General features: G+C 34.2%; 4 protein-coding genes, 1 non-coding gene and 1 pseudogene across 6 annotated transcripts in view; 2 read left to right on the top strand and 4 right to left on the bottom strand.

The window, feature by feature from the left end:
• Window positions 1-11915: 11915 nt before the first annotated feature.
• On the bottom strand, window positions 11916-22691 carry LOC124844362 (uncharacterized). Its single transcript, XM_088100645.1, has 4 exons — window positions 21452-22691; window positions 18590-20441; window positions 12786-16421; window positions 11916-12665 (listed from the first exon to the last, which is right to left on the bottom strand). The coding sequence occupies exons 1-4, from the start codon at window positions 21472-21474 to the stop codon at window positions 11916-11918; spliced, it is 6261 nt and encodes a 2086-aa protein (XP_087956771.1). The 5' UTR covers window positions 21475-22691.
• Window positions 22692-25364: 2673 nt separating this feature from the next.
• LOC124847287 (aspartic proteinase CDR1 pseudogene) lies at window positions 25365-26747 on the bottom strand (annotated as a pseudogene).
• Window positions 26748-37029: 10282 nt separating this feature from the next.
• On the bottom strand, window positions 37030-45839 carry LOC124847286 (protein LNK2-like). Of its 2 annotated transcripts, none has more exons than XM_047324741.2 (8): window positions 45536-45839; window positions 42483-42795; window positions 42173-42284; window positions 41110-41416; window positions 39514-40233; window positions 39259-39416; window positions 37462-37837; window positions 37030-37377 (listed from the first exon to the last, which is right to left on the bottom strand). In XM_047324741.2, the coding sequence occupies exons 1-7, from the start codon at window positions 45557-45559 to the stop codon at window positions 37489-37491; spliced, it is 1983 nt and encodes a 660-aa protein (XP_047180697.1). In that variant the 5' UTR covers window positions 45560-45839; the 3' UTR covers window positions 37030-37377; window positions 37462-37488. The 2 variants fall into 2 exon arrangements, with proteins under 2 accessions (XP_047180697.1, XP_047180696.1); XM_047324740.2 differs by having other exon boundaries at window positions 37030-37360; window positions 45536-45836.
• A 7382-nt stretch (window positions 45840-53221) lies between these two features.
• TRNAR-ACG (transfer RNA arginine (anticodon ACG)) lies at window positions 53222-53294 on the bottom strand. The gene has a single exon. It is a non-coding gene; the product is annotated as a tRNA-Arg (tRNA).
• Window positions 53295-59286: 5992 nt separating this feature from the next.
• Window positions 59287-62122, top strand: LOC148191663 (annexin-like protein RJ4). The gene is made up of 6 exons (XM_088100077.1): window positions 59287-59429; window positions 59667-59812; window positions 60085-60303; window positions 60622-60834; window positions 60913-61002; window positions 61696-62122. The coding sequence occupies exons 1-6, from the start codon at window positions 59357-59359 to the stop codon at window positions 61897-61899; spliced, it is 945 nt and encodes a 314-aa protein (XP_087956203.1). The 5' UTR covers window positions 59287-59356; the 3' UTR covers window positions 61900-62122.
• Window positions 62123-70928: 8806 nt separating this feature from the next.
• Window positions 70929-72089, top strand: part of LOC124830789 (annexin-like protein RJ4) — a 2804-nt gene continuing 1643 nt past the window's right edge. The window contains exons 1-3 of the mRNA XM_047304604.2: window positions 70929-71089; window positions 71512-71657; window positions 71756-71971. Coding sequence (XP_047160560.2) covers window positions 71017-71089; window positions 71512-71657; window positions 71756-71971 — 435 coding nt within the window. The 5' untranslated portion in view covers window positions 70929-71016. The remainder of the gene's footprint in view (window positions 71090-71511; window positions 71658-71755; window positions 71972-72089) is intronic.

The following is a 72089-nucleotide window of genomic DNA, read 5'->3' as shown; positions in this document are numbered from 1 at the left end:
TCTTCTTGATAGTGCGTCCGCAACTACATTAGAAGAACCCTTCTTGTGTTTGATTACATAAGGAAATTGTTCTAAGAATTCCACCCACTTAGCATGTCTCTTATTGAGCTTGCCTTGGCTTTTCAAATGTTTTAGAGTTTCATGATCACTATGTATCACAAACTCTTTGGAAAGTAAGTAATGTTGCCAAGTTTGCAAAGCTCGAATAAGAGCATATAATTCCTTATCATAAGTGGAATAATTTAAGTGACTCCCTTTAAGCTTCTCACTAAAGTAAGCAATAGGGTGTCCTTCTTGAAGAAGCACGGCCCCAATGCCAACATTAGAAGCATCACACTCAACTTCAAATGACTTAGAAAAGTCGGGTAAGGCTAAAATGGGAGCATGAGTTAACTTGTCTTTAAGGACTTGAAAACTCTTTTGTTGTTCATCCCCCCACTTAAAACCAACATCCTTCTTTACTATGTCACTTAAAGGAGCGGCGAGAGAAGAGAAATTAGGCACAAAGCGACGGTAAAAACTAGCTAGGCCATGAAAACTCCTCACATCCTTGATGTTTTGAGGAATAGGCCATTCCCTAATAGCATCAATTTTGGAGGAGTCGACTTTAACTCCTTGGGAGCTAATAACAAAGCCTAGAAAAACTACTTGCTCCATGCCAAAGATGCACTTCTCTAAATTAGCAAACAATGATGCCTCCCTTAAAGCTTGAAGAACACTCCTAACATGCATGCAATGATCATCTAGAGACACACTATAAATGAGAATGTCATCAAAATAGACCACTACATATTTGCCTATGAAAGGTCTTAAAACATGATGCATGAGACGCATGAATGTGCTAGGAGCATTAGTCAAACCAAAAGGCATGACAAGCCACTCATATAGTCCAAATTTGGTTTTAAAAGCGGTTTTCCATTCATCCCCTTCTTTGATTCGAATTTGATTATATCCGCTCTTAAGATCAATTTTGGAAAATATAGTGGATCCATGAAGCTCATCTAATAAATCATCTAACCTAGGAATGGGATGCCTATACTTAATGGTGATGTTATTAATGGCCCTACAATCTGTGCACATGCGCCATGAACCATCTTTCTTAGGAACAAGTATGACCGGCATAGCACATGGACTCATGCTATCTCGCACCCACCCTTTGGACAACAACCCCTCTACTTGTCTTTGTATTTCTTGTGTTTCCATGGGGTTTGTTCTATAGGCTGGACGGTTTGGAAGAGAAGCTCCTGGTAGAAAATCAATTTGGTGTTCAATTCCTCTAATAGGTGGTAAACCATTTGGAGGATCTTGAAACACATCTTGGAACTCCTCTAGCAAACTATCTAGCTTGGAAGACGTAATAATAGGAGTGGATGTAAGACATTGGGACGGAACAACACAAAAGATAGGTTCCCTCTTTTCAATAACTTTAACTACCTCTTTATGAGAGATGAGGAGATTATTCTTGACCTTCTCCTTTTCTTCACCTCTCTTGGACTTCATGATGAGGTGGTCCTCATGTATTTCCTTTGGAGTGAGAGGTTTTAATATGACCTTGCGCCCTTGGTAAGTGAATGTCATCCTATTAGTAAGACCATCATGTTGAACATTTCTATCAAATTGCCATGGTCTTCCTAATAGAATGTGAGTAGCTTCCATGGGTACAACATCACAAAGAACCTCATCTTGATACTTGCCAATAGAAAAGGAAATATGGACTTGCTTATTGACCAAGATTTCACCCTCCTCACTTAACCATTGAAGTTTGTATGGCTTGGCATGCGCAATAGTGGGTAGCTTGAGCTTTTCCACTACACGTGTGCTAGCTACATTAGTGCAACTTCCCCCGTCTATGATCATGGAGCAAACCTTGCTAGCTATAAGACATCTAGTGTGAAAAATATTTTCTCTTTGAGTGGTGTCAAAGTCCGTGTGGACTTGACCCAAGAGACGTCTTATAACTAGTAGGTCGCCATCAAATGGAACCTTGTACTCATCTTCACTAGAGGAAGAAGAAGAGTGAGAAGTGTGTGAAGGTGAAGAAGGAGGAGAGTCATCGGTGACAACCTCTTCTCCCCTAATGCACATTGCCCTCTTGTTTGGGCATGCAGATGCAATGTGACCATGACCTAAGCACTTAAAACATTTGACTTGACTAGGTCGCGTTGGTGACTTAGGTTTAGAAGAAGAAGGCGCGGGGTTAGTAGAAGATGGCCGAGATTTATGAGGAATCTCTCTAGAAACATCCTTTTCTTTGTCCCTTGATGATGAGGTTTTGTAAAAATTATCTTTTGAAGAAGTGGAAAATTTGTTGCGGTAGGACTCTTTTCTTAAAATTTGTCTCTCTACTTTCATAGCCCGATGTACCACAACATCTAAATCCTCATCATCATGGAGTTCTACAACATCTTGGATGTTTCTATTGAGACCGCTAATAAATCTAGCTATTTTCGCGTGGTCAGTCTCATTAGTGTTAGTATGGTATAAGAGCACTTCGAGCTCACGCGCATATTCCTCCACACTTCGTCTACCCTGAGTAAGCCGTTGGAGCTTAATCAGGAGGTCCCTATGGTAGTATGGAGGTACGAATCGCTGGTACAACAAGCACCGAAAATGTTCCCAAGAGCTCGCGGGTGAGCCCCTGGTAATGTTCATCCTAGTTAGCCATTGCATGGCGTATCCCTCTAAAGCTAAAGTAGCTAACTTTACACGCAAATGTCCATCTACATCATACAAACTAAAAACTTGTTCTACTTTAGCTATCCACTCTAAAAATACACTAGGATCGGTATCTCCCTTGAAACTTGGCAAAGACAACTTTGGCATTGCAAGGTTTGGATCCAAAGCTTTGTCTTCTTGCTTTTTCTTGGATGAACCATGCTCATGACCATGAGATTGCTTCCCTTTAGCCTTTGTGTCCGCGTCTAACCGCTTGCTCATAGCATCAAGTTGATGTTGCATTTGTTGGAAAGCCTTCATCACATCAAACTTGCTAGAAGGACTTCCATGGGGGCTATCGCCATGAAATGAAGCACGGCTGGAACCTGCAGACATGGTAAGGCAACAACCACAAAAAACTAACACCAAAAACAGGTTAGAACCAATGAAAAATCACGGCAATACAGCAGCCACAATTCTGGTCACGGTTTCACTCAAATAAAGCAATGAAATGGTTCAAAACTCACGGCAAGTGTCTCAAAGAAAAAAAGGAAAGGGCAGCACCCTTCTTTTAAGATAGTAAAATGTCTCACAAGTCCACTTTGAGAGCACCAACTCAAGTCCAAAGCAAATGGAAAGATGTACAATCCACCCTCAATGCAAAGAAGCCAAATCAAGACAGCATATGGTAGAAGCAAAAAAAAATGAATGAAAACTACAAGACAAATGATGAAAATAGAACCTAAAAATCAAGAAACTTGGCACAAAAACAAGGAGGCAGTATCTAATGAATGTGAAGAGACAAAACAACAAGAAATTGGAGTCAAAACAGTGGCACAAAATGAACAAGACAGCAAAGAAAATTAACACAACTAAGGAGCAAAATCACATCAACATGCTACGCATACATGAAGAGCAAGACCGAATTAATGCTGGAAATAATTTTGGCAAACCTCAAACCAAAATATTCTGTATTGGAAATGAAAAAGAGGCTCTAAATGAAGCAATCAAACACACCAATCAATGAAAAAACTCTCGGCCAAGCACACCAAACAGCAACCATTTTTTTTTGTTGATTTTATTTTGATACAGCAAACAGCACTTGGTAAAATGTCTCGGCCAAGCCACTTTAATGAAGAAAATGTGTTTGATTGGAAGCACAATTGTAATGGTTTATAGCCTCTATTTATACAGAACAAATAAGCAAGGTTCACACGCTTAAATCCAATGATGATCAAGCTCAATTCATCATACAAGCAAGGAGATGTAAAAATACTCTTAGCTATGCAATTTCAGAAAAATACTCTAGAAAACTCCTAAAGAGGAACAAACATATGACTCAATTCAAAGCTAATAAGCAAGAAAAGACACATACAATCCAGCCAAGACAAGAAATTACAGCTGGAACAAACAAACAAAAGGAAATAGGACACCTACTTGTTGAAGACCTCCAATAGCATTGTTGCTGTTTGATGAAAAGTCTACTTGCACAAGGCTCTGGACAGCCACGGTTTAGTCCCTCAAAGCATTGATTTGAAGTGTTGATTCCTTGCTTAAGAGTATTGAGAGGGTGTAGCAACGTCCAGGGAGCAATTCCAGCCACCAAAATGTCCAAACAGCCAACAACAAGCAAAACAGTGGAGTATTAATTCAACAGCAGAAAACTGGATGAACACAGTGGAGAAAAAAATTTACTGGGAACAGTACAGAACGAATTTGAGAAAAGTAAAATATGTTCATGAAACTAGACATCCAGACGAAACTAGGAAAAAAAATTTCATGGAAAACGGACAAGAAATGAAGCTAAACTAAATCATACAAGTTCACTGTATTTTCACGCAGAGGCTGGGCGAGACAGAAAATGGCTCAGCGAAAATGAACATATCTAAGCTATTCTACTCTAGCATGCAATTCCTAAGAGATCAAAAACCTAAGGCTCATGATACCACATGATGGGGAAGTGCATACCTAGAGAGAATATACTAAATGACATTTAAGAGAATGGGAAAGAAATTAAAAATGGAAGAGATTAAAGAAAAGGAAACTTAGGAATTGAAGATGCGCCACTTGAACAAGCTTCCAAGATAAGCATCAAGAGGAGGACCGCCACTTGCTTGAACAAGATAAGGTCTGCCCAAATTTGGGACTTTAGAGACAGAATTCTATCTCAAAGAGGATTGCAAAAGTGCAAATCAACTCAAATTCATTGAATCAAGGTAAGGTGTACAAAAAGGAGACCCCTAAGCCTTCTTATATAACCTTTGGAGTGAGCTAAGATGCAAGATCTAGGAGATGTGGGACTTTTGAGGGTGTAGTCCGTCCAGCAGCTGCTAGGGACTTTTGAGTCCCACATTGCTCAATTCTCTCCACTCCAAAGGGTTTATAAGGCAACTAGTTCTCCTATAGTTCAAAATATGAAAACTATTTATGCTATCTAATGCTATACGCCTAAAAATGCTCACTTTCTCTTCTATTCTTTTTAAGACCAAGCTATGGAAAGTCCCACATTGCTTACTCTTAAAGAGAAAGAAGAGTTTATAAGCCATTATTCACAAGAACTAAGAGAAAGAAATCAAAAGGCAAATACACGCCCAAAGAGAACCTATTCTACTTTTTTTGATACAAACGTGTAAAGAAGACAAGAAGTAAAATGATTCCCTTTAGTCATGCTTCTTGTCATCCTTTTATTCTCTTCATTACTTGGCCCATCCATGATCACATCATCCCCCCCAGGTTGGAGAGGATTCGACCACGAATCTGTGAAATCTGCAAAAGGAGAAAGATCAGCCACATTAAAAGTAGGATGTACAGTATAAGTGTTAGGCAAATCAATCTCATATGCATTATCATTTATTTTGCGGAGGACTTGAAAAGGACCATCGCCTCTAGGATTGAGTTTGGATTTCCGTTGCGAAGGAAATCTATCCTTGCGCAAATGAACCCATACCCAATCACCAGGAGAGAAAGTAACCTTTTTCCTACGCTTATTGACACTAGATGCATGCTTTTGATTGGTGTGTTCAATGCGCGTCTTAACTCGACTATGCAAATCTTTAATGAATTGCGCTTTGGACACACCATCTAAGCACATGGACTCAAGGTCGGGAAGGGGAAGAAGATCCAATGGCGTAAGGGGATTAAACCCATAGACAATGTGAAAAGGAGAATGAGTGGAAGTAGAGTTGACAACCCTATTATAAGCGAACTCAATATGGGGTAGCAACTCTTCCCACTGGCGTGGATTGCCCTCAAGACAACATCTCAACAATTGTCCCAAAGTTCTATTAGTCACCTCAGTCTGACCATCGGTTTGTGGATGACAAGTTGTAGAGAAAAGAAGTTTAGTACCCAACTTGTTCCACAAAGATCGCCAGAAATGACTAAGGAACTTGGAATCTCTATCAGAAACTATTGTCTTAGGCAAACCATGCAGTCGAACAACCTCTCTAAAAAATAAATTAGCAATGTGTACCGCATCATCTACTTTGTGGCAGGGAATAAAGTGTGCCATCTTTGAAAAACGGTCCACTACCACAAAGATAGAATCCATCCCTCGCTGTGTCCTAGGTAAGCCCAAAACAAAATCCATAGAAATGTCAACCCAAGGACTACTAGGCACGGGTAAAGGAGTATACAAGCCATGAGGGTGGGTGGTGGATTTAGCATGCTTACATGGAATGCATTGACTACAAAACTTAGCGACATGTTTATGCATATGTGGCCAATAGAAATGCTCATGAAGAATAGCTAAAGTTTTTGCAATCCCAAAGTGCCCCATCAAACCTCCCTCGTGTGCTTCCTTAATTAAAAGAAGTCGCAATGAGCTCTTGGGCACACAAAGGCATTTATTTTTGAAAAGAAAACCATTGCTAATGAAAAAATCCTTGTGTGGTCCATGAGTGCATTGGTTAAACAAAGAAGAGAAATCACTATCATCTTGATACAATTCCTTTATGTGATCAAACCCAAGAAACTTGGTTTCAAGAGTAGTCAAAAGAGTATGTCTTCTTGATAGTGCGTCCGCAACTACATTAGAAGAACCCTTCTTGTGTTTGATTACATAAGGAAATTGTTCTAAGAATTCCACCCACTTAGCATGTCTCTTATTGAGCTTGCCTTGGCTTTTCAAATGTTTTAGAGTTTCATGATCACTATGTATCACAAACTCTTTGGAAAGTAAGTAATGTTGCCAAGTTTGCAAAGCTCGAATAAGAGCATATAATTCCTTATCATAAGTGGAATAATTTAAGTGACTCCCTTTAAGCTTCTCACTAAAGTAAGCAATAGGGTGTCCTTCTTGAAGAAGCACGGCCCCAATGCCAACATTAGAAGCATCACACTCAACTTCAAATGACTTAGAAAAGTCGGGTAAGGCTAAAATGGGAGCATGAGTTAACTTGTCTTTAAGGACTTGAAAACTCTTTTGTTGTTCATCCCCCCACTTAAAACCAACATCCTTCTTTACTATGTCACTTAAAGGAGCGGCGAGAGAAGAGAAATTAGGCACAAAGCGACGGTAAAAACTAGCTAGGCCATGAAAACTCCTCACATCCTTGATGTTTTGAGGAATAGGCCATTCCCTAATAGCATCAATTTTGGAGGAGTCGACTTTAACTCCTTGGGAGCTAATAACAAAGCCTAGAAAAACTACTTGCTCCATGCCAAAGATGCACTTCTCTAAATTAGCAAACAATGATGCCTCCCTTAAAGCTTGAAGAACACTCCTAACATGCATGCAATGATCATCTAGAGACACACTATAAATGAGAATGTCATCAAAATAGACCACTACATATTTGCCTATGAAAGGTCTTAAAACATGATGCATGAGACGCATGAATGTGCTAGGAGCATTAGTCAAACCAAAAGGCATGACAAGCCACTCATATAGTCCAAATTTGGTTTTAAAAGCGGTTTTCCATTCATCCCCTTCTTTGATTCGAATTTGATTATATCCGCTCTTAAGATCAATTTTGGAAAATATAGTGGATCCATGAAGCTCATCTAATAAATCATCTAACCTAGGAATGGGATGCCTATACTTAATGGTGATGTTATTAATGGCCCTACAATCTGTGCACATGCGCCATGAACCATCTTTCTTAGGAACAAGTATGACCGGCATAGCACATGGACTCATGCTATCTCGCACCCACCCTTTGGACAACAACCCCTCTACTTGTCTTTGTATTTCTTGTGTTTCCATGGGGTTTGTTCTATAGGCTGGACGGTTTGGAAGAGAAGCTCCTGGTAGAAAATCAATTTGGTGTTCAATTCCTCTAATAGGTGGTAAACCATTTGGAGGATCTTGAAACACATCTTGGAACTCCTCTAGCAAACTATCTAGCTTGGAAGACGTAATAATAGGAGTGGATGTAAGACATTGGGACGGAACAACACAAAAGATAGGTTCCCTCTTTTCAATAACTTTAACTACCTCTTTATGAGAGATGAGGAGATTATTCTTGACCTTCTCCTTTTCTTCACCTCTCTTGGACTTCATGATGAGGTGGTCCTCATGTATTTCCTTTGGAGTGAGAGGTTTTAATATGACCTTGCGCCCTTGGTAAGTGAATGTCATCCTATTAGTAAGACCATCATGTTGAACATTTCTATCAAATTGCCATGGTCTTCCTAATAGAATGTGAGTAGCTTCCATGGGTACAACATCACAAAGAACCTCATCTTGATACTTGCCAATAGAAAAGGAAATATGGACTTGCTTATTGACCAAGATTTCACCCTCCTCACTTAACCATTGAAGTTTGTATGGCTTGGCATGCGCAATAGTGGGTAGCTTGAGCTTTTCCACTACACGTGTGCTAGCTACATTAGTGCAACTTCCCCCGTCTATGATCATGGAGCAAACCTTGCTAGCTATAAGACATCTAGTGTGAAAAATATTTTCTCTTTGAGTGGTGTCAAAGTCCGTGTGGACTTGACCCAAGAGACGTCTTATAACTAGTAGGTCGCCATCAAATGGAACCTTGTACTCATCTTCACTAGAGGAAGAAGAAGAGTGAGAAGTGTGTGAAGGTGAAGAAGGAGGAGAGTCATCGGTGACAACCTCTTCTCCCCTAATGCACATTGCCCTCTTGTTTGGGCATGCAGATGCAATGTGACCATGACCTAAGCACTTAAAACATTTGACTTGACTAGGTCGCGTTGGTGACTTAGGTTTAGAAGAAGAAGGCGCGGGGTTAGTAGAAGATGGCCGAGATTTATGAGGAATCTCTCTAGAAACATCCTTTTCTTTGTCCCTTGATGATGAGGTTTTGTAAAAATTATCTTTTGAAGAAGTGGAAAATTTGTTGCGGTAGGACTCTTTTCTTAAAATTTGTCTCTCTACTTTCATAGCCCGATGTACCACAACATCTAAATCCTCATCATCATGGAGTTCTACAACATCTTGGATGTTTCTATTGAGACCGCTAATAAATCTAGCTATTTTCGCGTGGTCAGTCTCATTAGTGTTAGTATGGTATAAGAGCACTTCGAGCTCACGCGCATATTCCTCCACACTTCGTCTACCCTGAGTAAGCCGTTGGAGCTTAATCAGGAGGTCCCTATGGTAGTATGGAGGTACGAATCGCTGGTACAACAAGCACCGAAAATGTTCCCAAGAGCTCGCGGGTGAGCCCCTGGTAATGTTCATCCTAGTTAGCCATTGCATGGCGTATCCCTCTAAAGCTAAAGTAGCTAACTTTACACGCAAATGTCCATCTACATCATACAAACTAAAAACTTGTTCTACTTTAGCTATCCACTCTAAAAATACACTAGGATCGGTATCTCCCTTGAAACTTGGCAAAGACAACTTTGGCATTGCAAGGTTTGGATCCAAAGCTTTGTCTTCTTGCTTTTTCTTGGATGAACCATGCTCATGACCATGAGATTGCTTCCCTTTAGCCTTTGTGTCCGCGTCTAACCGCTTGCTCATAGCATCAAGTTGATGTTGCATTTGTTGGAAAGCCTTCATCACATCAAACTTGCTAGAAGGACTTCCATGGGGGCTATCGCCATGAAATGAAGCACGGCTGGAACCTGCAGACATGGTAAGGCAACAACCACAAAAAACTAACACCAAAAACAGGTTAGAACCAATGAAAAATCACGGCAATACAGCAGCCACAATTCTGGTCACGGTTTCACTCAAATAAAGCAATGAAATGGTTCAAAACTCACGGCAAGTGTCTCAAAGAAAAAAAGGAAAGGGCAGCACCCTTCTTTTAAGATAGTAAAATGTCTCACAAGTCCACTTTGAGAGCACCAACTCAAGTCCAAAGCAAATGGAAAGATGTACAATCCACCCTCAATGCAAAGAAGCCAAATCAAGACAGCATATGGTAGAAGCAAAAAAAAATGAATGAAAACTACAAGACAAATGATGAAAATAGAACCTAAAAATCAAGAAACTTGGCACAAAAACAAGGAGGCAGTATCTAATGAATGTGAAGAGACAAAACAACAAGAAATTGGAGTCAAAACAGTGGCACAAAATGAACAAGACAGCAAAGAAAATTAACACAACTAAGGAGCAAAATCACATCAACATGCTACGCATACATGAAGAGCAAGACCGAATTAATGCTGGAAATAATTTTGGCAAACCTCAAACCAAAATATTCTGTATTGGAAATGAAAAAGAGGCTCTAAATGAAGCAATCAAACACACCAATCAATGAAAAAACTCTCGGCCAAGCACACCAAACAGCAACCATTTTTTTTTGTTGATTTTATTTTGATACAGCAAACAGCACTTGGTAAAATGTCTCGGCCAAGCCACTTTAATGAAGAAAATGTGTTTGATTGGAAGCACAATTGTAATGGTTTATAGCCTCTATTTATACAGAACAAATAAGCAAGGTTCACACGCTTAAATCCAATGATGATCAAGCTCAATTCATCATACAAGCAAGGAGATGTAAAAATACTCTTAGCTATGCAATTTCAGAAAAATACTCTAGAAAACTCCTAAAGAGGAACAAACATATGACTCAATTCAAAGCTAATAAGCAAGAAAAGACACATACAATCCAGCCAAGACAAGAAATTACAGCTGGAACAAACAAACAAAAGGAAATAGGACACCTACTTGTTGAAGACCTCCAATAGCATTGTTGCTGTTTGATGAAAAGTCTACTTGCACAAGGCTCTGGACAGCCACGGTTTAGTCCCTCAAAGCATTGATTTGAAGTGTTGATTCCTTGCTTAAGAGTATTGAGAGGGTGTAGCAACGTCCAGGGAGCAATTCCAGCCACCAAAATGTCCAAACAGCCAACAACAAGCAAAACAGTGGAGTATTAATTCAACAGCAGAAAACTGGATGAACACAGTGGAGAAAAAAATTTACTGGGAACAGTACAGAACGAATTTGAGAAAAGTAAAATATGTTCATGAAACTAGACATCCAGACGAAACTAGGAAAAAAAATTTCATGGAAAACGGACAAGAAATGAAGCTAAACTAAATCATACAAGTTCACTGTATTTTCACGCAGAGGCTGGGCGAGACAGAAAATGGCTCAGCGAAAATGAACATATCTAAGCTATTCTACTCTAGCATGCAATTCCTAAGAGATCAAAAACCTAAGGCTCATGATACCACATGATGGGGAAGTGCATACCTAGAGAGAATATACTAAATGACATTTAAGAGAATGGGAAAGAAATTAAAAATGGAAGAGATTAAAGAAAAGGAAACTTAGGAATTGAAGATGCGCCACTTGAACAAGCTTCCAAGATAAGCATCAAGAGGAGGACCGCCACTTGCTTGAACAAGATAAGGTCTGCCCAAATTTGGGACTTTAGAGACAGAATTCTATCTCAAAGAGGATTGCAAAAGTGCAAATCAACTCAAATTCATTGAATCAAGGTAAGGTGTACAAAAAGGAGACCCCTAAGCCTTCTTATATAACCTTTGGAGTGAGCTAAGATGCAAGATCTAGGAGATGTGGGACTTTTGAGGGTGTAGTCCGTCCAGCAGCTGCTAGGGACTTTTGAGTCCCACATTGCTCAATTCTCTCCACTCCAAAGGGTTTATAAGGCAACTAGTTCTCCTATAGTTCAAAATATGAAAACTATTTATGCTATCTAATGCTATACGCCTAAAAATGCTCACTTTCTCTTCTATTCTTTTTAAGACCAAGCTATGGAAAGTCCCACATTGCTTACTCTTAAAGAGAAAGAAGAGTTTATAAGCCATTATTCACAAGAACTAAGAGAAAGAAATCAAAAGGCAAATACACGCCCAAAGAGAACCTATTCTACTTTTTTTGATACAAACGTGTAAAGAAGACAAGAAGTAAAATGATTCCCTTTAGTCATGCTTCTTGTCATCCTTTTATTCTCTTCATTACTTGGCCCATCCATGATCACATCATCCCCCCCAGGTTGGAGAGGATTCGACCACGAATCTGTGAAATCTGCAAAAGGAGAAAGATCAGCCACATTAAAAGTAGGATGTACAGTATAAGTGTTAGGCAAATCAATCTCATATGCATTATCATTTATTTTGCGGAGGACTTGAAAAGGACCATCGCCTCTAGGATTGAGTTTGGATTTCCGTTGCGAAGGAAATCTATCCTTGCGCAAATGAACCCATACCCAATCACCAGGAGAGAAAGTAACCTTTTTCCTACGCTTATTGACACTAGATGCATGCTTTTGATTGGTGTGTTCAATGCGCGTCTTAACTCGACTATGCAAATCTTTAATGAATTGCGCTTTGGACACACCATCTAAGCACATGGACTCAAGGTCGGGAAGGGGAAGAAGATCCAATGGCGTAAGGGGATTAAACCCATAGACAATGTGAAAAGGAGAATGAGTGGAAGTAGAGTTGACAACCCTATTATAAGCGAACTCAATATGGGGTAGCAACTCTTCCCACTGGCGTGGATTGCCCTCAAGACAACATCTCAACAATTGTCCCAAAGTTCTATTAGTCACCTCAGTCTGACCATCGGTTTGTGGATGACAAGTTGTAGAGAAAAGAAGTTTAGTACCCAACTTGTTCCACAAAGATCGCCAGAAATGACTAAGGAACTTGGAATCTCTATCAGAAACTATTGTCTTAGGCAAACCATGCAGTCGAACAACCTCTCTAAAAAATAAATTAGCAATGTGTACCGCATCATCTACTTTGTGGCAGGGAATAAAGTGTGCCATCTTTGAAAAACGGTCCACTACCACAAAGATAGAATCCATCCCTCGCTGTGTCCTAGGTAAGCCCAAAACAAAATCCATAGAAATGTCAACCCAAGGACTACTAGGCACGGGTAAAGGAGTATACAAGCCATGAGGGTGGGTGGTGGATTTAGCATGCTTACATGGAATGCATTGACTACAAAACTTAGCGACATGTTTATGCATATGTGGCCAATAGAAATGCTCATGAAGAATAGCTAAAGTTTTTGCAATCCCAAAGTGCCCCATCAAACCTCCCTCGTGTGCTTCCTTAATTAAAAGAAGTCGCAATGAGCTCTTGGGCACACAAAGGCATTTATTTTTGAAAAGAAAACCATTGCTAATGAAAAAATCCTTGTGTGGTCCATGAGTGCATTGGTTAAACAAAGAAGAGAAATCACTATCATCTTGATACAATTCCTTTATGTGATCAAACCCAAGAAACTTGGTTTCAAGAGTAGTCAAAAGAGTATGTCTTCTTGATAGTGCGTCCGCAACTACATTAGAAGAACCCTTCTTGTGTTTGATTACATAAGGAAATTGTTCTAAGAATTCCACCCACTTAGCATGTCTCTTATTGAGCTTGCCTTGGCTTTTCAAATGTTTTAGAGTTTCATGATCACTATGTATCACAAACTCTTTGGAAAGTAAGTAATGTTGCCAAGTTTGCAAAGCTCGAATAAGAGCATATAATTCCTTATCATAAGTGGAATAATTTAAGTGACTCCCTTTAAGCTTCTCACTAAAGTAAGCAATAGGGTGTCCTTCTTGAAGAAGCACGGCCCCAATGCCAACATTAGAAGCATCACACTCAACTTCAAATGACTTAGAAAAGTCGGGTAAGGCTAAAATGGGAGCATGAGTTAACTTGTCTTTAAGGACTTGAAAACTCTTTTGTTGTTCATCCCCCCACTTAAAACCAACATCCTTCTTTACTATGTCACTTAAAGGAGCGGCGAGAGAAGAGAAATTAGGCACAAAGCGACGGTAAAAACTAGCTAGGCCATGAAAACTCCTCACATCCTTGATGTTTTGAGGAATAGGCCATTCCCTAATAGCATCAATTTTGGAGGAGTCGACTTTAACTCCTTGGGAGCTAATAACAAAGCCTAGAAAAACTACTTGCTCCATGCCAAAGATGCACTTCTCTAAATTAGCAAACAATGATGCCTCCCTTAAAGCTTGAAGAACACTCCTAACATGCATGCAATGATCATCTAGAGACACACTATAAATGAGAATGTCATCAAAATAGACCACTACATATTTGCCTATGAAAGGTCTTAAAACATGATGCATGAGACGCATGAATGTGCTAGGAGCATTAGTCAAACCAAAAGGCATGACAAGCCACTCATATAGTCCAAATTTGGTTTTAAAAGCGGTTTTCCATTCATCCCCTTCTTTGATTCGAATTTGATTATATCCGCTCTTAAGATCAATTTTGGAAAATATAGTGGATCCATGAAGCTCATCTAATAAATCATCTAACCTAGGAATGGGATGCCTATACTTAATGGTGATGTTATTAATGGCCCTACAATCTGTGCACATGCGCCATGAACCATCTTTCTTAGGAACAAGTATGACCGGCATAGCACATGGACTCATGCTATCTCGCACCCACCCTTTGGACAACAACCCCTCTACTTGTCTTTGTATTTCTTGTGTTTCCATGGGGTTTGTTCTATAGGCTGGACGGTTTGGAAGAGAAGCTCCTGGTAGAAAATCAATTTGGTGTTCAATTCCTCTAATAGGTGGTAAACCATTTGGAGGATCTTGAAACACATCTTGGAACTCCTCTAGCAAACTATCTAGCTTGGAAGACGTAATAATAGGAGTGGATGTAAGACATTGGGACGGAACAACACAAAAGATAGGTTCCCTCTTTTCAATAACTTTAACTACCTCTTTATGAGAGATGAGGAGATTATTCTTGACCTTCTCCTTTTCTTCACCTCTCTTGGACTTCATGATGAGGTGGTCCTCATGTATTTCCTTTGGAGTGAGAGGTTTTAATATGACCTTGCGCCCTTGGTAAGTGAATGTCATCCTATTAGTAAGACCATCATGTTGAACATTTCTATCAAATTGCCATGGTCTTCCTAATAGAATGTGAGTAGCTTCCATGGGTACAACATCACAAAGAACCTCATCTTGATACTTGCCAATAGAAAAGGAAATATGGACTTGCTTATTGACCAAGATTTCACCCTCCTCACTTAACCATTGAAGTTTGTATGGCTTGGCATGCGCAATAGTGGGTAGCTTGAGCTTTTCCACTACACGTGTGCTAGCTACATTAGTGCAACTTCCCCCGTCTATGATCATGGAGCAAACCTTGCTAGCTATAAGACATCTAGTGTGAAAAATATTTTCTCTTTGAGTGGTGTCAAAGTCCGTGTGGACTTGACCCAAGAGACGTCTTATAACTAGTAGGTCGCCATCAAATGGAACCTTGTACTCATCTTCACTAGAGGAAGAAGAAGAGTGAGAAGTGTGTGAAGGTGAAGAAGGAGGAGAGTCATCGGTGACAACCTCTTCTCCCCTAATGCACATTGCCCTCTTGTTTGGGCATGCAGATGCAATGTGACCATGACCTAAGCACTTAAAACATTTGACTTGACTAGGTCGCGTTGGTGACTTAGGTTTAGAAGAAGAAGGCGCGGGGTTAGTAGAAGATGGCCGAGATTTATGAGGAATCTCTCTAGAAACATCCTTTTCTTTGTCCCTTGATGATGAGGTTTTGTAAAAATTATCTTTTGAAGAAGTGGAAAATTTGTTGCGGTAGGACTCTTTTCTTAAAATTTGTCTCTCTACTTTCATAGCCCGATGTACCACAACATCTAAATCCTCATCATCATGGAGTTCTACAACATCTTGGATGTTTCTATTGAGACCGCTAATAAATCTAGCTATTTTCGCGTGGTCAGTCTCATTAGTGTTAGTATGGTATAAGAGCACTTCGAGCTCACGCGCATATTCCTCCACACTTCGTCTACCCTGAGTAAGCCGTTGGAGCTTAATCAGGAGGTCCCTATGGTAGTATGGAGGTACGAATCGCTGGTACAACAAGCACCGAAAATGTTCCCAAGAGCTCGCGGGTGAGCCCCTGGTAATGTTCATCCTAGTTAGCCATTGCATGGCGTATCCCTCTAAAGCTAAAGTAGCTAACTTTACACGCAAATGTCCATCTACATCATACAAACTAAAAACTTGTTCTACTTTAGCTATCCACTCTAAAAATACACTAGGATCGGTATCTCCCTTGAAACTTGGCAAAGACAACTTTGGCATTGCAAGGTTTGGATCCAAAGCTTTGTCTTCTTGCTTTTTCTTGGATGAACCATGCTCATGACCATGAGATTGCTTCCCTTTAGCCTTTGTGTCCGCGTCTAACCGCTTGCTCATAGCATCAAGTTGATGTTGCATTTGTTGGAAAGCCTTCATCACATCAAACTTGCTAGAAGGACTTCCATGGGGGCTATCGCCATGAAATGAAGCACGGCTGGAACCTGCAGACATGGTAAGGCAACAACCACAAAAAACTAACACCAAAAACAGGTTAGAACCAATGAAAAATCACGGCAATACAGCAGCCACAATTCTGGTCACGGTTTCACTCAAATAAAGCAATGAAATGGTTCAAAACTCACGGCAAGTGTCTCAAAGAAAAAAAGGAAAGGGCAGCACCCTTCTTTTAAGATAGTAAAATGTCTCACAAGTCCACTTTGAGAGCACCAACTCAAGTCCAAAGCAAATGGAAAGATGTACAATCCACCCTCAATGCAAAGAAGCCAAATCAAGACAGCATATGGTAGAAGCCAAAAAAAATGAATGAAAACTACAAGACAAATGATGAAAATAGAACCTAAAAATCAAGAAACTTGGCACAAAAACAAGGAGGCAGTATCTAATGAATGTGAAGAGACAAAACAACAAGAAATTGGAGTCAAAACAGTGGCACAAAATGAACAAGACAGCAAAGAAAATTAACACAACTAAGGAGCAAAATCACATCAACATGCTACGCATACATGAAGAGCAAGACCGAATTAATGCTGGAAATAATTTTGGCAAACCTCAAACCAAAATATTCTGTATTGGAAATGAAAAAGAGGCTCTAAATGAAGCAATCAAACACACAAATCAATGAAAAAACTCTCGGCCAAGCACACCAAACAGCAACCATTTTTTTTTGTTGATTTTATTTTGATACAGCAAACAGCACTTGGTAAAATGTCTCGGCCAAGCCACTTTAATGAAGAAAATGTGTTTGATTGGAAGCACAATTGTAATGGTTTATAGCCTCTATTTATACAGAACAAATAAGCAAGGTTCACACGCTTAAATCCAATGATGATCAAGCTCAATTCATCATACAAGCAAGGAGATGTAAAAATACTCTTAGCTATGCAATTTCAGAAAAATACTCTAGAAAACTCCTAAAGAGGAACAAACATATGACTCAATTCAAAGCTAATAAGCAAGAAAAGACACATACAATCCAGCCAAGACAAGAAATTATAGCTGGAACAAACAAACAAAAGGAAATAGGACACCTACTTGTTGAAGACCTCCAATAGCATTGTTGCTGTTTGATGAAATGTCTACTTGCACAAGGCTCTGGACAGCCACGGTTTAGTCCCTCAAAGCATTGATTTGAAGTGTTGATTCCTTGCTTAAGAGTATTGAGAGGGTGTAGCAACGTCCAGGGAGCAATTCCAGCCACCAAAATGTCCAAACAGCCAACAACAAAGCAAAACAGTGGAGTATTAATTCAACAGCAGAAAACTGGATGAACACAGTGGAGAAAAAAATTTACTGGGAACAGTACAGAACGAATTTGAGAAAAGTAAAATATGTTCATGAAACTAGACATCCAGACGAAACTAGGAAAAAAAATTTCATGGAAAACGGACAAGAAATGAAGCTAAACTAAATCATACAAGTTCACTGTATTTTCACGCAGAGGCTGGGCGAGACAGAAAATGGCTCAGCGAAAATGAACATATCTAAGCTATTCTACTCTAGCATGCAATTCCTAAGAGATCAAAAACCTAAGGCTCATGATACCACATGATGGGGAAGTGCATACCTAGAGAGAATATACTAAATGACATTTAAGAAATGGAAGAGAAATTAAAAATGGAAGAGATTAGAGAAAAGGAAACTTAGGAAATGAAGATGCGCCACTTGAACAAGCTTCCAAGATAAGCATCAAGAGGAGGACCGCCACTTGCTTGAACAAGATAAGGTCTGCCCAAATTTGGGACTTTAGAGACAGAATTCTATCTCAAAGAGGATTGCAAAAGTGCAAATCAACTCAAATTCATTGAATCAAGGTAAGGTGTCCACAAAGAAGAACCCCTAGGTTGCTTATATAGCTTTTGGAATGACTTTGGTGATGAGTTTCAAGAGATGTGGGACTTGGAAGGCTCCAAGTTCTGTCCAGCAGTAGCTGCAACGTCCCTAGGTGCATGGGAGCCCCACATTGCTTAATTCTCTCATTCCAAAAGGGTTTATAAGCTTCCTAGCTCTCCTAGAGTTCAAAAACTAACACTAGTTATGCTTCCTAACTCCTACACGCCTAAAAATGCTCACTTTCTCTTCTATTCTTTTTAAGACCAAGCTATGGAAAGTCCCACATTGCTTACTCTTAAAGAGAAAGAAGAGTTTATAAGCAATTATTCACAAGAACTAAGAGAAAGAAATCAAAAGGCAAATACACGCCCAAAGGAAACCTATTCTACTCTTTTTGTGTTTTTGTCACTTTGAAACTCTTCACTACTTGACCCATTTATGATCATATCATCCCCCCCAGGTTGGAGAGGATTCGACCTCGAATCTTGAAAATCCTGCAACAAAGAGAGATTTAGTGACTTATTTCGTGTATAAACCAAAGCAACTCCTCCTGGATCAAATGTCAATCTGCAAAAATCATTAAACATTTTGTGAATGAATTTATGTTGACCAATCAATGTATATAAACAAGTAATAGTAAAAGAAAGTCTCCTGATATTTTTATTGCCTTTAGTGGTGAAAACTAGGAGACCATCTTTAGAGAAAAAATTATTTGTGTCTTGAGTTGAATGGACCCAATGGGGTAACACTAACTCATGACATGTTTCATAAATGTTTATGGAATAGTTGGAAAGAAGGAAAGAGGGAGGTGAAAAAGTTGTGCAAAATATTTTTGGAACAAAGAAAGAAAACTTAGTAAAAGGAGAAAAGTAGAAGGATTGAAAAACTCCCCTGTCATGGTTTAGATCTATTTGAATGATGGGAGTGAATGGTGCCTTCAGTAACACTTCCTTTTTGACTAAGACTTTGTCCTTCTCTATTTCTCTCACAAGTTCTTCTTTTTCTTTCTTTTCTCCCTCCTCTCTTTCTTTTCTCTCAGTCTCTTCTTTTACACTCTCCTCTCTTTCTTTTCTGTCGTCATTTAAACAAGTAAGCATGACCTTCTCTTTGGCATCACTTGATGAGGAAGAAGAGCTATAGGTTGGTGAAGTTAAGGAAGACGTAGACTCATTAGTCACAATTACTTCACCCTCAATGCATGTTGCCTTTTTGGTGGGGCAGGCAGAGGCTATATGACCATGTCCTAAACATTTAAAACATTTAATGTGACTTGGTCTAGAAGAAGATTTAGGTGGGGAAGAGGAATGGTTAGAAGAAAAATGAGAAAACGATTTGTTAGTGGGCTCCTTAGAAACATCCTTGTTTTTATCCTTTGATGATGAGGATTTGGAGAAAACATCTCTTGAAGATTTGGAAAATTTGTTTTGACAAGCTTCTTTTTTCAAGAGTTTCTTCTCTACTTTCATGGCTCTATGAACCACTACATCTAAAGTCTCATCATCATGGAATTCAATTATATCTTGGATGTTGCTATTAAGTCCACTAATAAATCTAACTATTTTTGCATGATCGTTTTCTTTAAGGTTCGTATGATGTAGGAGCACTTCGAGCTCGCGAGCATACTCCTCCACACTTTGTCTACCTTGAGTAAGCAGTTTGAGCTTAATCAAGAGGTCCCTATGGTAGTATGGAGGTACGAAACGTTGGTACAAAATGTCCTTGCAATGTTCCCATGTACTCGCGGGTGAGGCCATGGTTAAGTATCTCCTATTTAGCCATTGTTTGGCGTATCCCTCTAAAGCTAAACAAGCTAACTTTACACGCAAAGGTCCATTTACAGTATACAAATCAAAAATTTGGTCTACTTTAGTTATCCAATCTAGAAAAATAAACGGCTCGGCTTCCCCTTTGAAAGTAGGCAAATTCAACTTTGGTAGTGTAAGGCCTTGGTCCATAGCTTTATCTTCTTGATGCTTCTTTGGCGAGGGAAGGTATACATTTATGGTTCTAGCTTCTTGCTTCTTCTTGTAGGAACCATGATCATGACCATGAGATTGCTTCCCTTTAGCCTTTGTTTCCGCGTTTAACCGTTTGTTCATAGCATCAAGTTGATGTTGCATTTGTTGGAAGGCCTTCATCACATCAAACTTGCTAGAAGGACTTCCATGGGGGCTATCGCCATGAAATGAAGCACGGCTGGAACCTGCAGACATGGTAAGGCAACAACCACAAAAACTAACACCAAAAACAGGTTAGAACCAATGAAAAATCACGGCAATACAGCAGCCACAATTCTGGTCACGGTTTCACTCAAATAAAGCAATGAAATGGTTCAAAACTCACGGCAAGTGTCTCAAAGAAAAAAAAAGAAAGGGCAGCATCCTTCTTTTAAGATAGTAAAATGTCTCACAAGTCCACTTTGAGAGCACCAACTCAAGTCCAAAGCAAATGGAAAGATGTACAATCCACTTTAATGCAAAGAAGCCAAATCAAGACAGCACATGGTAGAGGCCAAAGAAAGAATGAAAACTACAAGACAAATGATGAAAATGGAACCTAAAAACCCAAGAACTTGGCACAAAAACAAGGAGGCAACACTCTAATGATTTTATGAAGACAAAACAGCAAGAAAATGAAGTCAAAACAGTGGCACAAAATGAACAAGACAGCAAAGAAATTTACACAACCAAGAAGCAAATATACATCAACATACTAAGTATACATGAAGAGCAAGACCAAATTAATGCTAGAAATAATTTTGGCAAACCTCAAACCAATATATTCTGTATTTAAATGAGAAAAGAGGCTTGAAAACAATGCTCAAACACACTAAACACAAGGAAGATGTCTCGGCCAGCAAGCATGCACACCAATTACCAAAAATTTGTTTTGCTGTTTTGGTGCAGTTTGCAAGAATGTTCTCGGCCAAGCTAAGTTTAACACATTAAGTGTGTTTGATTAATATGCCAAATAGAATGGATGGATGCCTCTATGAATACAGAACATATAAGCAAGGTTCACACACTTAAATCCTATAAAGATCAAGCTCAATTCAGCATACCATCAAGGAGATGTAAAATTTACTCTTAGCTATGCAATTTCAGAAAAATACTCTAGAAAACTCCTAAAGAGGAAACACATATGACTCAATTAAAAGCTAAGCAATTAAGAAAGACACATACAATCCAGCCAAGACAAAGAATTAATAGCTGGAACAAACAAACAAAAGGAAATAGGACACCTACTTGTTGAAGACCTCCAATAGCATTGTTGATGTTTGATGAAATGTCTACTTGCACAAGGCTCTGGACAGCCACGGTTTAGTCCCTCAAAGCATTGATTTGAAGTGTTGATTCCTTGCTTAAGAGTATTGAGAGGGTGTAGCAACGTCCAGGGAGCAATTCCAGCCACCAAAATGTCCAAACAGCCAACAACAAAGCAAAACAGTGGAGTATTAATTCAACAGCAGAAAACTGGATGAACACAGTGGAGAAAACAATTTACTGGGAACAGTACAGAACGAATTTGAGAAAAGTAAAAATTGTTCATGAAACTAGACATCCAGACGAAACTAGGAAAAAAAATTTCATGGAAAACGGACAAGAAATGAAGCTAAACTAAATCATACAAGTTTACTGTATTTTCACGCAGAGGCTGGGCGAGACAGAAAATGGCTCAGCGAAAATGAACATATCTAAGCTATTCTACTCTAGCATGCAATTCCTAAGAGATCAAAAACCTAAGGCTCATGATACCACATGATGGGGAAGTGCATACCTAGAGAGAATATACTAAATGACATTTAAGAAATGGAAGAGAAATTAAAAATGGAAGTGATTAGAGAAAAGGAAACTTAGGAAATGAAGATGCGCCACTTGAACAAGCTTCCAAGATAAGCATCAAGAGGAGGACCGCCATTTGCTTGAACAAGATAAGGTCTGCCCAAATTTGGGACTTTAGAGACAGAATTCTATCTCAAAGAGGATTGCAAAAGTGCAAATCAACTCAAATTCATTGAATCAAGGTAAGGTGTCCACAAAGAAGAACCCCTAGGTTGCTTATATAGCTTTTGGAATGACTTTGGTGATGAGTTTCAAGAGATGTGGGACTTGGAAGGCTCCAAGTTCTGTCCAGCAGTAGCTGCAACGTCCCTAGGTGCATGGGAGCCCCACATTGCTTAATTCTCTCATTCCAAAAGGGTTTATAAGCTTCCTAGCTCTCCTAGAGTTCAAAAACTAACACTAGTTATGCTTCCTAACTCCTACACGCCTAAAAATGCTCACTTTCTCTTCTATTCTTTTTAAGACCAAGCTATGGAAAGTCCCACATTGCTTACTCTTAAAGAGAAAGAAGAGTTTATAAGCAATTATTCACAAGAACTAAGAGAAAGAAATCAAAAGGCAAATACACGCCCAAAGGAAACCTATTCTACTCTTTTTGTGTTTTTGTCACTTTGAAACTCTTCACTACTTGACCCATTTATGATCATATCAATGTGTGACTGAAGGAGTTGGTGGAATTGTGAAAGAAAATAGTGTGCAATTTTTAGGGTTTGAAATTTTTTCTTTTGTCATCAAAATATTTCATATCGGTTACGTATTGGATCAAATATCAAACGTGATATCTCTTATTTAAGTTAACTAAAATGAAAATATTGGGAAATTGTTCCCTTTTAAAATGTCTAGAGTTAAGATTAAAAGTTGTAAGAGCAATAATCTTCTGTCCAATTACAAAATTGATAATTCAATACATATATTAAGTTTGATTTGGCTAATTTTAATTTATAATTTTACTGAAAATTTTACTGAAAGGTAGATAATTAATTAACTTTATAAGAATATCCTAAAGTTAACATTTTTATATGAAAAAATATTTAAAGCGCGTCTTTGAATATGATCAGCTAGAGTTCACATTTTATTAATATTTAATTGTAATAATAAATTTAAATAAATAAAGAATTATGAACATACTAAACTTATATGAAAGCTTAATTATTAGAGAAAACGTTGTAATAAACATGTTGAGATCCTCTTAATATGAAAAAACATCATAACAAAATTCTTATAAAATCATTATATTGTAAGTGTTTTAAGGGTTTGACACTTTAAATATGAATAATGGGTTTTAAGTATTTAGCATTAATTATATACATTTTAATAAAATATTATCAATTTTTTATTTGTGATTCATTAATAATTAGAGTCCTCTAATTAGGTTAAAAGCTTCTTAATTAATTGTACCCACCACAAATTTGAATCATATGGAAAAAATTAAACCAGATTTATTAAGAACAGATTGAATCCGTTGAGAGCTATTATAAAGAAGTAAAAAAAGAATTTAATATTTATATTTAGTATGCATATTAATATACAATTTAAAATTATCATTTTTATATATTATTTTATATATATATATATTAATGAATGTATTTATTTTATTAATATACACATATTAATATAACGTTTTTTTTATAATTGTGATATATTTTACATGCCAAATGTATATATGTAAAAACTCTAAAAGTATTATAAATGCTTCAAATCTTCAATATTAGGAATATTAATTCTCTTTAAGGGTCAATCTCTCCAAGTCGAGTAGGGAATTGTGCTTACAAAAGATAATCTAGTACTCAAGTCAAACAAGTAGGTGAAAAAGTGCTTAATGCTATAACAAATGAACTTAATTAATTTATCTCATATTACGTGCTATTTATACTATGCTTATGACTTTTTTACCTGGATGAGTATGATCATGCAACTAATTAATTACCTTGATTAGTCTTTGGTTAATCCATCTACTTAATCTTAAGTAAGTTTTCCACATGATGAATATACTTGACCAATTTGTAGTCGGTCATGTTGTCATAATATACTAGTTAGGCGACTATGATTCGTAGTGAGACCATTATGGTTGACTACTTCTAAGCATACCTACCTAGTCATGTCGTTTTTTCACGTGGTTCAGACCATGAGATATAAAGATGTTTAGACATTTGTTGTCATGAACAAAACATATTATAAACTTTATTTTAGTAATTTAAATTTAATTTTAGTTTTTATATTAAAATTATAAAAGAAAAATAAAATTAAAAATAATAAAAATTTTAAAAAATTAAGTAAGTAACCTTATTTAATCCATGAATTTATTATGGATTGACCCATACTATTTTTTGAAAGGTCATTGATAATTTATTTTGTGAGCTCTATCAATAATATGATTAATTATCTCACATTTTTTTTATATATTTTAAATTAATATTTATAGTCAGTTTATAAATAAGAAATTTTCCCCATTAGGTAATTTACCTTATTGACCCATCTCATTGGTTGTCACCTATCCCAAATGATGGTGTTTCTGTCATTTGTCCTTTTTGGCTAAATGGACAAGTTTACCCTTAGCGTCATCACACCACAACAATGGCATTTTGGTGTTTTCATTTTTCTCCCTTCTTCCCTCGTGTTCTAATTGAGACTACAATGGTGGATAATGACATTGAAAATGTAGTTTGATATGCCTACGTGTCAAACTACATTCAAATGACACGTACATGTGTTCTTATAAATTAATTTTTACTGAACAATTAGTTATGTTGTTGGAGGACAGTTTGGGAAAAGAATTTGAGAAGGGTAAAAAGGTATTTGTCATGTTAAATGTAAATAGAGGAAGATTAAAAATCTAATTATTTGAATGGAACCTAGGATATATACAATTTAATTTAAGGAGAAGGGAAACTAGAGTTAGATTTTAGGTTTCATTGGTAGTGTGAAAAGAAAGGAGAGAAGTGGAGTTTCCTTAGAGCAATGGTGTCATAACAAACTTTGACATTCATTTGATACAGAGTATAAGGTTAAAATAGTTATAAAAGTGTAAAAAAAAATTATTTTTCGAGAAAAAAGGACAAAATAAATAAGAATAATGTCAAATGAATGTAAAAAAAACGTAGGTGTGTCAAAAAATAATTTTTCTTTTTCTTATTTGGCTTGATTTATGCTTTGTAGTTTGTGTTTTGTTTAGAGTGAAGAGAGAAAAGAGAAAAGTAAAAAATAATAATTTAACAAAAAAGTTGAATGTGTAATTTTTGAGGTGTAGGAAGAAGAAAGGTAACACTCCTAAGTCAATAATAATATATCTTCTCTCTGTCATACGAACTCTCTAGAATGCAACACAATACATAAAATAAGATATAATTTATTCTACTTAGACTAAGTAATAATAAACAAGAATTAATCACATCTTAGTGCAATCTGTTTGCTTAAAGGACACTGTATTTTTTTTCAGATCATAGCCAACTAAAAGGTTTTGCTGAGCCAAGTTTCCAAAGACAGCACCGTTTTGAGTTGGCTGAAAAGCCAAGCACAGAACCTTATCAGCCACTTCAACAAAGGTGTTAATAGGATGCAGCAACACATTAGCCCCTCTAAAGTGTGCTGTGATCACTGGAAAATCTAGTTTATCCAATGTACCTCTGTAGCAGAGTCCCAACACCTGATTTGGATCCTGAACAGGCTTTAGTTTAACTGCATGTGACACTGCTGATTCCAACCATTTGTAAACATCATCTGGCAAAAGAGTCAGTGTTGTACCTGAGTCAATTACGATATTTCCCTCTCCTCCAAATCTAGACAAAGAGCTTCCAAATTCTCTTCTATTGTTTCCCACACTGAACCCTTTTAGGGTTAGGTAGTAAAATACTTGTTGAGGTTTAGAAAACAATGGGGTTGAGACAGTTCCACGTCCTTGAACCACTGCAGCATCTCCAAAATGGAGTCTGCTACTTGCTTTGGAATTCGGAGTTTCTGGGACCAAACAATAAGAAAACTTCCAACCTGCTGAAGAACCCAATTGATTTATAAGCGACACAGGTCCACGTCCTAGGCCAACTATGCCAGAATTTATCCCTTTGAAGTTGATGCTATTGTTATGACCACACCCTATTGCAGTTCTTGGAAGTGGGATGGGAGATCCATTGGTGGATCCTAAAGTGAGGGTCTCCACACTCAAATCTCCCTGTGAGAATGCACCATCACCATAGCTGATATCATATTTACAGTTTTTGGTGATGCTAGAGGAGCAAGAGGTACCTAGCACAGAATGGCATATGGTAGATTTGCAAGGGATGGTTTTGTATGTTGTGGATTTTGAAGGATTAAACAAAGGTGTGTCTTGTTTGAAACAGTTTCTACATGGTTCGCATTGCATCCAAATGATGTCACTGCCTGTATCAAGAACTCCAAACACATTACGCGGTGGAGTTCCAACTGCATACTTCATCAAATATTCACCAAGATCTGGTATCACAGTTGCGCTTACTGTGTTTGGAGACACCATGGATTTGCTGAAATGGTTGCCACGGTTTATGGAACGACGCAGAGCATTGGAAACCCTTTGGAATTTTGTTTCTGAGGAACTATAGAACGGTGATTTTGGTGAATCACGGTGGATTATCTCCACACTGAATCCACCATTTAGAGCTTCTAAGAAAGAGAGGTTGTAGAGACACAGTAGAACAAGAAGAGAAGAAAAACATGACATTTTCTTCATCTCTATGAAGGCAGTAACTACAAGTAGTTCCTTGTGGCTTTTTATAAGGTTTTGGAGTTCATGTGTGAGAAAATAGTGTACAATTTTTTGGGTTTGAAATTTTGTCTTTTGTCATCAAAATATTTCAGATCGGTTACGTATTAGGTCAAATATTAAAGTTAGCATCTCTTACATAAGTTAACTAAAAGGAAAATATTGGGAAATTGTTCCCTTTTAAAATGTCTAAAGTTAAGATTAAAAGTTGTAAGAGCAATAATCTTCTGTCCAATTACATAATTGATAATTCAATACATATATTAAGTGTGATTTGGCTAATTTTAATTTATACCTTTACTGAAATTTTTTTTATTTTATCTTCTTTGTATATAGAATTAAGACATTTCAAAGGTAATGGAGAATTAATTAACTTTATAAGAATATCCTAAAGTTATGATTTTTATACAAAAAAATATTTAAAGCGCGTATATGAATATGATTAGCTAGAGTTCACATTTAATTAATATTTAATTGTAATAATAAAATTAAATAAATAAATAATTATGAATAAACTAACCTTATATGGTTTCGGTAGGGTTGAGATTTCTAATCCAAAGCATTCAAAATTGTCTATTCCATCATCTATTTGCATTATTCTCTCTCTTCTCCTTATTCTAGCCATGGGACAGGGTGTTTGTATTCAGAAGATACTCGACGCTCGAGTCATTACCTTTACATAATAATCTTGTAATAAAGATTAGTTATTAGAATCTATTACCTTCTTTTTTGTAAGATATATTTATAAATATTATAAATGACTATTATTCTTATTAATCGTCAATCAATGGTTATTATTCTCATTAACTGTCCCTTAATTGACCCTTAATAACTTTTATTACTTAGAATAATTTTTAGACTTGTCAAATCGTATGACCAGGTCACCATACATCACATATATAAAAGCTTAATTATTAGAGAAAACGTTGTAATAAACATATTGTTGAGATCCTCTTAATATATAAAACAACATCATAAGAAAATTCTTATAAAATATTATACTGTAAGTGTTTAAAGGGTTTGACCCTTTAAATATGAATAATGGGTTTATGAGTATTTAGCATTAATTATATACATTTTAATAAAATATTATCAATTTTTTTATTGAAAATATAGATTTGTTTTGTGATTAATTAATTATTAGAGTTCTAAGTTTCTTAGTCAATTGTACCCACCACAAATTTAAATATAATTTTATTATTTGTAAATTTTAATATGGACAAAATTAAATCACATTCAGTAAGAATCTGACTTTCCAGATTGAATCCGTTGTAAGCTACTATAAAAAAGTAAAAAAAGAATTTAATATTTATATATAGTATGCTTATTAATATAATATTTAAAATTATCATTTCTATATATTATTTTACATATATTAGTGAATGTATTTATTTATTTTATGATCATATACATATTAATATAACATTTTTTTTAATAATTGTGAAATATTTTTACAAACCCAAATGTATATCCTGTAAAGACTCCGAAAGCACTACAAACGCTTCAAGTCTTTAATCGTAGGGATACTTATCCTCTTTAAGGGTCATCTTCTCCAAATCGAGTAGGAAATTATACTTGCAAAAGATAATTTGATGCTCAAGTCAAACAAGTATGTGAGAAAATACTTAATGTTGTAAATGTAGTTAATTTATCTCATTTTACATGCTATTTATACTATGCTTATGAGTTTTTTACCTGAGTATGATCCATGCAACTAATTAACTAAGTAAGCTTTCCACGTGATGAATATACCTGGTCAATTTATAACTACCCATAACGTATTGTTAGCCGACATTTAGTCAACCATACCACTATGGTTAGTGGTCAGACCATAAGCAATGACTACTTCTAAGCGTACTTGGTCATGCCATCTTTTCACTGGTTCAGACCATGAGATTTTAGGATGTCTAGACAAATGTCGACATGTTTATGAAAAAAACACATTATAATTGTTATTTTAGTAATTTAAATTTGATTTTAGTTTTTATATTAAAAATATTAAATAAAAACAAAATTAAAAATAACAATATATTTTAAAAATTAAGTGAGTAACCTTTTTTAATACATGAATTTATGATGGACTAAACCAAACTATGTTTTCAAAGGTCAATGATAATCTATCTTGCGAGCTCTATCATTAATATGATTAACTATCTCACATTTTTTGTATATATTTTAAATTAATATTCATAGTCAATCTATAATTAAGAAATTTTCTCCTAATTTACCTTATTGATCCATGGTTGACACCTATTCCAAATGATGGTTTTTTCATCATTTGTTTTTTTTTAAAAATGGACAATTAGTTTATCCTTAGCTTTATCACACCACAGTAATGGAATTTTGGTATTTTCGTCTTTCTCACTTTTTCCCTCGTTTTCTAGTTGAGACTACAGTGGTTGATTAACGTACTAAAAATTTAGTTTGGTATGTCTACGTGTCAAACTACATTCAAATGACATGCACACGTGTCATAAATTATTTTTTATTAAACAATTGGTTATGTTGTTGGAGGGTAGTTTCGAAAAAGAATTTTGAGAAGGATAAAAAGGGTATTTCTCATGTTAAATGTAAATAGAGGGAGATTAAAAACCTAATTGTTTGAATGGTCTAGGGTATATGCAATTTGGGGAGAAGAGAAACTAGAGTTAGAACTTGGGTTTCGTTGGTGGTGTGAGAGGAAGGGAAAGTGAAAGGGAGTTACGATTACCGGTAGGAGGTGAAGATGTTTCCTTGAATGGGCTTGGTTTCTGCTCTGTGTAGAGGGGGTAGTGGTGTCCTGTGTCGTTAGTGGTTCTTCGTTTGGACAAACGTGGAAGTCATGTCTTAGGTCTGGTTTTCTTGTGCTTTGGTGGGTAGGTGAAGTTTTGTCCTTTGTTGGAATTGTTTTATGATTTATGAAAAAGTTGAAGTGTACAGGTTTTTATTACTCCCTTTAGTTTCTTTGTATTTTATTTGACCTTTGGGGTTATTTTTTGTTTGAGGCTATCATCTGCTAATGCGATTCAATAATTACATTCACACATAACACGTGAGAAAGTACTTAATGTTGTAATAAATAAATGTAATTAATTTATCTCTTATATGTTATTTCTACTATGCTTATGGGGGGTTTTTACCTAGATTAGTTAAGTCAGGTAAATAATTACCTTGATTAATCTTTGGTTAATCCATCTGCTTAATTATCACTTTAAGTAAGTTTTCCGCATGATGAATATACTTGGTCAATCTATAGCTAGTCATGCTGCCATAATATACTAGTTGGCTGACATATACTCGACCATACCATTATGGTTCATGGTCAGACCATAAGGATTGACTACTCATAATTGTATTTGGCCATGTCGTCACGTAGTTCAAACCATGAGATTTAAGGATGTTTAGACAAGTGTCGACATGCCTATGAACATATAAAGCACATTATAATTTTTATTTTAGTAATTTAAATTTGATTTTAGTTTTTACATTAAAAATATTAAAAAAAATTAAAGATAATAATATTTTTGTAAAATTAAGTGAGTAACCTTGTTTAATTCATAAGTTTATGATGGATTAAGCTAGACTCGTTTTTTTTGAAAGATCAATAATAATCTATTTTGTAAGCTCTATCATTAATATAATTAACTATCTCACATTTTTCTTATATATTTTAAATTAATATTCATACTTACTTTGAATTATACCTTTTTTATTTAAATATTAGAGAGATAAAAGAAACTAAATTATTATAATGGTAAATAATAAGTAATTTACTGTAAAAATATGGTTGAGATATTAAAATAATATTAATATTGAATCTATGTAGATTGAGTTTGGACAAAATTCTATAAGTTGTAGAGAGAAAATGAGTGATAGAATAGTCAATCTATAACTAAGAAATTTCCTTCATTAGGTAATTTACTTTACTGACCCGATCTCATTGGTTAACACCTATCCTAAATGATGGTTTTTTCATCATTTGTCTTCTTTGAAAAAATGGACAAGTTTACCCTTAGCTTAATCACACCACAGCAATGGCATTTTGGTATTTTTGTCTTTTACGAATCTTCCCTCGTTTTTTAGTTGAGACTAGTGATTGATTGACATACAAAAAAATGTAGTTTGATATACATGTGTCAAACTACATTCAAATGACACAAACATGTATCATTATAAATTAATTTTTACTGAACAATTGGTTTTGTTGTTAGAAGGCAGTTTGGAAAAAGAATTTTGAGAAGGGTAATAAGGATATTTTTCATGTTAAACGTAAATAGAGAGGAAGATTAAAAACCTAAATGTTTGAATGAAATCTAGGGTACATGCAATTTGAGGAGAAGCGAAACTTGGAGCTTAGGTTTCGTTGGTGGTGTGAGAGGAAGGGAGAGTGAAGGGGAGCTACGATTATAGTAGGAGGTGAAGACGTTTCCCTAATTGGGCTTGGTTCGTGCTTTGCGTAGAGGCTATAATGGTGTCTTGTGTCGTGAATGGTTTATCGTTTGGACAGACGTGGAACTCATGTCTTGGGTCTAGTTTTTTTGTTGCTTTGGTGAGTAGGTGAAGTCATGTCCATCTTTGAAGTTGTTTGATGGTTTAGGCAAAAGTTGAAGTGTACATGTTTTTATTACTCGATTTGGTTTCTTTATACTGTATTTGACCTTTGGAGTTAATTTTCGTTTGAGGCTATTGTGCGCGAATGTGATTCATTAATGTTGGTTGGTTGTGGTAGTGTTTACGTCTTTCGTGTAAGAGTATTGATGAGCACCCATGAGTACATACTTGGTTATCATGTTGTTTTAGAGGCAATTTGAGTTTGGAAAAGGTATATTTTCTTTTCTTTATCAATATTGCGTGTGTAACATGTAAGCATTCATTTAGCTTTGATATGAACATTTGGCACTCCTTCGTAATAAATGAATGTTAGTTTAAGGTTTTAGAGTATAACTTATGAAGCTTATCATAACTTGCAACATAAACGAAGTGGATAAAGGTACATAATATTAACTCATTGAAGTTAATAGATAGGTTATTAAAAGACATTATAACATGGTAATTATTGGTGGCATTAGTAATAATATTCGAGTTTGGTGGCATTATAATTTTTCTTTTATGGTGATATAGTAAAAGCAGAGACTTCCTTGCAATGGAAATTATGGGGAAAGAGGATTGAATGAAAATTATGATGTTTGTTTCATTAAAATTTATTTGTTAAAGTTATGTGTTTGACATGTTGAATTGTATACTATGGTATTAGGTCTATCTACGACATTCCTATATGACAAAATACTTGTCACGTATGAATAGACTATTAACGGATACGCAAAAGTCATGTATAGAGTCAACTCATTTTGTTTGGCTATTGTCCATTGTTGTAAAGGTCAAAATGAGTAGGACATTACTCCGAGAATTATATAGTAGGTGGTTAGAGAGGAGGGGAGGATTTCAAGTTAGATATGCTTTTATTCCATTTACAAAGTTAGATGTTTGCTTAGGTTTGGAGGTTAAGGTTGATGGAGAAAGGTTTGAGTTGTTTAAAGAAGATGTTGATAGTCATACTAGGAGATTGTTTGATAGAACTTATGTTTGCTTAGGGAATGTTTATGAAGAACTTGAAAAGCGTTTGAAAGGCACTAAAGTGATTGGTCTTTTTAGATTATAAATATTGTTACGGTTAAGTGAGTTTTTCTTCCCAAATAGATATGGAAAAGTTCATGTTGAGTTATTCGAACTATTAGATGATTTAACATGTATTGGAAAGTATAATTGGGGGAGTGTTATTTATGAATATTCAATTTCTAGTTTGTGTGATGCTACATTATGCGTAAGGAAGAAACAAAATAGATCACATTGTCATGTTGTAGGTTGTCTTGCATTATAGATAAATTTGTATGTTTCTCATGAAATTGAATATGATATAATTTTGTTAGTGTTAGTTATTTTACATTTGTTGTTGTATGTAAAATAGATTTTGGCAATGAAGCATGTCTTATTTGGTCATAAGAAGTTCGGAAAAAGAAAAACATGTTTTCCTATAATTCTTCACTTGGTTGACGTTAAAATTGGTGAAGTGAAACTTGTAAAAGCTTTTCTCGATAATGAAGTGAGATAACAATTACTTCATTTTAATTACTTTTTATGGACTGTTTGTTGATTTCAATATGATGTTTGTACTTATTTTGATTTGGAAAGGTGACTACTGAGGTGTTTATATCAAATGAAGATATGTGTAATGACATTGTTAAAGAAGCCTCCGATGGACATGATAATGGTAATGTGAAGAAGAATAACTAAAAGGAATGTTTGTCTGATTTTATTATAGAAAAAGAAGCATTGGTTTATATGGTTGTTGAGCAATAGGCTTCCATTATGAAGCTTGAGAAATTGGTGGAGAACTAAAAATGTTTGTTGCACAAAAAGAGGCAACATAAGTAAGAAGATACTTATACTCCATTTGACAAGTGAAATAAAGTCAACTTATCAAATGAAAGACTAGGTGATGATGTTGGAAGTAATTATGATGTTGGAATTGTTGATGTTTTAGTTCAAAAAGACATGGAGAAACAAACATCTGACTTGTACACGCATCTAAAGGCTCTACTTAGGAAGCGTGTCAAAAGTGTTGTTATGAGAACCCCTTGGACAACATATTGAAGAAAAAATCATAGGCCTATTGAATAGGTAATGAATTTTGTTTATCTTGTAAGATATTTTTTAGTTTGTATACCTTAAGTGTTAGAAAGGATATATACCTCAAGCGTAACTAATAAACATCTTGCTTAAATACTTCAAGTGACACAATCTTTGATGAATAGAGATGAAATCCATGGTCCATTTATCTTTATTACGCACCTTATTGAATTTATTTGGTTTCATTTGGCAAGTTGTCTCGGAAGAGGCATCAATCATCTAGCAAAATTCCCATGATGAAGATTTCATTGTTTTTGTTATTTAATTTCAATGAAATTGATTTATAAACAGCTTAAGTATAAGTGGGTATCTGTCCAAAATGCCTACCTAATGTAACCATGTAACTCATAACCATAACCACTTACTTAACAGTATTAAAGTGATTAATGTAATTGTATGTTATTTGAGTAATACTTAAGGTCCAATTAGAGGAGAATATATATCATAAACTAAATTTCAAAAATTTTACGTTCACTTGAATAGGATATAATTTATTTATTTTTGTTAATTAATTTTTTTTTAATTATCAAGGACCACATATTTGAGTTACTTGGAGTTAGGGTTGGCAAAAAATGGCCAAGCCGAGTGGGTGAGCCCGTCAACTAATGGCATACCCCCTAGTCATGGCCTAAGCACATTCAAGGAGAGCTAGAGTTATCTATGCAAGGTGAAGCAAAACTTTTTTTTGTTAGGCCATCATGGAGCACCTCTAGTAAATTAGGAGTATTTAGACCTTGTATTAAGGATCAAGTAGTGTAGAATTTCTTTTTAGGCCTTGTATTAAGGGTCATGTAGTAGAGTTTTTGAACAATCTTGCTTAAGTTGTAGGACAATATTTGCACCTAGCGTAAGCTAATCTTGGGTGATTAGTTTTGTAACCCTAGCTTAGTGGAGGGTGTCCCACATGAGACATGATGGCCACATGCCAAGTTCTTAGTGAAAAGTTTTCTTACAAAAGTAGTGGTCATATATCATTTTCCTAGTGAAGAACTTTTGCTAAGGTGGTTTTCCATATGGCAAGCTTTTAGTGGAGAGTTTTCTTACAAAGGTAATGGTCATGTGTCATTTTCCTATTAGGGAACTTTTGTTAAAGTAGCTTTCCACATGGAAAGTTGTTAACGGAGAGTTATCTTACAAAGTAGTAGTCATGTGTCATTTTTTTAGTGGAAAACTTTTGTTAAAGAGGCTTTTCAGGAGTAGAAATTTTTTCTAAAAGTTAGAGTGCCACATGTCAAGTTTTCCTTCACCAAGATAGGATTTTTAAGGTTTGGTGCAAGATAGCATTTTAGGGGTTTGGTTTACTTTAGAGACAACTTCATCTATAAATAGAGGTTTCTCTCCCCTTATAAACCCACTTTGAGATTAGTAATTGTACCATACGGACCGGGCGATCCAGGGAGCGGCGCCGATATCGACCCAACCGCCAGCGTTTCTTCAATCTTTTTTACTCCTCTGATAGCATTAACGGACAGCTTGCATAAACACCCTGCGCGCTATTCTACTCGACCATCCATCCTTCCACTCGAGTGAGTAATAACTATGTACCGTACGGACCGGGCGGTCCAGAAAGCAGCGCCGACACCCACCTAACCTGACGGGTGAACTGGGTCATTAAGACTAGGATTAAGGTAAATAGTGATTAGAGCCATTGGGCTAGAATTAGGCCGTGATTAACTTTTCACTAATCCCAAGCCTATGGCGAAAACTATAAATACAGGTCAGAGGTAAGTGGTAGATAGCTTGCATTTACTGCACATTCATTACTATTCCCTTGAATCGCCAAACGGTTCCTGTACTGACTTTGGCATCGGAGAATCTTTGACAGGTTCCCTCCGAACGGAAGAGTGAGACAACAAAGCTTGAAACGAGACCGATCGACAAAAAAACAAATTGTGAAGGAGTTTGGTGACTCAGCCCCAATAACCAAAATAGTAATAAAATGTTGTTAAAATATTAAGTCATTTTATTAGTCTTTAAAGTTAATCCAGAACATCTCATATGGTTTCTTTTACCCACCTTTTGATGGAGTTCGCCTAATATATGGAGTTGGATGTTCTGGAACCTATTTTTGAATTCGAAAGACATCCAATTAAGAAAATATAAAAAAAAAGGTTTCAAAACTACTTTTTCTTCTGGATTTTTTTTTTATTCAAAATACTTGTTTTAGAAAGTATATTTACATTCGGAAATATTTTTCAAAATAAGTATTTTGAGAAAGGAAAATTTCGAGAACAGATGTTCTAGAAGACATTTTTTAGATCCAAAAATACTTTTCAAAACACGCGTTTCAAAAAAATATATTCCAGAATAAATGTTGTAGGTTTGAGAAGATATTTCCGAATTAGAAAATACCTTTGGAAACATGTATTCTTGAATACAAAACAAATTTTAAAATAAATGTTCCATAAAATCCAGAAATACATTCTGAAATACTTCTTATGGAAGTTTTTTCATATATCCCAAACAACTTCTCCAACCATGGTTCTCCTCCAAATTTCCCTTCTCCCTTTTGTTTGTTTTATTCCTTCTTCTTTTCAGCATCAACGTTGGCATGGAGGAGGGGGCTCGAATAGCAGAGAAAAGCAATGGAGGGAGGTGCAGGTCAGTCCACAGCGCTGAGGAAGAAAGGGGTGGAAAAGCTTAGGTTTTTTAATATATTTTTAATGAAGGGTAAAATTGAAATATTATAATTTATCGGTTGCATAAAGAAAAAAGATAGGTGCAGAAAGAAGTAGCCCTTGAACACCATTTCCAAAGCATGTTTTTAAGTGGAGATTAATTTTGTTTCTTCAGACGGTTGGATAGAATATAAATGGCCTATGACGCATGGTTTTAGAAAACGTTAAAAGTTGGAAATTAGGTAACCGTTGATCTAATAAAGTCAAAGAAGCCAATTCATGATAATCAAGTCATCAGTGAGCTTTCTGCCTTTCTTACTATGGTATCCTCTTAAGTATGGAAGCCAAGGTTATACAGAAATCACGGTACTCATTCTTATTTGGATGAGATAATGAGAAAAAAATTATTTATTTAGGTAATTTAAATTTTTAAAATAAAATAAATTATTTAGATGAAAAAATTTAAAAATGTTAAGAAAATACTTTAAATAATAAAAATAATATAATTTAAAATTCATTAAAAATAATAAAGGTATTGAAATTTCACACTTTTTTATTTCTTCTCAATACACATTTTACATATTAAAAAATTAAATTGTTAAATATTATTTAAATATTTAAATTTAACTAATATTTTAAATTTAAACTGTGAAATGCATATTTTTATAATGAAAGTTTATCTTGGAAGAGAAACTCAATTACTTTATCCAAAAAAAATATAATATAATATAATATATTTTAATGACTCTATCCAAACAGAATATTTAAAAAAAAATTATAAATAATTCAAATATAATGTATTTGAAATCTTTCGTCCAGAGTTAATCATTTATAAAAGTTTGGACAAAATTTAAGCTTGTAAAGATGTAGTTTAACCCTCAACAATTCTGTAAGAAACATACACGATCCTCATAAACAACCACAAGCTGATATTAAGACTATCTAAATATGACGTGGGGCAAATGTAACGAGAAAAATAGCAGGAACTTTAAGCTTGGTCCAAACCAGTCTGGCCAAGACTTGATTTTTTGGCATGAGTGGCATTACTTCCAGGTACATAAATATGACTTAGTCTTTGTCATGAGTGATCTTACTACTGCATAATCTGTCACAGCCATTATTAACATAAGTCAGCACTCACTCACCAAGCTCAGTAAGTTCATATGCTGAGATACATATTCTCACGGTTTTGACAGATGAAACATAAATATTATTCATAACGTGGAAATGCGAAACGGGTCTCCAAGATTCTGTGATTATAGGCTTCCTTGGTTTCCTTGATTATGATCCATACAACTGACAATAACAGAGAACTTTTTGCATAACCAGTAAATGCATATATAATCAAATAAGGAAAGCATAGCAATAACTAAGGAAATAATAAAGGAAAGAATTACCCTCCGATTTATGGGGAATCCATTTCTTCATTGAGAGGGTTCAAGCACCTGATCTCCGGCATCAACTACCTCATTGTCACAAGCATTCTCTGAAGTGTCTATGCAATGACTGTTTTTAAATGGCTCCTCTGGCAGATGCTCAAGTCCTTGTGTAGAAAATTGTTGATTACCTTTTAAGTCCTCGTTTGGCAAGCATTCCACTGGAAAGTTCTCCAGGTTAGCTTTCTGACTTTCAAATTGTATCTTCGCAGAAATAGGTGATTCCAGTTTATCAGAATGGTTCTCAGTTAACTCCAAAGGCCTGTGAAAGAGCAAATGCGCCACAGTTCGATCAATGGGATTTGTCTTCGTTTCAACATCAGTAGTCCTGCCATATCTGCGAAACGATTCATACAGGGAAAAGATGTTAAGAGTCTCAAAAGGTAAATCATGATATTCAATAACCAAAAGCCGATTGATTACCGGCGACAGTATGGTAATCTTTAATACGGTTAACCAGGAAGGACAGACACCATAATTAAAGTCATAAATATGTAATTAATTTCAAGACGTCGGTACATCTCTAATCTGTTCAATCAAAAGCAGCAATTTATTTAGTCTAGTTCTTGCTTCGACGCAAATCCTACCCAAGTTTCTCACTCTCAATTTGAACCAAATCAACCCAGCATTTCTTGCACGAGAGCACCGGGACAAAATGCTCCTTGCTTGGTCCAGTCGTCTTTCTCAAGTGTGATTCTTTCTAGGGCTATTGGTTTATCTCATTCCCATCAAATATAGGAGAAGATGTGTGCCTGTTTCCACCATCAAACCCATGCCAAGGTCTTCATAGTCATCCAAGAAATGCATATTTGGAAGTATAAGGGCAAGACAAACTGATTTGGCCTCTATCTACCTCACTCAGACTCAGTCCAGCTACAGGCGATGAACATACTACACCTTCAATACCTTTCGTGAGATAAAGTGTGGGTATGGTGGACGATTTGGTCAAGGTTGAGAGTGTGGTGATCTTTATTCTACCCAATATCATCTGTTCAAAGTTTGGTCGAAAATGGTTCAATGTTGTCATCGTTTTGACCAGCAATTCCAACCATTATACACCTGGTCAAGATGCTTACCCAGCATGACCTTAAGCACCTCTTATGCACGCTGATCAAGGTCACCATGGCCCCCAACTGCAGATTTCACACTAATAACCAACCATATCCATCTTAACATTCTTATTTTTGTTATTCCCATTTTTTTCTCACATTGTCTCTCTAAAGCTCATCACATTACCATAGACAGTAGTTGGACTTATAGTTATACGATAAAACTTCTCTTTGAGCTTGATACCTTTATCAATTTTAACCACTTAATTTGTATCATTTGTGTAACATCTTCACTAATTTTTCCATCATTTTGTAATATTAATCCCAAATACTAAAACTTAGATACCTATGGTTTACATCTTCTCCAATCCCCCAAATAGTTTTACTTGCTTCTCACTAAAATTACAATGCATATACTCTTATCTAAATTCCTATATCAAAACTTTACCATCCAGAAAAAACACAGACATTTAGGATGAACACTATGTATCATCTGTATGATATATTTGAATAATTTTTCATTGTTTCTTGATGTTACAGATACAATACACGTTATTATGATTTATGTATCAAAAAATTTGCTCATTGATTCACAATTCAAATCTCAATTTTATAATCTTGCTTATAACAATAAGTGTTTGATGGATGAATGTAAATAAACTAGTCATCATGAAATTAAAGTAGCTATGCATCTAAGTATTTTCCAAACCTGTTTTGGCTACTGCTTTCTTCTCTGGCAACAGCTAAAATTACTTCTCTGCTACTGTTGTTTGTACTGCTTGTATCACTGGCACAATTCCTTAGCAATGCACTTTGTGCCAACCGGAACAAGCTATCTCTAATGCAGAGTCTTATTTTGACATCTAACTGTAAAAAATGTTGGCCTCAGGATTGTAGATATGTCTTTGTATACAAGGTAAAAATTATACAACACAGCTTAAACCACTATAAAACTCAATTTCACCTTTGATATCACATCCTGAAGCATGTACAGAATTGTGTCTTCAACAAAATGATCATCAATTGCCGAAGATATTGTACTACAATCATCTTGCTCAGTTGGTAGATCTAGAGTTGGAAGAGTTCTTAAATCTTCAATCTCAGGATCAGCTCCATCAAAATGTTGATTATTCATTTCTATGGCACTTCTTTTATTAATTGATTTATTAGAGTTAAGAACTTGATGGCCAAATTCTTTCTGTTGTTTCTGAATAGCGAGCATTGCCTGCATTTGCTGCCGCCTCCTTAATTTTTCAATTTTTTCCTGGGGAGTCATAGTGAGAGGCTTCCCTAAGCCCACAGACTTGTTCACAGGATTCATTGCACCAAGAGATGCTTCATACCCAGAAAGGGAAGGCTGTTGCATAAGAACTCCTCTTGACTGAGCCGGTGGTTGCACTGAAATAGAAGAATATGTATTTGTAAGGCTCCCATATGCAGGGGGTGATATATATGTATTTGTGATGTCCAGGTATATTGTCTCAGGTCCTTGAAGCTGGTTTTGTTGCCCAAGAATAGAAGCGGGGGAAGACTGCATGACGGAAGACCCCAGCTGATTCTGAAATTTTCCAGATGCGGTTGATGAGGGAGACCAGCTACCATAAAACTCCTGCAATGCTTTTCCATCTTTTTTACCTTGTGATTTTTTCCGACCTTTCAACTGATTATTCTTTTGCCCAAATTCCTGAATGACAAGAATGAAAAGATCAATCGGCTGGTTGACTTTTGATAAGGAAAAAGGCGACTTCCAGAGGCAGCACATAGTTATGCTAAGAATGGGTAACAAACCTTTCAAAATTTTGATATACATTGACATAGACAGAAAGACAAAACAGCAGTGTAGTTCTATAAAAAGAGCACAGAAAATAAATAAATTCAAACCAGGAAACATATCCTCCATATAAAAATAATTTGTTCCAAAAAAATGTCAATGAATTTATGCCAAATTTGCAAGTAATTTGGCAATGAAGAAAAATTAACATCGTACACATAAATCTCTGATCTCATAGAGCACAAAATAGATTAGATAATAAATCCTTATGCTGCCCATACACACCTCTAAAATGTTTTGGCTGAGAGCTTGAAACTAAAAATTGGAGGTAGTACAGTTCAAGTTATCACTAAAACAAATACATTTATGAAATTCCTTGTTTGGATAATTAAATTTAGCAAAAGGATGTTGCATTGCCTGAGAAGCTGTATAGTTGATGAAGGAAAGGTTACTAATGGCTAATCTGTCTAGATAAGCTAGAGGCAATTTTTCTTTTGTCCAACGTGTGTAATTTGGGATTTAAGGATTATTAAAACATTTAGAATTTGGGTTAAAAGTTTGGGTCTTGCTTGAGATAAGTAATTATAGCTTTCTCTTAAGTTTGGGTTGCCTCACGTCCTGAAATTTAAAGATTTAGGGTCTCTGTCTGTCCCATAAAAGACGTGTTATTTATCTTACGAGCATCAACTTAATATTGATGTCAAAATATATTTTTCATTATTAAGATTTCTTTTGGCTCTTTGTTTCCGTTTTACATCACTAGTCATTCTCCAATATGACTTGACATACCTGTTGCTCCTTTTCAGCAGGAGTAATTCTATCTCTAGAATATCCTACATTGAATGTCTTCCCCGGAGCATTTTGAATGTCATGAGATGAAGCATCGCCAATCCTCTTAAATGAAGGGGAAAATGATCGACCATTCTGTTGAACATATTCTGTTTTAATTTCCAAAGGCTCGGAGCTGTTCCTTAAAGCATTTGCTTGGTGCGGTGCTTCCAAATGTATGGGTACTGAACAGTTACTAGTGTCTTTGGAAGACCACAACTCAGCTGAATTCTCAAGACTTACATGGCCAAATATAGGGTCATCATTGCTGCAAAATCATCACTTGCGATAATATTCAGTCAGACGTATACTATTGCAAACAACAAAAGCTCAAAAAACTGTAAAGAGACGCATAAACAGATGTGATGAAGTTCAATAATATGTAGCGCTAAAGTGGAATCTTAGCACTTACGTTAATGTTATTCATCATGAGTACAATATAATTATTCCCAGGAATTGTAGAATACCTATGGACAACGTTAAAAGTTGACAGAATAAGGTCTAAGTTGTAAATTTAATAAGTGAAGAACAGGAGATTTTCATAAATTTGACATCATAATATCATCACTTTGTGATATTTAGAAATGTTAACAACACAGGCTCTCTAATAAATTCTAACACTCTTTATCCGTGGATAAATTTCATCTAGGACTTACTAAATGTGGGTTCCAGTGCCCATTTAGTGCCCCTTACTCCCAATGTACTATTGCTAGAATTCCTCCTTTCATTTTGGATATTACCTATTAACAATTATAGCTGTTACAATTATGCATACAATGGCTTCATCTAAATTTGACAGAAACAAGTTTAAGGACACTTATATTCGGAGTGATCCATGAGAAAGTCGTTGTGTAACGTAATTTGCAAAACAAGTCTTCAAAAAGAGAGTAAGAGAGAGTAATGTGAAATTTTATCCAGTATAATTACTGATCAAATTCAGAAAAAAAAATCTAACTAAAATCATATTAACAATTACCTCAAAATATATGTACGACATAAGAATAGTACAGATAATATACTTTACCTGAAAATTCGATCTAGATCATCAAAGCTTCCAATGTTATCCCAGGCTATGTTGGCAAATTCACCTTGCTTTTCTACGTCCTTTTCTAACTGCGTAGTCTCTTCTGTCACACCTATAAATACATATAATTAGAAATGATGAACTATAACAACATACTTTACTGTTTTTCATGTAATGATGGTGGAACATGAAGAGATACAACTGCACACAAACAAATACACTACTGATGGACATGCTATCTAGTCTACTCGTAATTCCAATAATAAGTAATTTTACCACCTCTTTGCTGAAATAAATTTGCTAATTTCACCTAAATTTTTCGATACTTCAGCACCCCAGGAACCCTGATCAGTTTTAGCTGCACTGGATAAAGACAAGTCAGGCCATGAGTTTGTGCCAGATTCTGACGCAGATTGACCCTCAACAATATCAAATTTGGAACTGCTTCCCAACTTTTCTTGATAAAAGTCAATTTTAGTCTCGGTCCTCTTCTGCTCAATCAGTTTACTGGGAGAAGCTTCCTGATTCCATTTTTTCTCAGAATGAAGATCTTCGCTTGCCTCTTCATAAGGCACAATATGATCATCACTCTCGCCAGCCTCACCCCATACTATGTTAGCAAGCTGAAAACAATTCATTTTAAAAAAATACAATAAATATCAATGAGGCAAAACTCAATAAGAAAAATAAAATACTTCAGATGCTGGAATCTGAGAATTTCATGGAAAACAGAAAGTAAATACTTTGGAAACACTACAAGAGCGCTTTCAGTAATTTCACATTTTGCGGATGTTATTGCTATTGCACCATGGCAGTTTATGGACGCCATGATTGACATGGACCCTCTTTTTATCCTTTAAATTTCTTTTCAAAGAATTTTCAATAGGGTTTCAAAACCTTCATCCAATCTTCTGTGTTTTCTTCTCCCACTATCTCTGTTGGGACAATTACCACTCATTTTCTCACGTGCACCACCCAACAGTGATTTAACTCTGGCAAACCCTCTTCTTTAGTGTTTTTATCTATTCTGTTTTTTTCTCAAATCTTCTTCATTTGCCCTTCTGTTGTCTTCACAATCTCTTCTTTATCTCTTCTATATATTTCTTGTTATTACCTCTATTTTTTTGTTTCAGTTTTTGCTGCCATCTTTTTCCGGTTTTCCTTTCACCCCTACTCTATCTTTTATTGTCCTTTTTCTGTTTTTATTTACTTATTTTTTGTCTATTTTTATTCAATTGCTTACACACTTCAACCCATTATAAGTAACAACTTAATCCTATAACAGTTTTGAAGAAAAACATTTTTTTCTATTCTGTTACACCTTGATTAAAACAAACGTCTGCTTTAGACCTGCGTTGTCCTCCATTCATTTCATTTAATTACCATAATTTTCTATCTTCAATACTTCTTTCCATCGTAGCACCCAGAAATTATCTTCCTTCTCTCGAGGCAACAATTACAATGTAAATAATTAGAACTATGCCACCATGCATCAAACATTTATTTGCCCATTATAAAGTATAATTTCTGCCTTATCAAAGTAAAATTTATAGAGAATATGCAGACACAATTGGACTACGGTACTCGTGATCTTTAAAAGTAATGCTTCATAAACACAACTTGGAAAGTAAAATGAACACAGAAATCACAACAGGAACTATAACTTAAAAATATAAGTTCTTGCTACTTTTTTACCCCAATACATGTTTGTCGTCAATTCCTTTTATTTCCCTGTGCAGTACAATAAACAAATGAAGCAAATATTTAAATGCAGTCATCTGGAATTTAATGTCTAGACAATATGGGAAAACTCAAGCAACCCTGAATGCAAGATTGCAATCATCAGTGCAACCAAAGAGATTCTAACAATGTGTACGTGAGAGAATTATCATATCTAACTTTTTCAGTTTCCCCTCTCATAATTTGTGAATAGGAACCAACAATATATCATAGGAAGAAACCATATCATCTTCACATCTCCCTTGAAACAATATTATTATTGAATCCACTCCTTCCCAAGCCTCCTTGTTGTGTCAAACCACAAAAAACCATGAATCCAAGTGCAGCCACCAGCTATACCAAATATAGGTTAATTTTTCCTACCTTTCTAGGAGAAAGGTAGTACAAATTACAAATCATGACAACCTTCCACCTCCATTACTCCTCCTTAAGCTCAAACTTCATTTCAAGGTGTCTGGCAGTTCTGTTGGGGAAAAGAATCGGAGGGGAGGGATTTTGATAATGATTTGTTCCTTGGTTCGATTTTAGGAGGGGAGAGAAGATAATGGAGGGAGCAGAATTCCTACTATCTAATCTTTGATTCCTTCCAATATCAGGGGTACTAAGAAGGGAGGGGGAAATTTAAAGCATTTCTGTGCTGACTAAACTATCCCCACTTATGTTTTGAAATTTAAAATTTCAAAAAGAAAATTATTCTTTAGCAACCCTCCCCTCCCCTCCCCTCCCTTTGTGAACCAAACAAGAACAAAGGTATTTCCAGTCCCCTCCTCTACATTTAACCAAACAAAAGTGTCTAATCAAAATCCCTCCCCTCTCTTCTTCTCTTCCCTCGTCTCCATTAACATCCTTCCCCTCCTTTGAACCAAACAGTAACATTAAGGTCCAGAACAATTATGATAAGATCTCTCAGAATTCAACCAGAATGCAGCCACAAGTTCCCTCTGCAGTCCACTCAATTTTTTCCAAAACACTGCTTACTGGATCGAGTCCACAGTCCACTCCTCATCCCTTCACCAAATTTCAGACCATCAACCGATTTCCACCACATGGCATAAACTATCACAATCCACTTCTCCTAAATTCCGTATTGAAATACTTTGATATCAAGCCTCAAATCAAAGCAAGGACAAACGAAGCACTAACACGTTTCTCAACATCTGACATAGCCTTTTAAAACCTAGTAACCAAATCCATATTCAAGAAGCTTACACTTCTAAAATGGGATTAAACAAATCAAGAAGGCAACAAAGTCTTTCCTCCTTCCTTCTTGCTCACATTTGAACGTCGAACACAAAAACACAACCAATTACACCAACCGTTGGTCAAAGTTCCAACAATATTCAATTTCCAAGAAATATTACTTTATTGCAAGCATTTCACCCCAAAAGGGTAAAGAAAAGGCAACAACAAAATACAACATCCTCACCTTAATCCCAATTTCTTATAATCATTCCAGACTAAAATCTCAAACCACCAAAATGCACCTCAATTTATTTTAAAAAATAAAAAAGGTTGTACACAACAATAACCTAAGCCCGTTTAGTAAAAAATTATTAAAAACAAACATTTAATAGGATCTAATAATAGTAATGATAACAAAAAGTTGAGGAAAAGAATTTGAACCTCTTCGTCGTTCCAATCAAACATTTCTTACATGCGAGACACAGAAATTGTACAAGCGAAACACGTAATCGAACGCCACAGAATGAATTACTCTACTCATAGCCGAGAAAAAACAAACTCAGAAGACTTTCACAGAGAGAGAAGCAGCAGAACAACAAGAAGGACGCGACCATGAAACGAAACGACGTCGTTGCGGACGATTCGATCGTGCTTCACATGACGCGCGGCGCAAAGATAGGTTGAAAGAGAGAAATTAGAGAGAACAGTTTCAAGACTTCAGAGAAAGTGTGTTTTGAGTGAAACGGCGACGGAGCGAGTAAGAGAGAGAGCGCGTGAGGTGAGGCTCGAGTCGACACGTGTGAGCGTGCGTATCTAAAGTAGTGGCTCTGAGCGAGTCTATCAAATGCCGAATCCTCATTGGTTGTTTACTTTTGTGTTTCCGTTCGGATGTGGGACCCAGTTGGGCCAGTGGGCCCCAGTGAAAGGCCTATGTAGTGGCTTAGGTAGCATCACAGGTTGCCTTCGTCGGGCCCACAGGCTCGTGTTTATCAACTAGCTCTTGGTCTGATTCTATGGTCAAAACAAAATAACCAAACTCCATATGGGATTAGGTTTTTTATTTTGCACCTTTGAAAAAAGAAGATTTTTTGGTTGAGTTAAAAAAAGAAGAAAAATATAAATATAATAAAAAGTAGAAAATAAAATAAAATCATTTCACATCTAATGAATTAATAAAAATAATAATTATGTAATTTAATTTATTTCATAAAATGTAAAAGAAAAATATATTAATGAAATCATATACTGTAACATCCCAAAACACAGTCTAAAATTATATAATAGAATAATCACATTTAATAATATTACAGCTCAGTCTTACATTAAAAGAGAAATATGTTTGTGGCCGAACGGCTTTACAAAAAGAACTAAAAACTTAAACTGTCCAAAATAAACAATTATGACTGAACGGTTTACAAAAGCTCATATCGAACGGTCATACAAAAGCAAAGGGAAAAGGTAATCGAGCGATCACCTTACTATCAGACTATACTACTGACCGAACGGTTCTTACTTTTACTAAGTTTTCTTCTTCCAACGTCTCTTCCAGCAGCTCGTCTCCTTCTGCTCACATCCACATGGATGATCATTGCAATAGAAACACTGTGAAAACCTCAATTACGGGTAAAGAATTGAATCAGGTGAATAAACTGAACGTCAATAAATATACTTAGCTTTTGAATGTCAATCGAAGACCGAGCACCGGAAAGGGCGAATCCTATTGAGTTTGAATGAACGTTCTTATATATATATATATATATATATATATATATATATATATATATATATATAATATATATTATATATATATATATTTCAGAAAGGAGAATGAGTACCTGGTGTAAGACCGAGCACTTACTCAGCACGAGCGCTTGGTGGAAGACCGAACACTACTCAGACCGAGCACTACTAAACTTATAGGAGAAAGGCTTGATAAATATAATAAGATACCATTTTTGAATAGTGTTTAAGAACAAACGAAAATATGCAAATACATATAGATATACTTAAGTTTATAACCGAATACCAAGAGACAACTACGCTTGGCCGAACGCTCATGCACAGTATTACGAAACGAAGACACTCGTCCTCAACTAGGATTATTCCCAAAATGAAAAAATCCAATTCCAACTAAGTTCACTAGAAAAAACCGAACGATCAAGGACCGTTCAGTAACGAACGTACACTTTCATAGAGAAATTTCATACTAGAATTCTTTATATCAATTCATCTCTCAACATCTATTTTCATAAAGTCAAACATCTATATCATAGTAAATAATCATACTTCATATAGTCAAAACATATCAACAATCATACTTCATATACATTCAGCCACTCAACAAACATGCATTCATTAGAACGAACGTACAATTAAATTATATAAGCTTCCCTCACCTCGACACGTAGGCGAACGCTCAAACGAATCAGAATAAAACTTCCCTCTCCCACAGAACTAACGTTCGACGATCACGTTGTTAGGGATACTGAGCTACAGAGAAAAACCAGAAACACTCAAACTTCTACCACCCACTCAGACGACCAAAACCAAATAGTTGCATGCAAGATGTAACCGAACGTACTAAAGAAAAGAGACTTACCGGCTCAGAATCATAAACCAATCGGTTTACACGGAAGCTCTTGACGTCGGGAGTGCTTCAGCGGTGCCTGAGTGGTGATTGGAGAAGAGAAAGGGTGAGATTTTGGAGAGAGAAGGAAGAGTTTTTAGAGAGAAGGAGGAGAAAAATGAAGTATCAGAGTTTGGAAGAGAGGTTGCATGCAGAGAGTGGCGTGAGTTTTGAAAAACTAAGATTTGCTACCACCGTCAAGGACGAACGGCCACTTCGCTGCCCACACTTGTCTTCCACTTTCTGATTTCCAGATTTCCTTCGCTTGACACCTGGCGTCCGCTCAGAGTAGTTTTGGGTATCTGATATATACAAAATAGTAAAGTGAATTACACTGATTTTGTAAATCTTTTTATTTTGTTACCAAGCTAATCAGGATGTCAAAAATAAATGAATCCGACTTATTTAAACTCAATGTAACTTTGATCCATTAATATAAAATGGGTTAAGTTGTGCTAATCAATCAATATAAAATGAGTTGATATTAAGGTGAAGATGAGAGAAGAATTAGGGTTCCAAATATGAAAGGAGTGGATAACGAGTATTCTAAAAATGAAATGAGAAAAGAATAACGGAGGAGGAAAGTGAAGTGTTACATATTCTATTTAGGTTTTTAATTATACTAAATCGGTAGTTAATGAGTTGGCTTAAACCGAACTACTAGATTCAAAATGTTATGCTAACCATCTTTTTTGTCCAAACTTTCACACTGACTTGTCAGACTTTATGCTTTTTACCATAAAATTAATAACATTCACTTATTCTTTTCCCTTTATAAGTATCAAAATAGTTATTTTTATAAAACAAAATGCTCATAAAAGAATTTGATTGGGATGTATGGCTTAATATAATGAAAATATATTTAAAAATCATTTTCAAGTTTTATAATTATCTTTTCAAATTTTATATAAACTTCTTGTAGAAAACTGATTTGGTTTACATTTAAATAAAATCAAGTATTTGAAAAGTAAAATAATTATTCGAAAAAAATGACTATAAAAGAGATTGAAGTAAAGTAAAAATACTACGGATCTCGTGAATATATTTTTACTTATATTTTTCATTTATTTTTATGTATATCTTTCCTACTTTTATATTTTTATTTTGTAACTAAAGGAAGTATTATTTTTCTAGTGTATTTTTTTTGTGAGAACCGGTAATTAGATTTAAGAAAATTGAGTTCAAATTAAATGAAGAAAAAGAATATGTGAAATTAATAAATTTTAAAATTTTACATTCGTATTTTATTATAAAATTCTAAACTTTTTATATTCTGTTTAAAATTATGGACGAATTATTTATTATTTTTTATTATTAGACTACATTTTATAAAATAATTGTATATATATATAGATTAAGATAAAAGAATTAGAACTTTATTTGACTAACTTCTTAAAGTTGAACTTCTTTCTTTTTTATTTTCCAAAGAGTTCTTTAACATCACATTTTAATAGTATAAAATAATTAAAATATTACCTTACATATATGATAAAAGAATCACTTAGATAAAAACTAACTTACAAAAAGATAATAGATCGACCTCTCTAAATCCATCTACCAACTCATATGCTTTGCTTTCTTGTTGGAATAACTGCAAAGACTGTTTCCCTAAGCTCACTTCATTTAGATGATCATCGCAAAAGAGAAAAAAAACACACAACAGACAACACAAAAGCAAAGATAAACTAGTGATACAAAACAAATCGTATAACATTTAGAACATAGCAACCATGAATCACATATAACATACATCAACCCAAACATCTTAACATGCAAGGACCTAGACTAACTATTTGGATTTAGAATGAATGTCGAGCTAGAGTGGATGTTGCACTTGTTATGACTTCTACTGCTCTACAAAATCATTGCCAATGGGTTTCACCCTACCACACTCACAAGGTTAGTTTGTTTCACACCTTGCATCATATTAGAAGCACCCAAAACTAAGACCTCATGTTACTTTCACCAACTGAGTCAATCTTCTACTTTATAATGAAATATCATTAGAGTGTTAGGATAACCCCCAATATTGAGATCCATGCATTCATTCTAAAGATACTTGAAACCATATCGAAGGAGTCCTTCGGTGGAACCCATTTTACCAACCATGAAACCATTTGAGTCCATATGAAACCATATACATATAACATTTCACTTTTACATTACATACAAACATATACAACACTGATTATACTTCAAAGGATCATAAACAACCCAACAAGTCATCAAAAATCACATGAAACCATTCCATATACATTAATACACAAGAACAGTCCAAGAAGAACCACTAAACAACACAAAACCCCTTTAAAATCATATTTAGGAAAGGAAAACAACTTTGAAACTCTCACCAACAGCTTCGAAAGGTTCCAAAACCCTTAAAACGACCTAAAGAACGTTTAAAACTAATACTTGCACTGGTGCAAAAACAACATACAATGTCGAATATTTTTTACTTTTAACGACGTATTTGTGTTCGACGTCATATCGTGAGACGTAATTTTGACATCAAACACCCACCCTTCGACGTTACGCTTTTATATCCACGTCTACTCTACAAAGTTTGACGTCTAATATCTGAATAACTAGTTACATTTAAGGGAAGATTTAGCATCAATTGTATGGGGAGGGGACGTAAAGTTGACGTCAAGGACAAAGATGTATGACGTAACATTGACGTCGATTTATGTAGGGGAACGTTACTTGTTGTTTATAGACACGTCGAATATTAAAGTGCTTGACGTCTAATATTTGAATAAACATTTATATTTAAAGTAAAATTTGGCGTCAATTGGAGGGGGATTAACTTAAAACTGAAGTAACTTTGATGTCCAAGTAAACCGATCGACGTCATATTTGTTGATATACACGTCGAGTAGCAGAGAAAGGACGTCTAATATTTGAATAAATATTTATATTTAAATGAAGATTTGACATCGTACATGAGGAGGTTGGACGCAAGTTTAACGTCAATCAGTGCATAGTTCAACGTTCTATATTGGTTTAAACGTCGAGCCCATAAAGTTGGCGACGTTCAGTTTGGTTTATAAGAGAAATTAAATAAAGAATAAAAAAGGGATTCACTTTTTTTGGCATATAAAACGTCCAATATTTGTCATGGTTGACATCAATTGTGGATGGAGTAATACTGACTAGAAGCAAACCACTATTTCAGTATTTTTATATTTTGAATTGAACATCAAATGTTTCTTAAGTTGACGTTATGTGATTCTAAGATCATTGTTTTACGTCAATCTGGGCCTTGTTGGACGTTAATACATTTTTAGACGACAAACTGTTTTAGTAATTGACATGGAGCGATTGAATTTATTTACGAAAATGTCACCGGTCATTTTTAACGTTGGATATTGGGTGGTTGGACGCTGAATGCGTGATGTTATACGCGGTTTTTGTACTAGTGTCGAAACCCTGAAAACCACCTAAAACTGTCTTCGATTATTTTCGTATGACAATAATCGATTATCATATGTGATAATCGATTATTGTCGAAAGCTTTGAAGAAAATATGACCCTCTGATTGGAACAATCGATTATTCTTATCAGTTTTTTACAACAACCTGATTTTTCTGGTTTTGGTACATCTTAGACATATCCAAATAATCAATTTAGAATATGTAACACTAATATTGATACGAAAACATGTTTATAAATGAAAGTATAATATTACATTGCTCATTTGGATAGGAATTAGATGTACCAAACCAACTCAAAAGTGCTTAAACTCAATTTATCTCTTGCAACACTCAATATTAGCATTCTAGCAGCATGAACAAGTCTTAATACACTAAATAACATACTCAAATACTTCAATTTCATCATAACTCTCCTACTTTCAATTCCCAACACCTAAAACCTCCAAAATAGACCAGAAACTTAACTTATGAAGCCAATATCATTTCCATGAAAAATTTTATTGATTTTAGTTGTTAGATAAGTCCAAATAGGTATAATGACAGACCTCTAATCTTTCTAAAACAGTTTATACTTACTACTTCAAAATCTCACTACTCAAAACCCTTTTTTACACCAAAAATACTTAAAAACTTCAAATATAAACTCTCCCTTTGCTACATAATAGTTTTTCAACCATCTAGCCCTCCTGACAAATCTTAATTTACCTCATGACAGCACCTAGACAATAACCTCCTCACATCAACCTCATATTCTCAAACTCACACATACAAACCTTTATTTTAGGCCTAAAACCAAATAATTTCACCATTTCTCATTACAATCATTTTGAATTTAGTTTCAAACAACACAACTTATCACACATATTCATAATAACATAAAACATCAATTTCACAGTATTACAATCAGAAACTCTTCATAATACCAAATATAGTTATTTACACCTAACAAATACTTTACTACTATCACAATTTCATCCAATACATCATATTATTCCTATATATTCTATTTTAATATAACCAAACATAGATCTAAGAAAGATCTAGCTTTCCTTACCTCACAAGAAATCGCCTCAACTCAAAGAACGTTCCGTCAATTACTTGAAACGCAAGGAATATCTAGACGAACCTACGAAACACCAAATTGAAACTGGATAGAGTCCTTAGAACTCTAGATGAACTAAGAATAAAAGGGAAAACAGAAAAGCCACATGCAAAGGAGGATTCTAGGACATAATCACATATTGAAATCTAACCAAAATAAGGGTAGAAACTTACTTGCTTTATGACAAAAATTGATCGGCTAGAAATGTAGATCTTGTCACCATGATCAATTAGACACCTTCTGATTATAAAAAAGATGACTCAGGAGTTAAAACTCTCAGAGAGAAGGTAGAGAACTCTAGAAAAGTTGTTTCTAGGAAGATAGTACATTTTTTAAAATAATAAAACTCGTATATAATAAAATTATTTATAACTAAATCATTTAATATTAAAATAACTAAGTGTCACTATTTTTAAACTATCATCACTTCTAAAATATCATTTTGTAGGATTTACCGTGTTTACTTCATATACGTGAATCAATTGAAGAATAAGATATTTTTAAATTATTCTACTAGATATTTTGATTTATAGATTTGTGTGAAGGCTCGTTGAAATAATTATGTGTAATATGGGAAGTTTGAGATTCTAATTTTTAGTTTTATTAAACACCAAATTACCGCTAAATAAAACAAACTAACTACACTTATCTATTAGAATTGAAACATTAATATTAATGTACATATCTGATATTTGAAGTTTTTAATTAACTCAAGAATTGTGAGATTATATTTTTGAATGGTGTATGTTTGTATTATTTTTTGTGTTAGTGATAATGTGTTTAGTTGTAAAACCAAAATTGAGAAATTTCTATATAAGTGAGTATGTACATGATAAAATAATAAGTTTTGAAAATTTAAAAGAAGATTCTTGCACCACTATTCATTCCAACAATGTTAGTCATTATTTTATTTCCAATAATAAATAACAGTTAATTATTAAAAAGCAGAAAATAAAAATTCAAAACGACTCCACTGGGGATCGAACCCAGAATCTCTGGTTCCGTAGACCAGCGCCTTATCCATTGGGCCATGGAGTCTTTGTATGCTTCTAGGAACTAAATCAATTAATATATTATAATATTTAATCTAAAGTTTATTAACTAGACAAATAAAACGTGGTCAGATATAGTTGCAGGGACTTAATTAATTTTCTTTTACCAATAGAAGGAATTAATTAATTTTATTCTACCAAAATTTTAAATTATAATAAGGTCAGTTATATAAATTCACTGTGCAAGATTGATTACCAAAATGATTTCTATATATTTATATTCCAATCAATAGGATATAATTGGTTGATCATATATATTCAACTCAATTTAGAGACATGAATATAATCAAGGAAAAGCAGAACATATAAGCTTAAACATAATTACCATTTAACCTTCTTGTGTGTAAGGATACTGAAAATGTAGAAAAATTAAAAGCTTTTTCTCGTTTTGTGATTCAAAAATTCAATTAAAAAATAAACCTGTAAATTTAGAAATGGAGAAAAAATGTAAAAACAAAATAAAAAAAAATTACACTGTTGAAAGATTAAATTGAAAATAATTATTTGAATTAAAAAAAATTATTTATTAAAAGAATTAAAAAAATTACTAATTAAAAAATTTAATGAACAAATTACTTATTAAATTAAAAGATAATATAAATAATAATTAAAAAAAACTCTTTTTATAATATTATTTTTGAGTCTTATGTATCAATAATAATTAAAGTGTCTGTCCTGTTTTAGTTCGCTTTGTCTTTGACGGTTCAAAAATAGAGCCCAGCGAGTTGATTCAACGTAAGAGGTGAGTATAAAATTGTAACTTATTTTGTTAAAAGACAAACTTGTACATTCATATGCCAACTATTTTTTATATAAACATAAAGAGAATAATATATAAACTCAAACTTAATTATCATTCAATCTTGTATTTACTTTTTTCCTTTTAAAATTTTATATGTACATATATTAAAAGCATATTGTAAGTTTTTTTAAGTTGTGATATAGATTAATTAATGTCTAATGAATAAATCATAATTATTATTTTATATGTTAAATTATTTTATTATAATCAATAACTGAAATTTAATTTTAAATATTAATAATTTAACTTATAATATATTATTGGTTTAATACATCATTTGGTCCCTATTCTGGGGTTTCGTTCAAAATAATCCTACATTTTTTAAAAAGTTCAGTAAGACCCCATATTTTGTTAAAAAATGTTCAATCTCGTCCTTTCCGCTCACGCCGTTAAAAACATAACAGTGCAAATGCCATAGTGGCTGGTTTAATACATCATTTGGTCCCTACTTTGGGGTTTCGTTCAAAATAATCCTACATTATTTAAAAAGTTTAGTAAGACCCCATATTTTGTGTTCAATCTCGTCCTTTCCGCTCACGCCGTTAAAAACATAACAGTGCAAATGTCACGGTGGCATCTCATAAGCAAGTGGCACACATTAATAGGTGACTTAAATGATTTTTTAATTTAAAATAAAAAAGTCCCTACAACGTCATCATCACCACTCTAGACAAACCCTAATTTCTCTCCAAGAAACCCTAGCCGCCACACCATCCAACGCCATCACGCCATCCTCGCTCGCAGCCGTCCTCTCCAACACATAACACGCCACCACCAAAGCTATGTGACGAGAACGCGAGAAACCCTAGGTCTCCACGATTTGTTTTCAGGTCTGATTGTGGTTGCAGTGGAGGCAAGCAACGACGTTATTAGTGGTGGAGAAGAGTGGTGATTCGCGATCTGCAGCAGCTGGCGATTTGGCTGGTGGTTAGTGGTGGACGATTCTATGGTGGAGATTGGACTGCAGTGTTGTTGGCGCGACGACGATTTGGCTGGTGCAAGGGTGAAAAATGGTGAAGATTGGTGGTCGCAGCATAGCAAGGGACCGCGTTGAGTAGTGGCACGAGAACGAAGGTGAGATGCGAAGGTGATGGAGGTGCAACAGAAGGGAGAAGACGCTTTGGTGGTGGCGCTTGATGTGTTGGAGAGGACGGCTGCCGACGAGGATGGCGGTGACGACGCTGGATGGTGCGGCAGCTAAGGTTTCTTGGAGAGAAATTAGGATTTGTCTAGAGATGGTAATGATGACGTGGCTGGGACTTTTTGTTTTAAATTATAAAATCATTTAAGTCCACCTATTACCGTGTGTCACGTGCTTATGAGATGCGTGGTATTTACACCGTTTTCAAAGGCGTGAACGGAAAAGACTGGATTCAACATTTTTTAACGAAATATGAGATCTTACTGAACTTTTTTAAAAGATAGGATTACTTTGAAGCAAACCTCTAAAAGTAGACACCAAGTATCAAACCTATATTATTTTATACTTGCATCTTTTGAATAATATAATAAAAAAATTATTTTATAAATTATTTATTTTATTTTAATTGAAAAGAAATTGAATGATCCATTAATTTGGCAAATCAGATGAGATGAATAAGAAGAAACTGACGATTCAAAAAATCGAACCCAACCTCTAGGTCCATTTTGTCACCCTAACCTTAATCATATATTCCACATTTGTTTTGCATACTATCCCTACTTAAATGCAAATCAATACTTAAAACTTAAATATAAATTAAATTTAATTATATCTATTTCATATGTTTTATTAAATAAAAAAATCTTTATATATAATATGATTCTCAGTTCAATTACAAACCGAGTAGCCAACAAGCCTTTTGGTCTCATATGAAATAATCGATTTATTATAATTGAATTATGGATAGAGTTAGTATTAAGAATAATTACATCAATTCTAAATAAAATTAATATTGTTTAATCATAATTAGGTCAATACTAATCAAAAACCTATTTCAAAATCTATAAATACAAGTTTTATATAAAATAGTTGGTTACTTTTTATTATGTATTTAGAATTAGAGCAATCAGATAAATACTAATTTTAACATCAAAATATTTTTGCAAGTAATATTCAACCTAACCGAACAAAGAATTGAAAATAAAACATTAACCTAAATTTAGAGATTACATATTTTATAGAAACATATTTAACTTCAACCTCGTAAACCGAACCTCTTCCATTTTTATAACTATTTTTAGTATATTCTTTACTAGATAAATTGATTTTATTAAATTGAAATATATAACCCTGAAGTTTCTTCAATAAAAAGAAAACCAACGTAACTCTTCAAATCAAAAAGTAACAACGCTGCTCCTCGAGTTTTCTATATTCTATTTTTAAAATTATATTTAACATAAAAGAGTGCGAACCTACCAACTTATTAGGATATATGTTTCCTTAATATATATAAGGTTTAATTGCTTCCTTTGTCCCCAGTTTGGTTGAATTGTGTCAAATTCATCCTCATTTTTAAAAAAGTTTCATTGTCGTTCTCACGTGGTATAAAAGTGTCAATTGAATCCAAACATAGAAAAAATTTGTGTCAAAGTAGTCATTTTTCCTATATCTCTGTGTCTTCCTTTCATATGTCACTTCTCTGGAGCTATGAAAAGCCTTAAATTGGATAAGGTAAAATGAATATCTGTACTTGATTGTATGAAAGGAAGACACAGATATATAGGAAAAATGACTACTTTGACACAAATTTTTTCTATGTTTGGATTCAATTGACACTTTTACACCACGTGAGGACGACAATGAAACTTTTACACCACGTGAGGATGACAATGAAACTTTTTTAAAAATGAGGATGAATAGGAAGCAATTAAACCTATATATAATATAAGTTAGGAAGTGTTACCTCGCTCTATGTGCGTGCCTCGTGTTCATATGAAAAGTACAAACTCTGTGTAAAGTATTCATAGAAATGGACTTTCACTTTCTAACGTAACATGACCTTCATTTTCACATCAAAAGGTGGAGGATTGTTGATTGTTCGTTGAGACCTAAAATAATTCAAGTTTATTTTTTGAAATTTGTTTGCTAGTTCATGCCGACATTCAATTTCAATCTTCAAAATGAATGAAAATCGATCTCACTATGAGAGTATGACTTATTAATTTACTAAAATTTGTAAAGCAATAATATTATTAATAAATATTAGTGAATACTTTTCAATTTCTGTTATATATTATTAATTTGATATATATTGACTCTCCCAAATTTAACAATAGTCGTAAAAAAAATTATACTAAAAAAAATAATGTTAATTATGTTTATAGTCAGTGAACTATAATACAATTTTAATTTTCATTTTTATTTTTCAAACTTTAATCTTAATAAGTTTCATATGCACATAAATATAATCTTTTTCATCCAATAAAGTTAATTGGAGTAAAATCAAAGTATATATACCTCATGTAAGAATATTAATGGATTATCAGATAGAATAATACGTACACAAACTACAAATATATTCGAGATAAGAGATTTAAAAATTGAATTTAAAGTTTAACTTAACCCACAAAATCAATTTATATAAAATAAGATTTGTATTTACTTATATATTTTAAAGTGATTTTATTATAACTGGTTAAGGTAAAACTTGTAATACAAATCAAATCTATTAATCAATAAATATTATGTTTAATTACCCATTGTAGTTTTTAACAAGCAAAGTGTTAAAATAGACATAATTAAACATTTACATTAAAGTTGATGGTAGAATTTTTACCCATTTAATTCAAGAATAAAGTGGAGATGGTAATTACATTCATTTTCTTTATGTTGGATATTCTAAAAGTGAAGTTGATCTAAATATAGTGCATAACAAAATATCCGACCAAACCACTCCCAAACACATCACTGTTCCTTGTCTTTTGATGGATTGCAAGTCATGCCAGTTATAGAAAAGAATCAAATTTTACTTTAGGTTTCTTTGCACCGTTTAATGGCAGTTTCTAAAGTTTAAAATATGTTTCTTAATGACAAAAGAGTGCTATTAATTACTTAATATTTAATGCACTTAATTAATAAATAATTATCTCATGAAAAATAACGTTGAGATTTAATTAATGACCATGTTAAGGCGATAACAACTAGGAATCAAACGCAAATATAAATGTTAATTCATTTGGGACTCTAACATCACACATAGTTCAGTAGTTCTTTGTCAATTTCAGAGTGCAGAGATTAAGAGCTCAATTTTGAAAGCTTCTATGGCTACCCTTTTTGTTCCCAATCACACATCAACACTTGAAGACGTTGAGGCTCTACAGAAGGCTGTCAAAGGTATCATTCATCATATTCAACAAAAATCTTTTGCTTACATTAAAATGAAACCAGAAAAAAAAACAGTAGTTGTCTTCTTTGAATTTAGATATGTATATAAAGACGACAGAGATAAAGTTGAAAATCTAAATGGAATTATGAGAAAATCATATATAAGAAATAAAATCCATAAATGTTAAGACTATGAATTGGAGGAGAAGTGAATTTCTTAATTGAGTTAGGTTAATGTCTAATTGAGATTGTATTGTGTGAAATTTTACAAATATGATGATTTAAAAAAGAATAATTTTAGGATTTGTGATAAAAAAAAACATTTAAAGTAGAAGAGATAAATATAATTAAAGGGAATAAAATATAATGTAATAATAATTTTTTGACCTTTTTAATGAAATTTAAAGAATTTCAATTTTTTTTCTTTTTTTACAATTTTAAAGTACAAGAAATTTATGTTCCATCCCATATTTCAACAAATTGGTGTGGTACTTAATACCAATAAATTGGAATAATGTTGCAACATGATTCTTCAATTTCCCATTGCTATAAGGTCAAAAAAGACAGCACAATTGAAGATTATGGCATTGCTCTTTAGCAAATTAGACTATGTTAAAGCACAGTACATAGCCGTGTAGCTATAGGTTATTCATTGTATCATAAGAAGCTTCATATAGACAGTGACAGTCTCTTGTCATTGTTCTAAAACAAACTTATCTGGTATATTTTGTACATTTTTAACAGAAATAGGTAAACTTTTCTGGGAGATTAATAATTTGAATTAGATGTTGTCACTGAAAATAAAATAAAATAAAATTGGACACTGTAAAAATCAGAGTTCACAGCTATATATTGTATTAATTATGCTATAAATACAAGAGTTGGAAACCAAACTCTATCAAACATACCAAACACCTTTCTGAGAAAATCATAATCAACAATGGCTACCCTCATTGCTCCCATCACTTTTTCACCTGGTGCAGATGCAGAGGCTCTTCACAATGCTTTCAAAGGTTCATATATATGTGTGCATAATTTATCTTCCCATTTTCCTTAAATTTAAAAAAAAAAAGTTTTCTGATTTACCAGCTTGTTTTGGTTTTCTTGCCATGGTGAAAATCCATCAAATCCTTCCACCATTTTTGACAAAAATTCAATATAAATATAAGTGTAAGAAATAGCTTGATCATCAATATGGTGTAACTGTTGGCAAATACAGTATTTAATATCTATGGTTTTGAACTGTGCAGGATGGGGGACTGATGAGAAAACTGTTATTGCAATATTGGGTCATAGAAATGTTTATCAGAGGCAACAAATCAGAAAGCTTTATGAAGAAATGTACCAAGAAGACCTCATCAAACGCCTAGAGTCTGAACTAACTGGTGACTTTGAGGTAACCATTGTAAAAACATGGTTTTTGTAAGAAGAATTATGATAAAATGTAATCAGAATGGAGTTTTGTTTGAGTCATGGCTTTGCAATTACAGAAAAAATTGGATGATTGAAATCGTGGTTTTGTTTGAACATATTGAGAGAAAACTAGTTTTGACTGAAAATGGAGGGATCTAAAACATAATTTAGTAAACATCACATGATTTTGTGAAGTATAGCCTCAAGAGTACTAATGATTTTGAATCATGGGGTCTGAACAAAACAATAAAACAGAGATCAGTGTATCGTTGGATGCTGGAACCTGCAGATCGTGATGCTGTTTTGGCCAACGTGGCAATCAAGGATGGCAGCAAGGGCTATCATGTGATTGTGGAGATTGCTTGTGTGCTTTCCTCTGAAGAACTTTTGGCAGCTAGACGTGCCTATCACCACCGTTACAAACGATCTTTGGAAGAAGATGTAGCTGCTAATACCTCTGGTGATCTTCGTCAGGTGAATAATCTTTTTATACTGTAGGAGATCCTATGTTATTTCAACCTGGTAATACTTTAATATTAAAGGATTGTATTAAACATTGTTCTCTTTCTGAGTTACTGTGACTGAAATTACAGCTACTGACTGTATTTTAAACCTCTGATAGCAATCAAATATGGCTCATTAGATCACAATTGCAGTGACAGTGGAAACAGAAAAAACTCTCTTTAGGACCATTTTTAAAAGTTTGGTGGTCAAAAGTACATGCTTAATAAAATGTTAGGTGCATGCTGATGGTTTTGACTGTTGAGTTTGTGGTTGGTTGGCTTTATGCAGCTGTTGGTTGGGTTGGTGACCTCATATAGGTATGGTGGTGATGAGATCAATGCAAGATTGGCAAAAACTGAATCTGATATTCTTCATTCATCTATCAAAGAGAAAAAGGGAAACCATGAAGAAGCCATTAGGATCCTTACCACAAGGAGCAAGACTCAACTTCTGGCAACTTTCAACCGCTACAGAGATGATCATGGCGCTTCCATAACTAAGGTACTATACAAACACTTTTCTCTCTTCCTTGATCAATACATCTTTGGATAAATAGTTAACATTACGTACTTGTTACAGAAATTGTTAGATGATGCATCTGATGATTTCAGGAAGGCATTGCACACTGCTATTAGATGTATCAATGACCACAAAAAGTACTATGAAAAGGTCAGATTCCCACTTTATACCTGCATTAAGTATATCGTTCATCATTTTAAAACAACCATGTTATTTGCCTGCTTGCAATTTTACTTTGTTTTAGTTGAAATCTTGAATCTCAGCAATCCTAAACTTCAATTGGGTATACGATGTATTGTTAGAAATCTCACATCAATCAAATAATAAAACTAGGTGTAAATCTTATTTTATGAATCAGATATTGAGTTAAGCTTAAAATTTACTTTTAAAGCTTTTGTTATGGTTCATATTTCAAAGTCTTCTGCATTTGTGCTTCATGTGAGGACTTAAATGAATAACCAACATCTTACTATTCATTTATGTTTAGATTTGAATATAAATAACAAAACTAGATGTCACAAGGGTTTGTTCTCCAATCAAAACTGGAGTTTCATCTTGGTTATGGTTCTGACAGAAAAGCAACAGCAACAGCGACAGCGATAGCAACATTACTTTATAGTAGTGTATTCAAGTTTTGCTTACTATAGTTCATGTCAGTAATATGTATATGTTACCAAAGTCAACCTCCAATTCTGACAGAAAAATAACACCAACACTACCTAAGTTATGTGTCTAATTTTGCATGATAAATAACTCAAAATTAGATTTTTGCCACAGTTATGATGTTTTCTAAAAATTTATCATACACTGATTTACTCTCATCTATTTTACCATGATATGTAGGTTCTGCGCAATGCAATCAAAAGGGTTGGAACTGATGAGGATGCACTGACCCGTGTGGTGGTTTCAAGAGCAGAGAAGGACCTGAGGAACATTACAGAGCTCTATTACAAGAGAAACAGTGTTCATCTTGAGGATGCAGTGGCCAAGGAAATCTCAGGGGACTACAAGAAATTCATCCTCACTTTGTTGGGGAAGGATGTTTGAAGTGATTGCACTAGACAACAACATTGGAACATTTCTTGTATCTGTTTATGTTGTTGGTTTCTTGTGCATGATTTGGATAATTTCTCAATTCTGAGTGTGCTTTTATCAGTTATGTATCTGTTGTATTTGTTGTGAGAGAATGAAACTTCTGTAAGATCTCTGTTTGTGATGTTTGAGCACTATAATAAATTTTGAGAAACTTATGCCAATCTCTTTTTCAACACACTCATGCATTTTTTTCTCTCTATTTTTTTGAATAAATATAAGGAAATGATATGAACACTTTTTGTTTAGTTTAGACACAAACTCCTGTATTGCCATTTCATATGTAAATATTACATTTTTTAAAAACTTTTAATTGTATTTACCTGATTATTTTCAAAATTCAAAAAACTAAATATGACATAAAAATGCTGAGCTATTTTGGTACTTCACTTTAATGTATATTAACTTTTGTGCTGGTGACTTTTTTTTTTCTTTTTACTTTATCAATGACTTGTCAAAAATACACCAAATTTTATTTTATTATTTTAGTACTTGAGAAAAAAAATCTCTTTTAAAAATCTCTTTATATTTATTTTCTCTATTTTCAATATACAGTATTATTATTATTTTTAAATTAGATAGAAAGATATTGTAAGAAAAAAATAATAATTTCTCTTTTAAAAATTCTCTTTATAGTTATTTTCTCTATTTTCAATATACAGTATTATTATTATTTTTTAAATTAGATATAAGATATTGTAATTTTTAATATTTTTACATTATTACTTATTGTATGCTATATTATTTCCTTACATTTTCTATTTAAATTTTAAATTTTAAATTATCATATCCAAATTGATTAAAAGATGTTTTGGTATTTTATATTTATTTTAAATGACATTTTTAGCAACAAAAAAAAATCAATTGATACTATTACAAAAACCCAATCTTTATGCTATAGAGTATCTTTTGAAACGTCAGCACCAGAAGGGTCGTTTTGACTGTGGGATGCAATAAATAAGAATAAATGCTAATTATTATTTTTTTTCTATATACTTGAGTTTACAGCAGAAGCATAGAAAAAGTTGAAAACTCCTTCACTACATGGTTAGGAAGTTAGGATATATACTTAGGCCCTTTTCCAATATAGGTACTTTTTGTATAGTTTGTAATTTGTAAGAATTTTCTTTAATTTTTTATATTTACAGTGAAAAGTAACTTATGATTGATTTAAATTTGCGTTGAAAAAGTTGTTAATAAATTTATTAATTTTTTTATATATGAGTATTTGGATCTGCAAATGAAAAGTTGTGGAATGTACGGTTTAAAATTAAAGAAAAAACACAAAATAAAAAACAGATAATAAACACGATTTGAAGATAATTTATGTAGTGTAATTTTCTTCGCATATTTGAGAATATTTAAGTATAAATGTAAATAAATAATAGAATATTATTAAAATAAAAAGAACAAATAAAAAAAATTGTATCCATTACATCAATTAGAATTTTTTCCTCAAACCTTCTCACTTTTTTTTTATCAGCTTAATTAGATTTTAAAGTAACTTTTGAAATTGTAAGACAAAAAAAATACAAGTTTTACAATATTATCAATCTCTAACTAAATAATATTAGTCTACCATAAAAACATTTCATTGATTAACTTTGAAAATTATCTAATAACGTGTAAAAACTTTACATCAATAAAAGAGTATTGAATTGACTACAAGTTTAAACAAAGCTCAAAAGGATAATCAATATTGATTAAGAATCCAAATAATGATTTTGTTGTATTTTGTAAAACTATACTGCGATCAAATAAATTAGTGTAAAAATATGGGGTATATTTTCTTTCTTTTTTTATTTCTTTATTTTGCATGTTATTGTAAAAGAGAATTTCTTTTTGCAAAAATGGTATATTTTTATACGTAAATTACAATAGTGGACAAATTATAAAAAAAATTACAATTTTTAATTTTCAAAAAAGAGTTGAAAGTCGTCTTTATAAATCACAACTTCAGTGGAGTTGTGTATTTTAACAAACTCATGTACAGATGAACTTCTTCTCACAATTTTACTAGGAAAAGTTATGTTGAATATGCATGACTTAACTAAAAATGACAATTGTTTTATAATTATTCCAATATCATAATTTATGCATATATATTTATATATTTATATCATCGTAAGATTTATAATAGACACTAGTAAAAAAAAAATTTAAACTCGCGGTTTCGGTTTAGGATCAACCGAAGCCTATCAGAACGCGGTGACATTTTCGTAGATTAATCGAACTTTTATGCCTCGGTTATATGGGAACCGAGGCATATACACCATATGACCTCGGTTAAAGTACCAACCGGTGCTTAATACTCTGAAAATTTCTGCAGATTTAACTTTTGAGCCTGACAACTTTTTGAGCCCTGATATACTGCCTCGGTTCAATGTGGGACCCGAGGCATGTGCACAATATGACCTCGGTTAAATGGGCACCCGAGGCATATACTTCAAAAAGCTTCTGCCTTCCACTTTCTCTGCGTCCCGCACAGCTTCTGCCCCATTTCTCTTTTCCCATCTCTCTTCACCGCAAAGGGCCATTTCTCCTTTCCTCTGCTTTGCCGCACAGTGAGAGAAGGCGACAGGAGGCGTTCGTGGTGGCTCGCAGCGGCGCTCGTGGTGGCTCGTGGAGGTGCGACGATCTGATGCGGCGAGGTCGCGGTGACTGTGCAAGGACGTTGGTTGTCCTGATTCGCGACGCAAAGGGGAGGCTCCCCTTCTCTTTTCCGTTGCTGCTTCGCCGCACAGTGAGAGAAGGTGCGACAGGCGGCATTCGTGGTGGCTCGCAACGGTGCTCGTGGTGGCCCGCAACGGTGCTCGTGGTGGCTCGTGGAGGCGCAACGATGGTGCGACGAGGTCGCGGTGACTGTGCGAGGACGTTGGTCTTCCTGATTCACGGCGCAAAGGGGAGCTGTGCGAGTGACCTCCAGCGACGACGACGAAGGTGAAGGGCTAGGTATCTGGTGAAGGTAGCGTCAAAAACAGAACTGTGGTGCTGATTCTGCGATTCTATGATTTAGGGATTGGGTTTCTACGATTTAGGGATTGGGTTGTTCTTAAATTTTTGGGGTTGTATATGGCTTTCGATTCTGCGATTCTGCAATTCTCATTTCTACGATTGTTATGGCTGAGATATGCGATCTTGTGGTGGTGGTGGTGGTCGGCGACGTGACCATACTACCTCGGTTCCTTTTAAACAGAGGTTAAATACACGTTGTTTTGACTCGGTTCACATTCGAGGCATAAAAGTGGAGGCTTTTTACCTCGTCTTCTTATGTCTCGGTCAATAACCAGTGCCTATAGACAAAAGTAACCGGTGTCATTGCGTCTGACTGCACTAATGAGAATATGTTATGCTTAAGAATAAACGTTTTGAGATGAAATATTTGTAGATGGTTTAACTATAATTTAATAGAAATGACATAAGACTTGACTAATAGAAGTTTTGAATATATATATATTATATATATATATATATATATATATATATATATATATATATATATATATATTTGTTTTTAACTCAACTCAGGATTTCATCACTTAACTTTTGAACCCAAAAGTTGCTCATTCTTTAACGCATACAATAACTAATTTACTCATAAAAAGTAACACACTCAAATTTCAAAAGCGTGATATTAATTCCAAAACTACCATATACCTACAAATCATACATCACCATCACCCTTAACCATAGTTAACAAATCCATTAACACAATCTTCTTTTTTAACTTTAAATTAATCACAAACAGAACCAAATCTGGTAATCTACAATGGCTACTCTTGATTTTTCATTCTTAATAACTTCACCTGCTCAAGATGCTCAGCCTCTTCACAAGTCCTTCCAAGGTATTTTCCATATTTTTTTTCTCCAATTTTTTCCGTACAGCTTTGCTTTATTACTTTTCATCTAACTTTTGATGGTGGTTGTATTGGAATATTGAAAAATATAATAAAAATATAAATCTCACATAAAAATAAAAATTAAAAAGTTAATATAATTTTTTATAGACTTTTTCCACAGTATATATATGCAAATCTTATAGTCCGTACAAAAGGATGGAAGATAAAAATAAGAAAAAATAATAAACGAAAGTGAAAGAAGAAATATAGTTATTGCTCTATAGAAAAAAAAAACACTTATTTATAGATATAAAAAGAATATAAATGAATAAAAGTATCTCTTTACAAAACAAGATGTAAAACATTCAAAAATTAATTATAACAATTTTCTTATTTTGTAAAAAAAAACATTTTGTAACATCCCATAAAATATAGTAGTAAATCATATAAAATAAAATATTCACATATATTAATATATCAAATCAGTCTTACAATTAAAGAGATAAAGTACACCCTTAGCCGAACGGCCTTACATAAACAAATATAAATAAAGGCGTTCAATCTAAGACTTCCTATCCGAACGGTTTACAAAAATATAAATACCGAACGACCAAAAGTAAGCAGAAAGGGAAGGGGGTCGTCCTAATACAGCATGCTAACATTCTAAACTAATCGGCCAACCGAACACATTACTGTTCGGCCTTCACTTCCACATCCACGAGGTTTGCTTCCTCCAAAATTTCTTCTTCCAGCATTTCCTCAAGCAACGCTTCTCCATCTGCTCACATCCACACGGATGATCATTGCAAAGACAGGACGGACGTATAAGGACGATAGACAACACAATGAAAAACGAAGGGTAAGCTTATTGAATTTAATTCAAGTAATAACATGCATTTCATAATACATCAAACATATCAAATATTTCACAACACATGATTCAATCAATTCTTTCACTCAATCAATTCCTGATACTAGACTGACTGTCCGGACTGTATGAATTCTGTGTAGCTACGACGTTCGTGCACCCGGGTGGTGTGGTAACTGGCATCCTCATTAGCTGCCACCCGAGGTTAGTCCGTTCCGTCCTAAGTACATTTAAGGACTAGGACCTCCTGCCGTTCCCACACATGACATACTCCCCTCTACGTGAGGACGAGCACTCACGGAACATCAGGATGAATCGCCAGCTAAGCTTTGTCCACATTCATACTTTACAATTCCAACTTTCATCCAAGAGTCGTTCCTCCCTGGAACGCTCGTTCAAATTCCACAACCATCATTTCATCTCATTTACTGTTCATTATTTATACTTTTCCACTTTAATATCATTTACATCTTTCGTTCCACTTACATAGAATAACGAGCGTTCAGCCCTCTTCATAACGAGGACGAACGTTAAAGACGATACCGAGAAATCCTCTTTTCAGACAGAATAACAACGACACATATTATACGACGAACGTCATTACCACTTGAATCAGTTGAATGAACTGACTTTAGGAAGATTCGATAAATACTCAGAATAAGTTAAGTTCCAAGGCTCTAAGCCGAATCCAAATGGATAGAAACACCACAAGACGAGTTAACGACCATACCGAGAACAATGAAATTATAGAAACCGACTGCTAGTCAATGACCGAACGCGGTAATACTCATTTACTGAAATTTTGGACGAACGCTATTTACACCCGTTTGGTAATTGAAGACAAGGACGAGCGTTCGGTATAAGACCGAGCGCCACTCATAACGAACGTTTTGGGTCGAGACCCATCACTGATTCGAATTAATGATAGAAATAGAAATTTATATATAATACGAGAGAATAAAGTTAGGTTTTCAGGAAAGACTAAGTGTCCGAATGTGTATTTTCAAGCTTCTCAACTCCTCACATAACACTCAGGGCATCTACGTTTGACCGAACGCTCAAACGTAGTACTAATACAAGAGGGCGTTCTTCCTCAACCAGAATTTTTTCCGAATGAAAGAATTCAATTTCAAAGAAATTCGCTAACAACACCGAACGGTCAAGAACCGTTCAATGAAGAACGTACGTTATCATAGGGAAGTTCAGATTTAAAGATTCAATTCCATTTACTCATTTTTCAGCATATACATTTCATACTTCCAAATAATCATATCATAGTACATCTCATATTCAACATACTTCAGTTCATACTTATAATCATATATCAAAAATCCAATAACATAAATCATACTGCATGCAACACCAAAAACGTCCATACACACAAATAAAACATATGAATTAAATTGAATAAGCTTCCCTTACCTGGATCAGTGGTGAACGTCCTAAGGGTATGATTTTGTTTTTGTTCCACTACAGCTTTCTATCCTCAACGATTAAGTCTAACCATAAAAATAAAGAAGAACTTAGGTGATATCCCTGCATGCCCCCAAAACTGGGTTTTGCATGTAACCCAAAAACGAACGACCAGAAACGAGAACTTACCAGTTTCAGAATCTGGATCTGTTCGGTCCAAATTGAAGCTTATGACGCCGGGAGGACTTCTATGGTTTCTGAATGAAGAACGGAGAAGAGAAAGGATGAGTTTCAGTAGAGAGAAAGAAGAGGTTTCTAGAGAGAAGGAGGAGAAAAATGGAGGTCTGAGTTTAGGAAGGAGAAGGTGCGTGCAGGAGAGTGAGCAGTGTTTTCAGAAAAATCATTTTTGTCTGTTGACACCTGCACTCCATTAACTGACTTCCGAAGTTTCTACTGTGACACTTGGCGTTAATGCAGGGAATGTTGAGTGCATTTTTAATGCATCTAAGCAAGTGACGTGGGTGCATTTATGAGAGCAAACAGACGGCTCTGGGTTCATTTAATGAGACGTGACACATTTATACAGATTTTATACCGTGTTGCAATCATATAAACTATATTCTTTTACTATATATTAATTATTGCAATAATATTTTATTGATATTATATCTTTCAAATAATCCTCTCAAAGGACCATGATATAATTTGTATAATTTCATCCTGCACTAAATAATTAAGTTTCTCACATGTTATTATTCAATTGAAGTGTCTTCTTAATTAATCAACTAAGCTAATTAATTTGTCGACAAAGTGTCTTCTTGAATATGGAGGAGGCCCCAGTAAAAAGCAGTCTATAGAAAGTAAAAAGAAAATCAAAACAGACAGCTCAAGATTCCATCTTATGGACTAATCATTATGAAAAGAAGATTTATTTTTTCTCTTTTTAAATATATTAACGTTTCATATTAAGTTGATTTTACATTGTTTTTCTCCTTTATAATAATGTCTGATACACTGATCTTCGATTTAAACAACTCATGAGAGAAAACAATTAATCCAAAATGAAAAATATGATTAAATGAAAAAATAAAATAAACAGGTGTTTGAATTAACTACAAAGTTTCTTGAAAATTCGAACAAGATTAGTTGAACAAACCAAAACATTCTTAATTAGAGTACCTACCATGTGACAAGTTTTACAATCAATGAGTGTAACTGTTTTTCTTTTCATTTCTTTATGTTGAATCTATAAGATTAAGTGTTCCTTTCAATAAGAACGTAATGTACATTTTTTTAAAAATTATTTTACCTTTTTTTAATAGGCACGTCATGCCAGATTAGGTTCTGAGTTGTATGTTATCATCATCAAATAATTTTAATGGCAATATTCTTAAAATTAAGAGTTAACTTTTATGAAACTTGTTGATATGAGATACTTTGGATTTTAATTTTGGTCTTATTTAAGATTTCCAACTTTATTAATAGAAATTATTTAATTATATAATTAAATTAATTTTTAAAATTTTAGAATATTGAACTGAAAATAAAATATTGTAGAAATGTAGTTCCAATAAAATCTCACCATTAAAATAATGTAATGTGGTAAAATTCATTTAATGTAAATAAGACCTGTGAAGAAAATTTTACAAAATATTGTAATAGTGATATTTCAATATTGTTAATAGTTATCCATTCAAATGCTATGCGGTCCAATAGCTGATGACAATATATCCAATAGCTAATTACAAAATATTGTAATTAGTGATATTTCAATATTAAGTTTTTTAAAATATATGAAGTTTTCTTTACTGTGAATTTATTAAGTTTGCTTTGAGGAAAAGAGTAACTTTATATTTTGAATTACTTAGGAATTTGTAAGAATTTTAAGCCTTTTTTTATTGTGAGAAAAATTAAACAATTTTGATGAATAAATGAAGCAAAAACTCGTGGCATCCAACAGCATTTTTTAAAACATAATTTGGTACAATATATCCTTTTGTTGAAAAAGATATATTAGACAACTCTTCTGTTTCATATATTTGGGTAAGTTTTTCCTCTTTTGGCACCTAACTTTCTATGTACAGTCAGAAAATAAGAAAAAGATATTGACTTTTGTCTATAAATTTTTTTATTTAATTTTAAATATCAAGTAATTTATAAAATGGGACTCCTACAATATTATATATATATATATATATATATATATATATATATATATATATATATATATATATATATTTAAAAGCAATCTACAAAAGCTTGTTTTGCATTTGGGAATGAAAATTGCGAACCAAAGCATAATCTTGACCAGATTCATTGTACTGTTCAATCATTCCATTCTTACCCATGCCATGCTTCTAAATATTATTCAATAATTTCAAATTTTGATCTTTCAGTAATCCCTTTTGTTAAGTATTGCAATTAAGGACAATTAAGGATTAAGAAAAGGTGGTAATCAATTATGAATGGTATTAATTTTATTTCCCTAACAATAGTAACAGCAAATTAAGAACTTGATTGCATCTCAGAAAATTCTAGATGTGCCACATCATTACCATGATTACAATGCTGCTTTATTATTATTCTTTGAATCAGACAATCAACCTTACATGTGGCATTGATTTGATCACAGAGGGTCGGCACAAATTTTTCACCAATAAATAAACTATTTCTGCAGTTGATTACTTAATGGCAAAATGGCCCTGGAGTTTGAAAATAGTGTGAGAGAGAAGGGAAAGAAAATCAATGTAATAAATTATTGTCTGAAAAAAGCTAGAAACCTTATCGGATTTCAAGGCTTGGATTGGTACTAAGTAGATTTTACTCATCCCAAAAGAAAAATTACAGCAAAAGTTGTATAAGGTATTTGTCTACATACCTTCTTATAAATAGAAAGTACGTGGGCATAGCTTTCTTCATCACACCATCATAAACAAACATACACACTCATCAATGGCTACCCTTATTGCTCCCAGCAACCACTCTGCCCAAGAAGATGCTGAAGCTCTCAGAAAGTCTTTTGAAGGTGGCTTATCACCACCATCATCATCATAACGATCCCCTTTGTTGTTTGGATCATACTTATTCATGACCTTGTTGATTTTGAAGAGTTTATCTAATGAAAATCTGCGACAAATTTGCAATCTTGATTAACCATTTAATTTCAGTTTGAACTAGAAAGTGATTTTTTTGTATCTCAGGAATCTGATATACTTGTGTAAATGTTTGCAAAGGGTCTTTAAAATGAACGAGTTTGAGTGATTTTCAACTCTGTAGGATGAGAAAACTGTGATCGTAATACTGATTAACATGTAGTTTCAGTGTTGACTTGAAAGTACTGTTTTTTATTCGAGGGTAATCTGTTGGAGTGATGAACCTGGTGTATTTCTGTGTATCTATGAAATGGGTGTTTAGAATGACTGGGATCGATTGATTTCAATTTTGTAGGATGGGGTACTGATGAGAACCTTATAATAACAATATTGGGTCATAGAACTGTTCATCAGAGGCAACAAATCAGAAGAGTTTATGAGGAAATTTACCAGGAGGATCTTGTGAAACGCTTAGAGTCTGAGATCAAAGGAGACTTTGAGGTGCCTTCTATGTGAAATGTTGTTTTTAATTTTCCGTGTTCCTTTTGAAATTCTTGTGTGCTAATTGAACTCTGTACTGTGTTACTGGTACTGAACAGAAAGCTGTGTACCGATGGATTCTTGAACCTGCAGATCGTGATGCTGTTTTGGCCAATGTTGCCATCAAGAGTGGCAAAAACTACAATGTCATTGTGGAAATTGCCACTATCTCCTCCCCAGAAGAGCTTTTGGCTGTTAGACGTGCTTATCTCCTCCGCTACAAGCACTCTTTGGAAGAAGATCTTGCAGCACATACCACTGGCCATATACGCCAGGCAAGTTCTTGTGCATTGAATACATGTTTGATCCACTCTATCTTGAAAAAGCAAGGATCTTTTTGCCCTATTTCTTAAGAGATCACTTTTTTGTTCAATGTTTTCAATCTGATTACAT

Source organism: Vigna umbellata, chromosome 10 (genome assembly GCF_029865625.1).
Source record: "Vigna umbellata cultivar VRB3 chromosome 10, Vumbellata_1.0, whole genome shotgun sequence".
NCBI classification, from domain to species: Eukaryota; Viridiplantae; Streptophyta; class Magnoliopsida; order Fabales; family Fabaceae; genus Vigna; species Vigna umbellata.
This window is presented reverse-complemented; position numbering and strand designations above follow the sequence as displayed.

What these genes read in the sequence shown, in the direction of transcription:
- LOC148191663 (XM_088100077.1), top strand. Translation starts at nt 59,357, where the DNA reads ATGGCTACCCTCATTGCTCCCATCACTTTTTCACCTGGTGCAGATGCA. An exon ending in TCTTCACAATGCTTTCAAAG is followed by an intron (nt 59,430 to 59,666) that starts GTTCATATATAT and finishes TGAACTGTGCAG; the next exon opens with GATGGGGGACTGATGAGAAA. An exon ending in CCTCTGGTGATCTTCGTCAG is followed by an intron (nt 60,304 to 60,621) that starts GTGAATAATCTT and finishes GGCTTTATGCAG; the next exon opens with CTGTTGGTTGGGTTGGTGAC.
- LOC124844362 (XM_088100645.1), bottom strand. Translation starts at nt 21,474, where the DNA reads ATGCTATTGGAGGTCTTCAACAA. An exon ending in AAAACACAAAAAGAGTAGAA is followed by an intron (nt 16,422 to 18,589) that starts TAGGTTTCCTTT and finishes TTGCCGTGATTT; the next exon opens with TTCATTGGTTCTAACCTGTT. An exon ending in GCCACAAAGTAGATGATGCG is followed by an intron (nt 12,666 to 12,785) that starts GTACACATTGCT and finishes TTGTGGAACAAG; the next exon opens with TTGGGTACTAAACTTCTTTT.
- LOC124847286 (XM_047324741.2), bottom strand. Translation starts at nt 45,559, where the DNA reads ATGTTTGATTGGAACGACGAAGAG. An exon ending in TGAAGTATCGAAAAATTTAG is followed by an intron (nt 42,285 to 42,482) that starts GTGAAATTAGCA and finishes ATGTATTTATAG; the next exon opens with GTGTGACAGAAGAGACTACG. An exon ending in CTGCTGAAAAGGAGCAACAG is followed by an intron (nt 40,234 to 41,109) that starts GTATGTCAAGTC and finishes CTTGTCATTCAG; the next exon opens with GAATTTGGGCAAAAGAATAA.